The sequence below is a fragment of the Salvelinus alpinus genome, chromosome 24 (genome assembly GCF_045679555.1).
Source record: "Salvelinus alpinus chromosome 24, SLU_Salpinus.1, whole genome shotgun sequence".
NCBI classification, from domain to species: domain Eukaryota; kingdom Metazoa; phylum Chordata; class Actinopteri; order Salmoniformes; family Salmonidae; genus Salvelinus; species Salvelinus alpinus.
Window position 1 is genome coordinate 35,737,458 of NC_092109.1, and position 71,742 is coordinate 35,809,199.

Sequence of the window (71,742 nt, forward strand, 5' to 3'; positions counted from 1 at the left end):
CCAGAGTACCTCAAGAGAATCCAACTGGAGTAACAAATGATCACAGCATGGCTGGGAGCTAACATTCAAACACAGAGCAAAGAACTGAGGAAAACTAAGGGTTTAAATACATTCAAGGGAAACGAGGCACAGGTGCAAATAATAACTGGAAACAAGGGAAAAACAAAAGGGTCAAAAAAGCACAATGGGGGCATCTAGTGACCAAAACCGGAACAATCCTGGCCAAATCCTGACAATAAGTCCAAATTTGAGATTGTTGGTTCCAACCACTGTGTCTTTGTGAGATGCAGAGTAGGTGAACGGATGATCTCCGCATGCGTGGTTCCCACCGTGAAGCATGGAGGAGGAGGTGTGATGGTGTGGGGGTGCTTTGCTGTTGACACTGTCTGTGATTTATTTAGAATTCAAGGGACACTTAACCAACATGGCTACCACAGCGTTCTGCAGCGATACGCCATCCCATCTGGTTAGTGGGACTATTTGTTTTTCAACAGGACAATGACAACAGGACAACAGGACAATTGAGATGGTTTGGGATGAGTTGGACTGCGGAGTGAAGGAAAAGCAACCAACAAGTGCTCAGCGTATGTGGGACCTCCTTCAAGACTGTTGGAAAAGAATTCCAGGTGAAGCTGGTTGAAAGAAGAGTGTGCAAAGATGTCATCAAAGCAAAGGGTGGCTACTTTGAAGAAACTCAAATATAACATATATTTTGATTTGTTTAACACTTTTTTACTTACTACATGATTCCATATGTGTTATTTCTGTTTTTACTATTATTCTGCAGAAAATAGTAAAAATATGTAGAAAAAAGTTAAAATATAGAAAAACCCTTGAATGAGTAGGTGTGTACAAACTTTTGACTGGTACTGTATGTATAGTACCTTTTGTTGTGACACAGGATATATCAACATGTTGAGGCTATTTTAATAATCAACCTCCCACTGAGTTATATTCCAACTCCGACGTAGAACATGAAAGTTACCGGTGTGAAACTGATCACACGTCATCACTAACTGTATTTTTCTGTCCTTGTTTGTTTTCTGTTTCAGGATCTCCAGTAAGTACTGTTCCACCATGGTTAATGGGGTTTTAGTAGATGTTTCAGGATCTCCAGTAAGTACTGTTCCACCATGGTTAATGGGGGTTTAGTAGATGTTTCAGGATCTCCAGTAAGTACTGTTCCACCATGGTTAATGGGGTTTTAGTAGATGTTTCAGGATCTCCAGTAAGTACTGTTCCACCATGGTTAATGGGGTTTTAGTAGATGTTTCAGGATCTCCAGTAAGTACCGTTCCACCATGGTTAATGGGGTTTTAGTAGATGTTTCAGGATCTCCAGTAAGTACTGTTCCACCATGGTTAATGGGGTTTTAGTAGATGTTTCAGGATCTCCAGTAAGTACTGTTCCACCATGGTTAATGGGGTTTTAGTAGATGTTTCAGGATCTCCAGTAAGTACTGTTCCACCATGGTTAATGGGGTTTTAGTAGATGTTTCAGGATCTCCAGTAAGTACCGTTCCACCATGGTTAATGGGGTTTTAGTAGATGTTTCAGGATCTCCAGTAAGTACTGTTCCACCATGGTTAATGGGGGTTTAGTAGATGTTTCAGGATCTCCAGTAAGTCCCGTTCCACCATGGTTAATGGGGTTTTAGTAGATGTTTCAGGATCTCCAGTAAGTCCCGTTCCACCATGGTTAATGGGGTTTTAGTAGATGTTTCAGGATCTCCAGTAAGTACCGTTCCACCATGGTTAATGGGGTTTTAGTAGATGTTTCAGGATCTCCAGTAAGTACCGTTCCACCATGGTTAATGGGGTTTTAGTAGATGTTTCAGGATCTCCAGTAAGTACTGTTCCACCATGGTTAATGGGGTTTTAGTAGATTTATGAGTATATATGAACCTAGTGGGCTGTGCGTCAGATAAGGTAAGTGAATGGACACATGGGAGGCAACAGCAGGTAAATAATAATTTTCTGCTCAGCTCAAGTGTATTTGCTGTATTTGCTTCAAGGTGTAAAGGGCAATGCTATTTGAGAATTGCTGCATTAAAATGAAAAGTCTGCCATAATAGGATTGTTTAAAAGCATCCTGATTTTAATCCTAATCCTGGCCTTTAGTTGTCTTTTCTTCTCTGTGTAATCCTAACAGGGCACGCCTGGACGGGATGGTTACCCGGTAAATGTCACTCTTAATCTCTTTTCTGAGCAAGCGCTCTATTATTCTAATATTCTAAACCAGCACGATTTAACCTAGAATATGGTCTTCCATAACCTACAGTCCTAGACTATAGTGATCTTCCCTCATAACCTCCAGTCCTAGACTATAGTGATCTTCCCTCATAAACTCCAGTCCTAGACTATAGTGATCATCCCTCATAACTTCCAGTCCTAGACTATAGTGATCTTCCCTCATAACCTCCAGTCCTAGACTATAGTGATCTTCACTCATAACCTCCAGTCCTAGACTATAGTGATCTTCCCTCATAACCTCCAGTCCTAGACTATAGTGATTTTCCCTCATAACCTCCAGTTCTAGACTATAGTGATCATCCCTCATAACCTCCAGTCCTAGACTATAGTGATCATCCCTCATAACCTCCAGTCCTAGACTATAGTGATCATCCCTCATAACCTCCAGTCCTAGACTATAGTGATCATCCCTCATAACCTCCAGTCCTAGACTATAGTGATCATCCCTCATAACCTCCAGTCCTAGACTATAGTGATCATCCCTCATAACCTCCAGTCCTAGACTATAGTGATCTTCCCTCATAACCTCCAGTCCTAGACTATAGTGATCTTCCTTCATTGCTCCAGTTAAGTGGTTCAGCTATTGTGTGTAATGTCACCTGCACCTCTCCTCGGACCGCTTTCCCAAAACCATCTTAAGGCTAAATTCATTTTAGAACCATAAGAGGGCCTGTCATGCCAAATAATGTCCCCGGCCAAATTAATATAGCAACGTATGCTAATAGTTTATCGAATCCCATTGCGACGTAGAGGGGGACATTATTTGGCATGCCAGGACCTCAGGAGGATAAGACAGCCCCATCTACTGAATACATCAGGAACAGCTATCTTGTACTACATAAATAATTCAAACAAGTCTACTGACTGCATCTTTCACAAGTTTCTCCTCAATGAAATAATGTTTTTATGATGCTGCTGCAACTTATCCATCTCTCTGGAACTTAAAAGGTGTTATGTTGTGGTCTCAAGCAGTCACACATTTGGTGAACATCAAATGGTTCATTGTATTCAGACAAAGGTCTGAGCCAGTTGTTCTGGCAATAGGTCCAGATGCATTGGGTTGCGTGTGTTGGCATCCCACATGCTTAGTTGGGATCAACAGGGAAATGCACTGGCCTGTGAAGTCGCTCCAATAATAACAGTGATGTGAGCCCAAACTCTGTGTTCAGGACAGAACCACATGTGGGCCCAGTTGGACTCACAGGTCCCCCCACAGTATTCACAGAACAGTTGATGTATGTCTCTTTTGTTTTGAATACTTGCTTCATTCATCTGTCTTTTTCACTTCAATGGTGGTGGAATATTATGATAGTTCTTTGGACAGAGTTCAAGAGCTTTTCAGCACTTGTGCAGCACTGGACAGCGACCTACATAATGACTTTGCTATACAGTGAACATGTGAACTCTAGACTGACTGGAGTTTTTACCTATGTTTGTCTATGGCCTGCTAAATCATTTGGCCAGCAGTGCGCCCAATTGATATGATATTTTTGCTACCAAAACATTAATGTGCTGTACAGAACTGCGTTCATCTTAAACATAATATTTATCCTCTATCCATGATGTTGTATTCTAGGGCCCACTTGGGATGGATGGGAAGCCTGTAAGTAGCCTTCTTGATCATGCTAATGTTGTGATAACGATGTTGATATTCAGCTCACAGTCTACTTCATACAGTACAGCTCTAATTAACGATGTGTTTATTTAATTACCATAAACATTGTATGTGTTCTACTCTTGCCATGAACGACTTGTCATGTGCTCATTTTGTGAATGAAACGTTGTCTTCCATATACAGGGTGGTCCTGGTCCTGTGGGAAGCCAGGTATGTATGACGATCTTTTTAAATATCTCTTTAACTCCACGTTTTGGATGATCAAACACCAGATGTGGACATGTGATGTAGCAAAACACTCCAATGTTCTCCACCTGTCAGCTCATTAGTATGGCTCAGTTGGTAGAGCATGGTAAATGGAATACATAGTTATTATATATGCCAAAGCTGTGTTACTAGTCTGGAAAGGTGTATCCATTCTTCTGTGTGCTATATGAGTCTCTGAAGGCTTCCCTGAAGCCAGCCCTGAAGGCTTCCCTGAAGCCAGCCCTGAAGGCTGCCCTGAAGCCAGCCCTGAAGGCTTCCCTGAAGCCAGTCCTGACGGCTTCCCTGAAGCCAGCCCTGAAGGCTTCCCTGAAGCCAGCCCTGAAGCCAGCCCTGAAGGCTGCCCTGAAGCCAGCCCTGAAGGCTTCCTTGAAGCCAGTCCTGAAGGCTTCCCTGAAGCCAGCCCTGAAGGCTTCCCTGAAGCCAGCGCTGAAGCCAGCCCTGAAGCCAGCCCTGAAGCCAGCCCTGACGGATTCCCTGAAGCCAGCCCTGAAGGCTTCCCTGAAGGCTTCCCTGAAGCCAGCACTGACGGCTTTCCTGAAGCCAGCGCTGAAGCCAGCCCTGAAGGCTTCCCTGAAGCCAGCACTGACGGCTTCCCTGAAGCCAGCCCTGAAGGCTTCCCTGAAGCCAGCGCTGAAGCCAGCCCTGACGGCTTCCCTGAAGCCAGCCCTGACGGCTTCCCTGAAGCCAGCCCTGACGGCTTCCCTGAAGCCAGCCTTGAAGCCAGACCTGTGTTTATATCCAAAAGATAAACGGGGTGTGTCTTGACTGAAGTGAGACTCTTTAAAAAGCCATTTCTTATTGGTCAACTGTTTAGACAGTTTGTAAAGTGAAATAGAGGCTACTTATAATTTAGACAGAGTTTATTTTAAAGTACCCTTTTCTTAGAAGATGATCTGATTCATTAAATAGTTCCGAAGGCCTTGGCTTTTCAACACTATCCCTGCACCTCATTAAAAATGTGCAATTTCTTATGAAGGGCACAGAACACAGAAACACACCATCATAATATATGGCATCCATCCCCACATGTAATTACTCAATGATGTGTACTATATACAGAGGAAATGGTTGCAAGACCTGTGTAAAGATGTTGCCTTGCGTGTGGAGACAGTCTGGGCTTTGAGGCTCCTGTTATTCTACAGTGTAGGAACATGCAGCAGCCCAACGCTCCAACACCAGTATAATATATATACGGATAGAAACTGCAGATAGAAACTCAATCTGTGTGTTGATTATAAACCGCCTGTGTCCATTCATTCACAAAGCCCATTCAATCTAAACACACTCCAAGAAGACCTCATCACAGAATGAATTGTAGAGTGTAATGCACTGAGGCCTAAACTCATAATATGTCCTCCAGCCGTTGTAAGAGACAGAGAATTAATTAGTGAACAAAATCTGTGTTCCTCAAACCCACACAACCCTGATCCCTGTCAGAGGTACGAGGCATGGCTTTTTTTTGGGGGGGGGGGGGGTCATTGAATGGAAAGTGAAAAGTGAAAAGAATCGCTGTGAATATCTTGGAAGGAATGAGATGTGTCAGAGATCGTTATAGTCCATTATTTCCTTGTTCATGATCATGTTTTGTTTTTCTCCTCTATCGTCAGGGACTTTCTGGGCCAAAAGGAGAAAAGGTATGACGAAACACCCCTTTTCTATTGTTACAATTCATTCAGTTATGATACAATTTGAAACATGAAATGGAAATAAATTCTGGAAGCATAATAGTAACTTGCTTTGTACCTTTGATACCTGTGGTATACCTTGATCACCCGTAGTGATCCTATCTGATAGTTATCGGATCACTTCCTATTTGATGTAACATTTTCTAATTGTCCTGTTTTTTTCTAGGGAGACCAAGGAGATATGGGGCCCAGGGTGAGAGAGTTAAATATGTCATAATATCATTCAAATACCACCAGAACTCATTTTACCAGCTCCACTCTCTCAGGTCAAATACAATGCTAATACGCACACGATGCATACCCTCATCCCATTGTTTTAGCCTACAGTTTTTTCTGTCCACCACAGGGAGAGATATGGACCATGTCAAATCAGGAATCCTGAAGAAAATCATGTTTAATTTGCTATATACACTGCTCAAAAAAATAAAGGGAACACTTAAACAACACAATGTAACTCCAAGTCAATCACACTTCTGTGAAATCAAACTGTCCACTTAGGAAGCAACACTGATTGACAATAAATTTCACATGCTGTTGTGCAAATGGAATAGACAAAAGGTGGAAATTATAGGCAATTAGCAAGACACCCCCAATAAAGGAGTGGTTCTGCAGGTGGTGACCACAGACCACTTCTCAGTTCCTATGCTTCCTGGCTGATGTTTTGGTCACTTTTGAATGCTGGCGGTGCTTTCACTCTAGTGGTAGCATGAGACGGCGTCTACAACCCACACAAGTGGCTCAGGTAGTGCAGCTCATCCAGGATGGCACATCAATGCGAGCTGTGGCAAGAAGGTTTGCTGTGTCTGTCAGCGTAGTGTCCAGAGCATGGAGGCGCTACCAGGAGACAGGCCAGTACATCAGGAGACGTGGAGGAGGCCGTAGGAGGGCAACAACCCAGCAGCAGGACCGCTACCTCCGCCTTTGTGCAAGGAGGAGCAGGTGGAGCACTGCCAGAGGCCTGCAAAATGACCTCCAGCAGGCCACAAATGTGCATGTGTCTGCTCAAACGGTCAGAAACAGACTCCATGAGGGTGGTATGAGGGCCCGACGTCCACAGGTGGGGGTTGTGCTTACAGCCCAACACCGTGCAGGACGTTTGGCATTTGCCAGAGAACACCAAGATTGGCAAATTCGCCACTGGCGCCCTGTGCTCTTCACAGATGAAAGCAGGTTCACACTGAGCACATGAACACATGTGACAGAGTCTGGAGACGCCGTGGAGAACGTTCTGCTGCCTGCAACATCCTCCAGCATGACCGGTTTGGCGGTGGGTCAGTCATGGTGTGGGGTGGCATTTCTTTGGGGGGCCGCACAGCCCTCCATGTGCTCGCCTGAGGTAACCTGACTGCCATTAGGTACCGAGATGAGATCCTCAGACCCCTTGTGAGACCATATGCTGGTGCGGTTGACCCTGGTTTCCTCCTAATGCAAGACAATGCTAGACCTCATGTGGCTGGAGTGTGTCAGCAGTTCCTGCAAGAAGAAGGCATTGATGCTATGGACTGGCCCGCCCGTTCCCCAGACCTGAATCCAATTGAGCACATCTGGGACATCATGTCTCGCTCCATCCACCAACGCCACGTTGCACCACAGACTGTCCAGGAGTTGGCACCTCATCAGGAGCATACCCAGGCGTTGTAGGGAGGTCATACAGGCACGTGGAGGCCACACACACTACTGAGCCTCATTTTGACTTGTTTTAAGGACATTACATCAAAGTTGGATCAGCCTGTAGTGTGGTTTTCCACTTTCATTTTGAGTGTGACTCCAAATCCAGACCTCCATGGGTTGATAAATTTGATTTCCATTGATCATTTTTGTGTGATTTTGTTGTCAGCACATTCAACTATGTAAAGAAAAAAGTATTTAATAAGAATATTTCATTCATTCAGATCTAGGATGTGTTATTTTAGTGTTCCCTTTATTTTTTTGAGCAGTGTATATAGCCCCATCGGGTAACCCTACGGAAACAGGTGTCCTGGTCTGGACTATTAAAGTACTATTGCCCTGTTATTGTATTTAAGCCCCAACTAAAATACATGCTGCTGTTCACTGTGCACATAAGTCTAGATCTCTAAAGAAAGACCCGATTACCAGCTGTCCGTGATAAGACCAAAAAAAACATGTTTTTCTGGCACTGCAAGAATGCCCTTTGGATTCATATAGTCAACAAAACTATGTGTACTGTGAGAAACAAAAAGATAGCAGGTTCACATCTCTCTGCTCAGGCTATTGTCTTTGATGTATCTTGGTAACCTGGCAACCTGTTTTGATTGAACCAATGCCTGAGTATATTACATATAGATTCACTTGATTGTTACCCCCCCCCCCCTCCCCACACACACACACTTATTTTAGCATCAAGTCTTACTGTAGCATCTGTCTTAGACTGTCTGTCTATTTAATTCCTTGTTATCATTGCAATATCCCGCGAAACTGAACTCTCTGACTGTGAAGAAGTAAGGGTGTGAATGTGTAAATGTCCCAGTTAACAGCAGCTTGGCAGGAGTACATGTCACTGGAATTGTACTATACTGTAGCAGCTGTTTAGGCCTGTGTTGTGTTGCCTCTCCTGACCCTGGAAGTGAATAAAGCTCTTGGAGCAGTGTAAACATCTGGCAGAGCCCAGCGTAGAGCACATGTGGATGACTGACCCATCGGACACTGGGCTCCTTACTGTTGTCCTCTCTGCCGGGGTCAAGGCAAGTAGCATGTTAGTCATGTTCATATATCTCTATTAAGAAGCAATTAGTTTACCATCAGTTACTCTTAGCTATTAACATACTTTACACGTTAGTTCATTTTTATATTGTGTTGTTGAGGCAGATGCAATGATGTGTTCGAGACCCCCTAAAGAGACAACATCCCCCGGTCTCCCATAATAATACTGAGCGTGCATCTTTCAAACACTTTCCCCCATTCTTCCCTACTAGGGAATCAAGGAAATTCTGTGGAGCGCAATGAAGTTTGAGGAAATTTTTCAATGAAAGTATAGGACATTAATGTTACTAGTGAAGTAGGAAGCCCACGTTTCAATAGGAAATAAGTTATGAATGGGTCATGAGGGACTGTGGATATTTGGCCTGGCGAAGTAGTTTTATGAGCTGAATGAATGGGAGCTGATAATTATTATTATTTTTACTCGGCTGGTCTCGGGAAGACATTGTGAGTTCTCATTGTCTGAGACCTAGTCAAGTCCGAGTAAAAATGTATCTGACACCGAGACAAGACCGAGAAACTCACTATGTGGTCTTGAATACTACAACACTGAGGATATGCATTCCTGTCAATCTGGAGCCCTCTCAGTCTGTCTCAAAGTTGACTCTGGCCTGGTTTCCATTTGAGTTCATTGTTTCCTAGTCGGCACTCCAAAGGGATTCTTAAGGAATAAGTACTTTAGAGTTCATAATATTAGACATAGGAGGGCACTGTTATGCTCTTTTAGCACTTCAATGTGTATGTGAATTCACAGGAGGGTGTCCGTACAGTCTACTACCATGTTCATGGTGGGGGGGGGAGGGGGGGGGTCAATTCCATTTAAATTCCAGTCAATTCAGAAAGTAAACCAAATTCCAAATGTCCTTCTTTGAAAAGCAATTGGAATTTCAGTGTACTTCCTGAATTGACTGGAGTTGACTCCAACCCTGGACTAGAGGGAGAATAAGCCTCTAAACCCAAAGCAATTCATATTGACCACAGCTCTGACACAAACATCATGGACCAGACTGACAGAATCTCTCCATGGATGGTCGATAATTATATGAAGTCAATCATAAAGCTTTGGGCCGCGAGACAACTAGGCTTCTATTGTTTGAGGCTTGAAACCAGGCAGAAGGGCTATTATCTTTGTATACTCTAGTCTACAGTTATGGTTGAGCAGCTTTACACATGCTGGAACTGTGCCAACACAGATGGATCAATGACCTCAATAACATCCCTCTGTTGTCTTTCACTCTACTCACCCTCGTCTTTCATTATCCCCTTCTTACCCAACCCCTCCTCACTCCTCCCTCCATCCTAACTCTTCTTTCCAACGCTGTCTAAACCTCAACCCAGGGACTCCCTGCACTCACGGGCTCTGCAGGTCTGCTCAGTAATCAGATTCTCACGGTCAAGGTTTGTCCCACCTTCCTCACCCGTCTCTCATTGACCGGGTCCTCTGTCTCCATCCAGCCAGTCCCTTCTCTTTGCTTCCTTCTCCATCTCTCTTCTTCTGTTCAGCCTATAGAGAAAACTAGTTGCTGACATCAGTTGTAAATGACTGTTTAACCTCTCTCTCTCTCTCTCTCTCTCTATAACTCATTTTATTTTACTCTGTGTCTCTGGTGGCTTCTCTCCCTCTCTTCCCTTTCTCCCTATCTCTCTGGAGTCAGATGGTCTTCACTCGCTTTGACCACGGCTTTCTCTCTGGCGACCAGCACACATTTCACAAACGCCTCCTGAAGGTACTGTACAATGGGCGCGTCTCAGCCCTCTTTTTCTTATCTCTTCTCTTCCTTCAAGCTGGCTCACCCTCTCTTCTTCTGTGGCTTTTCCTCACTCTTTTACATCTCACACATGTACAATGTTATTGGCCTCAAGCATTTCTCTGTTTGCCGCTCTGCCACTTTGATTCATATGTCTGCTTCAAATTAGAGACAAAATGAGTGGGAAAGTAAATTATGCCTCTTTGGAAAGTGAGTTTGAATAAATTACATTGTTTGTGGATGATAATTGGTGGAAAGAATGCCAGTCAGAACTATGCAAATTGGAGAAATAAGAATAGCTTGTTGTTTACTTGACAATATAAATGGCTGATAATATGACTGTTAAACATCTTGTTTTGAATACAACCACATCAGTCATTCAACAGTCTTATAGAGTGAATGTTATGCATAGCAGGAGTTTTAGAGTTTTAGACTTACTTTTGCACATTGGTGAAGATGGTTGGCGGCAAACACCAGACACTGTGAAAAGAGACAAAGTTTTGAATTAACTATACAGAACATTGCTCAAACTGAAGACATTGAAAGTGGTTCAATAACTTGTCTGGGGTGTCACAATACAATTGTTTTGCAACTTGTTTGATTGATAATACTGTGGGAATTGCGATTGTTACTTCATCTCATACTTCTCCCTCCCTGTCCATAAAGGGTGACCAGGGTCAGGCTGGCCCCCCTGGACCCCCGGGCCCCCTTGGATCACCAGGGCCCAGAGGACCCCCTGGGAACACAGGGAAGGATGGGCCCAGAGGACCCCCTGGAGAGCAGGTACAGTAAGACAGCTCTCCTCCTCTCATCCATGTCACTACAGTCGTCTCACTACATATGGTGGTAGGAGAGAAAGGAAAGGCCAAAAGACGAAATTAGTTGGTTTAACAAAAAATACGCTTTTTTATTTACTTCCATTGTCCTCCAAGAGTTACTGAATCTCCTCTCTACTTCAGTTTGCTCCTCAGTTCATGCACCTTGGTTGGAAAGCGAGGTAGCGGCAGGGATCCCTTCCGTTTTTACTGGTAGGAGAGATAATAATAATATATGTATTTTATATAGCGCTTTTCATTATACAGATAATCTCAATGACGCTTAAAAAACAAAAGTATATGTAGTTGTTGGTCTTCAACAGAGCCTGGCGCGTCCAGGTCACATCCCACACATAGGCCAAGCCTACAATAGTCTCCTGAAAGACAGTCAAGAACTATCACGCACCCACCCTCAGCACTCTCCTCCGCCACGCTGTTCTCAGCTCCTCTGATGCCCTGAAGCAGACTTGAGTAGGGGGTCACATCCAGTACGGGGGGGGGACAAGTCAGTAAGACAGGTCCCGATCTTCAGGCCAGCCCTTGCCTTTCCCAGCCTCTCTGCAGACTCCTTGGGTAGATACTCCTCAAACAACATGTAGTACCCACCTGGGTGAAGCCAGCGTCCGCTAGATTTCGCTTGGGTGCCAGAGGCTCACTGCACATCACTTATTGGGATTGTCCACTTTGGAGTGAGAGATCACCTCAAAACTTCAACAAGCCTCTGTGATGTCCAAGCCTTGGACATTACCGTTAATCAGTCAAATGCAGAATAGTATCCAAAGCTAACCGTTCATTTCCTTTCACTCTCTCCATCTGTCCTATTGAATAAAATATCATCTAATCAATCTGTTTTATTTCATAAAGCCCCTTTTTACATCAGCAGTTGTCACAAAGTGCTTTGCAGATACCCAGCCTAAAACCACTCAGAGTAAGCAATGCAGAGGCTGAAGCTCTGATCCAGCCAGGACAGCTCTGAAATGAGGTCGATCACACCTCTCTCCGTTTGCAGCAGATGTGTCAGGGTCAACAAGCACTGAGGCCATTTCCTGTTGTTGTCCTTCTAATAATGTGTATCTTAGCTTACTAAAATCACCTCGTTAGGAGCTAGAGGAGAGGAGCGCGACCGCTGGTGTGTCTGTCATGTCATCCTGTCCACACATCTGATGGGTCTGTCATGACATGTCATCCTGTCCACACATCTGATGGGTCTGTCATGACATGTCATCCTGTCCACACATCTGATGGGTCTGTCATGACATGTCATCCTGTCCACACATCTGATGGGTCTGTCATGACATGTCATCCTGTCCACACATCTGATGGGTCTGTCATGACATGTCATCCTGTCCACACATCTGATGGGTCTGTCATGTCATGTCATCCTGTCCACACATCTGATGGGTCTGTCATGTCATGTCATGTGATAGGGAGGGTAAGACAGACAGACAGACATACAGACAGACAGAGTTGTCCTGATAAGTAGTTTGGCATGGATGCCAATGTGATTCATTGTCAGACCACTAAAGATTTCAGAGCGCTATTTATTGTTGATGGAGATGTCACAAATCAATGTCATTATAAACACCAGATGTTTTAGCTTTAGGCCAGGGGTACTCAAATACTATTTGAGAAGGTTTGGTCATACAAATTTCCTAGGTGGCAAATGTCCAGATGGATATTGTCATTTATCGGCGTAGTAATTAATCCCCAACTCACAACCCATGCAACCCCAACTGTTCAAACCTCTCTCGTTGGCAGAGAGAAGTTCTAAAGCAAATTTCTACACATTTTTCATGTCTTATGTGTTTTCATGTGATACAAGGAGTTACGAGGACCAAAATCCAAAAGAATGCAATAATAATTATGGGTCCGGATTCTGGGTCCGGATTCTGGGTCAGGATTCGGCCTGCGGTTTGCCTTTTGAGTATGGTTACTGTAGGCCTTCTACTGAAAGGAGGGGGATTAAGAATTATCGTTTTGCTTTTGTTGTTTGTTTTTTATAAATGCAAATTGCTCTACCATCCCGGTATGTGCAGCAGAAACAGAAACACAGAAACATCAACTTATTTGGGGTGGAACGGTAGCCGAGTGGTTAGAGTGTTGGGCTAGTGGTTAGAGTGTTGGGCTAGTGGTTAGAGTGTTGGGCTAGTGGTTAGAGTGTTGGGCTAGTGGTTAGAGTGTTGGGCTAGTGGTTAGAGTGTTGGGCTAGTGGTTAGAGTGTTGGGCTAGTGGTTAGAGTGTTGGGCTAGTGGTTAGAGTGTTGGGCTAGTGGTTAGAGTGTTGGGCTAGTGGTTAGAGTGTTGGGCTAGTGGTTAGAGTGTTGGGCTAGTGGTTAGAGTGTTGGGCTAGTGGTTAGAGTGTTGGGCTAGTGGTTAGAGTGTTGGGCTAGTGGTTAGAGTGTTGGGCGAGTGGTTAGAGTGTTGGGCTAGTAACCGAAAGGTTGCAAATTCAAATCCCTGAGCTGACATGGTACAAATCTGTCGTTCTGCCCCTGAACAAGGCAATTAACCCACTGTTCCTAGACCGTCATTGGAAATTAGAATGTGTTCTTAACTGACTTGCCTAGTTAAATAAAGGTAAAAATGTACTGGAGGATACAACACTTTTGATTTATTTGTATGAAATACTGCCGTCTTGTGGAGGATCAATGGAATTGCTCTGCTCTTCAGTTTGATCTTACTTCACTTTTGGATGGATGATTGAACATGAGCTTTCTTCACAGGGTCCACCTGGTCAAGATGGAATCGATGGATTGGAGGTAAGCCTTTGTTTATTTCTGATATTGTAAGATGTACTGGTGGCAGGTAGCCTAGTGGTTAGAGTGTTGGAATCGTAACCATAAAGGTTGCAAGATCAAATCCCTGAGCTGACAAGGTAAAAAATCTGCCGTTCTGTCCCTGAACAAGGCAGTTAACCCACTGTTCCTAGGCCGTCATTGAAAATAAGAATTTGTTCTTAACTGACTAGTTAAATAAAGGTTTAAAAAAATGCTGATAACGTGTCCTCTTTACACAGGGACTGATGGGTCCTCCTGGACAGAAGGTAAAATATCTACATTTCTCATGCAGACACACTTCCACACCCGTATACATGTATTATATATATGTAACCTATATCATCTGTGATTAATTAATGCATTTCAATAATCTAATGTCTTTAGACTAATTATGGAATTCTGAATTTAAATTAATCTGAATATTGTACCTGTAAACTCCCCAATGAAAATAAAATAATATATATAATGTCTTGCAGGTTAATTAATATGTTCCATGAATGTAATGTCTTGCAGGGTGAGGATGGACAGCAGGGCATGCCTGGATCACAGGGGTCTCCGGGGTTAAAGGTGTGACATCGTATTATTTTCTCCTCTTCCTCCTCTCCCTTCTCTTGATTGTATTTGCAATTGTTCTTTGTTGATTTCACTTTGAATTCACATTAGTTGACAACTCATTTAAAACTACGTTTGAACTGAAGTCTGTGCCAGTGAGACACAGGAGACACAGGGGGAGAGGAGACACAGGGGGGAGAAGGGGGAGAGGAGACACAGGGGGAGAAGGGGGAGTGGAGACAGGGGGAGAGGAGACACAGGGGGAGAAGGGGGGGACAGGAGACACAGGGGGAGAAGGGGAGGGACAGGAGACACAGGGGGAGAAGGGGGGGCCAGGGGAGAAGGGGGAGAGGAGACACGGGGGGAGAAGGGGGAGACAGAAGACACAGGGGGAGAAGGGGGAGAGAGGAGTCACAGGGGAAGAATGGGGGGAGGAGGCAAAGGGGGAGAAGGGGGAGACAGGAGACCCCCTTCCAATACCTTTATTTATCTTTCTTCATTCATTTTTTCTGTGTGTTTGTCTCTGTCTCCCTCTGCAGGGCTTACCAGGAGAGAAGGCTGTTCCTGGCTCCTATGACAACATTGGCCTTGGCCAAGTCATTCAGGTGAGTTCTATGTTGGGTCCTTTTTATGTTGATCAAAAACAACATTCTGCTTTGCATTACAACCCCACAAATTCAGAATATACCATTTTATTTATTGTTAAAATTTTCCCTGACGCCATAATATTTCCCTAGATATGCATTCTGTGTAACAGTCCCCTGTGCAGTGTGTATTCTCACTTTCCTTTTCTACTTTTCTTTTCCTGCAGGGTCCCCCAGGGCCACCAGGGCCCCCAGGAGGTCAAGGGTCAAAGGTGAAAGTTAGTTGTGTTTGAAGAGGTGTCTGAGTGGTTAAGGCGCTGTACTGCTAATCCATTGTGCTCAGCAAACCAGGGTTCCAATCCCGTCGTCTGTGGAAGAGATTTTGTTCTGGAGATTTGTCATTGTACCCTATTTTATCATTCCATTATACACATTGTGTTGGTTATGACATCTGACTACAGTTCATTCGGAAAGTATTCCCCTTGACTTCCACATTGTGTTACGTTACAGCCTTTTTTCTAAAATTGATTAAATAGTTTTCAATCTACACACAATACCCCATCATGACAAAACAAAAACAGGTTTTAAGAAATTTTTGCAAATGTAGAAAGAAAAAAAAACGGAACATTACTCAGTACGTTGTTGAAGCACCTTTGGCAGTGATTGCAACCTCGAGTCTTCTTGGGTGTGACGCTACAAGCTTGGCACACGTGTATTTTGGGAGTTTCGCCTATTTTTTCTCTGCAGATCCTCACAAACTCTGTCAGGTTGGATGGGGAGCGTCGCTGCACAGCTATTTTCACGTCTCTCCAGAGATGTTAGATCGGGTTCAAGTCCGGGCTCTGGCTGGGCCACTCAAGGACATTCAGACACTTGTCCCGAATCCACTCCTGCGTTGTCTTGGCTGTGTGCTTAGAGTCCTCTTGGAGGGTGAACCTTCACCCCAGTCTGAGGTCCTGAGTGCCCTGGAGCAGGTTTTCATCAAGGATCTCTCTGTAGTTTGCACCGTTCATCTTTCCCTTGATCCTGACTAGTCTCCCAGTCCCTGCCGCTGAAAAACCTCCCACATTATGATGCTGCCACCACCATGCTTCACCATAGGGATGGTGCTAGGTTGCCTCCAGATGTGACGCTTGGCATTCAGGCTAAAGAGTTCAATCTTGGTTTCATCAGATCAGAGAATCTTGTTTATCATGGTCTGAGAGTCTTTAGGTGCCTTTTGGCAAACTCCAAGCGGGCTGTCATGTGCCTTTTACTGAGGAGTGACTTTCGTCTGGCCACTCTACCATAAAGGAATGATTGGTGGAGTGCTGCAGAGATGGTTGTCCTTCTGGAAGGTTCTCACATCTCCACAGAGGAACTCTGGAGCTCTGTCAGAGTGACCATTGGGTTCTTGGTCACCTCCCTGACCAAGGCCCTTCTTCCCTGATTGCTCAGTTTATGGGGTATGGTGTGTTGAGAAATGAGGGGAATTTTTTTATATACATTTTTGAATAAGGCTGTAATGTAACAAAAAAAAGTCAAGGGGTATGAATACTTTCCAAATGCACTGTGTATGTCGCTCTGGATAAGAGTGTCTGCTAAATGTTTCAAAGTGTCAATGGGTTTCAAATTATGTTGGCATATGCAGCAATGGAGCAGTGATCTACAGTATGGCTTTGGTTTATGGATTGACAAAGGCATACAGGTTTAACAGTCTCCTTCATGTTTACCTGTCTCCTCATGTTTACCTGTCTCCATGTTTACCTATCGCCTAATGTTTACATGTCTCCTCATTTTTACCTGTCTCCTTCATGTTATCTGTCTCCTCATGTTTATCTGTCTCCTCATGTTTCCCTGTCTTCTTCATGTTACCTGTCTCCTTCATGTTTACCTCACTCTTCCATGTTTACCTGGTTCCTCATATTTACCTGTCTCCTTCATGTTGACCTGTCTGCTTCATGTTTACCCGTCTCCTTCATATTACCTGGCTCCTCATGATTACACCTCTCCTTCATGTTATCTGTCTCCTAATGTTTACCTGTCTCCTAATGTTTACCTGTCTCCTCATGTTTACCTGTCTCCTTCATGTTACCCGTCTCTTTCTTGTTACTTGTCTCCTCATGTTTACCTGTCTCTTTCATGTTACTTGTCTCCTCCTGTTCACCTGTCTCCTCCTGTTCACCTGTCTCCTCCTGTTTACCTGTCTCCTCCTGTTTACCTGTCTCCTCATGTTTCCCTGTCTCCTCACGTATCCCCTTCTCCTCCTGTTTACCTGTCTCCTCCTGTTTACCTGTCTCCTCATGTTTCCCTGTCTCCTCATGTTTACCTGTCCCTTCATGTTTCCCCTTCTCCTTCATGTTTACCTGTCTCTTCATGTTACCTGTCTCCTCATGTTTACTTGTCTCCTCATGTTTCCCCTTCTCCTTCATGTTTCCCTGTCTCCTCATGTTTACCTGTCTCCTCATGTTTCCCCTTCTCCTTCATGTTTACCTGTCTCTTCATGTTACCTGTCTCCTCATGTTTACCTGTCTCTTCATGTTACCTGTCTCCTCATGTTTACCTGTCTCCTCATGTTTACCTGTCTCTTCATGTTACATGTCTCCTCATGTTTACCTGTCTCCTCATGTTTACCTGTCTTTTCATGTTTACCCGTCTCCTTCATATTACCTGGCTCCTCATGATTACACCTCTCCTTCATGTTATCTGTCTCCTAATGTTTACCTGTCTCCTAATGTTTACCTGTCTCCTCATGTTTACCTGTCTCCTTCATGTTACCCGTCTCTTTCTTGTTACTTGTCTCCTCATGTTTACCTGTCTCTTTCATGTTACTTGTCTCCTCCTGTTCACCTGTCTCCTCCTGTTCACCTGTCTCCTCCTGTTTACCTGTCTCCTCCTGTTTACCTGTCTCCTCATGTTTCCCTGTCTCCTTCATGTTTACCTGTCTCCTCCTGTTTACCTGTCTCCTCCTGTTTACCTGTCTCCTCATGTTTCCCTGTCTCCTCATGTTTACCTGTCCCTTCATGTTTCCCCTTCTCCTTCATGTTTACCTGTCTCTTCATGTTACCTGTCTCCTCATGTTTACTTGTCTCCTCATGTTTCCCCTTCTCCTTCATGTTTCCCTGTCTCCTCATGTTTACCTGTCTCCTCATGTTTCCCCTTCTCCTTCATGTTTACCTGTCTCTTCATGTTACCTGTCTCTTCATGTTACCTGTCTCCTCATGTTTACCTGTCTCTTCATGTTACCTGTCTCCTCATGTTTACCTGTCTCCTCATGTTTACCTGTCTCTTCATGTTACATGTCTCCTCATGTTTACCTGTCTCCTCATGTTTACCTGTCTTTTCATGTTACCTGTCTCCTCATGTTTACCTGTCTCCTCATCTTTACCTGTCTCTTCATGCTTACCTGTCTCTTCATGTTACCTGTCTCCTCATGTTTACCTGTCTACTTCATGTTTACCTGTCTCCTTCATGTTTACCTGTCTCCTTCATGTTTACCTGTCTCCTCCTGTTTCCCTGTCTCCTCATGTTTCCCCTTCTCCTCATGTTTCCCCTTCTCCTCATATTTCCCCTTCTCCTCCTGTTTCCCTGTCTCCTCATGTTTCCCCTTCTCCTTCATGTTTACCTGTCTCTTCATGTTACCTGTCTCCTCCTGTTTCCCCTTCTCCTCATGTTTCCCCTTCTCCTCCTGTTTCCCTGTCTCCTCATGTTTCCCCTTCTCCTCATGTTTCCCCTTCTCCTTCATGTTTACCTGTCTCTTCGTGTTGCCTGTCTTCTCGTGTTTACCTGTCTCCTTCATGCCAACAGGGAGAGTCAGGCTCACCTGGTGCACCTGGAGCTGATGGGGATAAGGTAAATGACATGACCTGTAATGACTAATTATTCTTGTACTATGAAATCAATATGAACAGTGTTCCTCAGTGCTATCGGCGTCATGTTGCGCCTCCTCTCTATAGGGAGCCAAAGGGGATCAAGGTGATGATGGGATGCCTGGAGTGGCAGGGGAGAAGGGCGAGCGAGGCCTGATGGGCCAAACTGGGCTTGCAGTAAGTGTGATATAAGCTGTGTCCTGATGGATACCCAATGGATTATGGGCATGGCACAGAAGTCTACTATCCCCCTGCCTTGTAGATTTTGTCCATATAGTGTATTTTTTCTCTCTTAGGGAGCTGACGGAAAAAAGGGAGAGGGAGGGGATTCAAGGTTTGAGGACAGTCTGGTCAGTAACGGTTTAGATACCAAACTTGTATCTGTTAAGTGTGATACCTCACCAAGGTCTAGTTGTGTTATATGATTGTGTAACGTCTGGTTATCTTAACACTAATGCTCTCTGCTCCAGGCCCAGAGGATCTCTATCCCAGGCCCTCCAGGGCCTCCCGGGCCCCAGGGTTTCATGGTGAGTAACTGGTCCCTCTGTCTAATTAATGATAGGGGTCCTCTGTGGCCTAGTTGGTAGAGCATGGCGCTTGCAACGCCAGGATAGTTGGTTAAATTCCTGGGACCAACCTTACGTAAAATGTATACACTCGTGATTGTAGGTCGCTTTGGATAAAAGCGTCTGCTAAATGGCTTATATTATATATTATAGTTGGGATATCAAAAGCTTAAACGTTCCCTATATACAGTGGGGAGAACAAGTATTTGATACACTGCCGATTTTGCAGGTTTTCCTACTTACAAAGCATGTAGAGGTCTGTCATTTTTTATTATAGGTACACTTCAACTGAGACGGAATCTAAAACAAAAATCCAGAAAATCACATTGTATGATTTTTAAGTAATTCATTTGCATTTTATTGCATGACATATGTAAGTATTTGATCACCTATCAACCAGTAAGAATTCCGGCTCTCACAGACCTGTTAGTTTTTCTTTAAGAAGCCCTCCTGTTCTCCACTCATTACCTGTATTAACTGCACCTGTTTGAACTCGTTACCTGTATAAAAGACACCTGTCCACACACTCAATCAAACAGACTCCAACCTCTCCACAATGGCCAAGACCAGGGAGCTGTGTAAGGACATCAGGGATAAAATTGTAGACCTGCACAAGGCTGGGATGGGCTACAGAACAATAGGCAAGCAGCTTGGTGAGAAGGCAACAACTGTTGGCGCAATTATTAGAAAATGGAAAAGTTCAAGATGACGGTCAATCACCCTCGGTCTGGGGCTCCATGCAAGATCTCACCTCCTGGGGCATCAATGATCATGAGGAAGGTGAGGGATCAGCCCAGAACTACACGGCAGGACCTGGTCAATGACCTGAAGAGAGCTGGGACCACAGTCTCAAAGAAAACCATTAGTAACACACTACGCCGTCATGGATTAAAATCCTGCAAAATCGGCAGTGTATCAAATACTTGTTCTCCCCACTGTATATATTCTCTCTGCAAATAACTTAGATCCATGACAAACACTCCATAACCTCAACTTGTTCTCAGAGGAACCTAGTACATCTCCAATGCTATTTATGTTTTTAAATGCTATATGTTCTGTTATAGGCTCTTGTGATGAATAGTGTTTACAAAGAGAATGACATAACACATGGTGTTTTTCAGGGACTTGATGGAAGGCCTGGCCCCAAGGTGAGATAGTCAGGGCTCTGATCTCCTCCTGCCCCTAAAACAAAACAACACAGGGTTCTTTAGGTTACTGAAGCTGTACTAGAATGCCCTGTCATTCAAACTTTAGCCCTACTAGATAATGAAATGCTGGGTGGAGAATAGTGAATGCAATGTGTATTTATAGAAAGTCAGAGACAAGATGGATTGTAATTCACAAGGATAAATGTAAGCACCAGCTTGAAATTGTGTTTTTGTCAATGTCTCACAGGGGGAACCAGGTGAGGGAGTGAAAGGAGATAAGGGGGATGCAGGTGACAAAGGTCCTCTTGGGTTAAGGGTAAATATTTCCTATTCCGTCTCACTCAGACTGCATATCAGGGTTAGGGTCAATTTGGAATTTCGGAATTTAATTCAATTCAATCCATAATTTGAAATACTAATTTGAATTGGACACACCCCACAGGAATCAGAATTAGAATTGAATTTGAGTTAAAGGAAGTAGAACTGAATGTAAATAAATTCTGAGACATGAAGCATAACATTATCATTCCTTTGACTAATCTTTTACCAAAAGCATCTTACACGTATTACTGCAAAGAATACAGACACCATTTGATTACAACTGAAACATGTCACACATTATTTATTAATATGTGTGAGATTAGGTTGATCCCTTCCATTCTGTAGTGTTTGATGCAATCTGGGAAAAGTATTTTATTTTGAATTATAATGTGTACCTTAATTATAAACATAAAACAGGATCTTAGAATATGTAATTATTTGTAATTAATTTAGAGAGAATTAATCTTAAAGTCAAATGTTTCATCGATATGTTTTACAAATTATTGGTCACATACAGTATGTCAAAATAAACATATGTATGGTTGAATGTAGAAAAATAGTCATTTGAATTTCATTGAATTTTATTGAATTGAAATCAATTTCCGAATTCCAAAGTCATATTCAAGAATTGAATAGGAATTAAAGAACAATTCGCAACTCAATTCAGAATTGTCCCCAACCCTGCTGCATATCATATTACAGATAACATAACTGATGACACTATTTCTGCACACAGGGTACCCAGGGTCTTCCAGGTTCTACAGGATTGGTTGGTCTTCCTGGCACCAAAGGGGGAAAGGTTAGCAGCATTTTTCATATGCCCTGTTTTTGTGGAAATGGAAAGAGAATGGGAAAGGGGGATACCTAGTCAGTTGTACAACTGAATGCATTCAACTGAAATATGTCTTCCGCATTTAACCCACCCCCTCTGAATCAGAGTGGACAGGGTATCAGAGACCCTTCAGAGACGGGTACATTTTCCAAAGTAAGCTGCTTCTGAATGAACTATTTCATTTCTTCAACAGGGAGAACAAGGATTGCCGGGATTAGATGTAAGTATGTATAAATCTGTCACATTTCTATGGAGGGATTTCCATGCCCACCTTAAATTGTATTTGAATTCCATAATTTAGAATTTGTATTAGGCTATTGAATTTAATATTTTAGAATTTGTATTGCACAAATTAAATAATTTAATTCATAAATGAACTTTGATTTGAAACTGAATTGAGTGAAATTTCATTCAGTTTTATCATTCGATTTACATTTAATTGAATATTCAGTTTCAATATGGTAAATATTGCATTCATTTTCTGTGTATCAAGTTTACAAACTACGGTATAATTAAAGTTTATCAAAATGTCATATATTCAACTTCTCAAATGCATTCAAATTCAGTTCTCTAAATTCAGATTCAAAACCAGAGACAACATCCTGGTACTTTGCCAGCCAGGAAAAGTAGAGGAGTACAGATAGAATGAAATGGTCTCTGTGGTAAACAGAAGCTTCTGGCGGTTTCTGAAGCCATCTTGGCATGTTTAATTTATTTTATCCCTATGAATTTGGCGGTTGAAAACGGTTCATATTTTGGCTGTAAGGGATGTGCCTTCTGTTCCCCTCTATGACACAGTCTTATGACATGCAGGATAGCTGGTTTGAACCCTGTCAGTCACAAGAGCAAGATTAAATACGGAGTGGAACAGCTATGACAAGGCTATTCAACTGTATTCTTATGGGGGCCAAATTGTGTTTTTTTTGTGACACTAACAACTAACACAGTCTTTTAAAGACCCTTCATTAACCACCACCTCTTTCCATGTCAGGGTTTCCCCGGGCTGATGGGACAAAAGGGGGAGAGAGGGGGCAGAGGAGACAAGGTGGGTATCAGGCACAAGTGGCTACTGTGGCTGTTTATTCATCTTCTATTACCTAACATTAGACATTTACATGTGAGTCATTTAACAGACGCTCTTATCCAGAGACCCTACAGTTAGTGCATTCATCTGAAGATATCTAGGTGGGACATCCACATATCACAAGCAAAGAGCATTTTTCCTCAATAACGTAGCCAACCGGTGCCCCCGCACATTGACTATATACAGGGGGTACCGGTACAGAGTCAGTCTCGCTATTGTTATTTTACTGCTGCTCTTTAATTATTTGTTACTTTTATTTCTTATTCATATTTAGTTTTTTAACTGCATTTTTGGATAGGGCTTTTAAGTAAGCATTTCACTGTAAGGTCTACCTACACCTGTTGTATTCAGTGCATGTGACAAATACAACTTGATTTGATCAGTAGAGTCAGAGCTAGAAGGGGGGATCAAGTGCAAGTGCCGGTTAAGTTTTTTCTTTGGGGGGGGGGGGGGGGGGTGTCGAGGTAAGGAGGAGGATTATTTAGTTATAGTGTAATCTGGAGAAGAAATGAATGCTCGATGAGAGACTTGTCTCCTCTGTGGGCCTCTGTAACTCAGTTGGTAGAGCATGGCTCATGCTACCCTTGGATAGTAGATTTGATTCCCTGGACCACCCATACGTAAAACATGTATGCAGCCCTGACTGTAAATCGCTTTGGATAAAAGCGTCTGCTAAATTGCATATATTATTATTATTATTAGGGCTGCCAAATGATGAAAAACAATTGATCGAGTTAATCACAGGATTTGGTTTGATTAAAACAAATAATCGCAAATTCAGAATTTGCTCAAATTACAAAAAGCATTACAAGAATAGTGACATCTTGATTTTTCCAAAGTAACGGTTAGCAAAATCAGGTAAATTGATGAAGCACAATTTCTTTAACATCAATGTCAACATGTTTTGACATCACATTGTTGTTTTTATTTGTATACATTATGTATTTTGGATGTTTTCATTGTATTTTGGATGTTTTCAGACAATGCAATATATATACAGTTTTTTATTATGCACTAAAATGACAAGGTTAACTGAATAACTCTAATAGCCCAAATTATTATATATTATTGTTTTGTCTCTCTTCTCTCTCAGGGCGACAGGGGGATGCTGGGAAAGAAGGGACTGAAGGGACAGAAGGGCGAGCAAGGCCCCCCTGGACTGGACCAGCCCTGTCCTGTGGTATGACACTTCTTCGTGTCTCCTCCTCTCCACTCACTCTTTACTATAACACTGCCTTTTCATTCAAGGGCAAACCTTTCTTTCTCTAAATAACACTATTAGGTTCCATTGGAGTGTAGATGTTTATAGTAATATGAGATGTTTACATAATGGAAATGTTTATATATGACTGAGATGTTTGTATGACTGAGGTCAGGACTTGAGTAAGTGGCTATAGACAGACAGTATACACAGTACTGTATCAATTGAATAAAGGAGTGACATTTTCGGAATGGCTCTTGCTGACAGGGCACCAATGGGGGTAAAGAACACCCTGGGGAGGCGGGGCAACACTCAGGCGCCCCTTGCCCCCTGGTATAGTATTTCTGCTTTCTTTCTGTCCCCCACCCCTCATTAACCCCATCCCCTGGCTGTCTTCCTGCTTTCTGTGATGCAGTGGTAGCCATACTTAGCCCCCCCCCCCCCCCCAAAAAAGAAACCCCTACACTGCTCTTGCTAGTTTCACCTTTTTTTTTATTCAAGCTTACGTGTTTGCCTCTTGGCCTTTGCCAGAGCTTTTAAAGGCACCTGCAACAAGATAACTCCGATATGCGAGTGCTTTTTAAAAATGTTGAGCCATACTTAGATAGTTAGACATACTTAGCCAGCAACAAACCAGCAAGACACTGGGTCTCCTAATTGGTCGTCTTATGTTAGCGGCATAACACAATAGTCAGATCCTCAAAACATGATAACCTGGGCCAGCACAGGGGCGAAAATCTGATATCAACCTTGGAGGGGACAATTACATGACATTTTCTCAGGAGCAATTCCTGAGGGGGACACCAAAAGTAGTGCTGTAACACATAGACTATGTTGTAATATGTTAAATGTATATTGAGGGACCATAATCACTACTACTGGATAATTGTTAGGTACAGTAGTTAACTGAAGGGTTGTCCCAACTTGTTTAAATCATTATAATACTACTAATAATAATAGTTATAGCAGTGTTCCTTATCAGTGCAGTGTTCCTCTCTCTTGAAACGTCAACACTCTGTTTGCAAGAGTTTGCGGTTCTATAAATTGTGGGTGTGGCTGATATGGTTCTGTGTCATCACTGAGGTAACTGGACGATGCTGTGCCACTGTCCCCTATACTGGTGCTGCTGGCAACAAGGGTGACACCTGGTCCTGCCGTGGCTGTGACACTGTCCTCTGAAGTCTCTCTCCTTGGCTCTTTCCCTTTCACCACCCTCACTGACTCAGTCTGTCTCCTAGAAAAGAAATAAGGTGTTTGCTGTACTCCTAACTACCGGTACCCAAAACTACACAATTAATCACAACAGCAATACCATTGCCTTAAACAAATCTTAGTTTAGTCACCAGTTTAAGTTGAGAGCTGGGGTATCCATGGCATTTTCCAATTATGTCCCTATTTTACAAGTAAAAAAAATGGAGAACCTTTCATAATGTTGCCAAACAAAGACTCAACAAACTTACCTGAGACTCCCTGTCTCTGCCAGTCTGTCTCTGCCAGTCTGTCCCTGCCAGTCTGTCCCTGCCTATCTGTCCACAGCTCTGCTGTCTGTGTGCCATCTGTTGCCTGCTCTGCCTAATGACATCATTGTGAAACATTCCATTAGCATTTCACTTCTTTCTTATGAACATTTTATCAACTGGTCTTTGAGATATTAGGCTACTAGAGTTCTTACTTTGCGTTTTGGTGTCCTGAAAAATACTCTGATGTCCGTCTTTTTTCTGACATTTTTCTACCTGGCTGGCTGGCTGACCGGTCTAGCTGCACACACACACATTTACACAACACATGCTGCAACGTTTTGAAATTTTAACCTAGTTTGTTTCATATTGGCAGGCTTCCAACAATAGCTGAATTTGCAAAGCTAGCGAGCACCAATTCCGTTTCTGTGGTGTTTGCTATAATCTTTGCTACCTGGTTAAAGGTGGAAAAAAAAAATATATTCACTAGCGACAATTTTGCTTTTGCAACGAGACCATTTAATATATTTAAGACAATGGTATAAGAGAGTGTAGTTCTGTTCAGTTTGGACTTCAGTTTATCGCTAACCTTATCACGGGGACTTTGAAGCACTACAGCTGCATGCTAATCTTGGAATAAACTCACGATAGCAAATATTCCATCTTTGACGACGCCACATAAATGGAATAGGTACTAGCTAGCTTGATAGTTAATGTTTGCTTTAGTTTGCGCGCTAGCTCTGCAAATTCAGCTAGTGTGTGAACCCTGCAACATTAAAAAAATATATACATTGCTATGGCGCGATTGACTGGATTACCTCACGTCAGTTACGTACATTGAGTGCCTTTCGGACAGTAGATACGAACCCTCTATTACCTTGCAAAATAAAGAACTGGCAGTGGATCAAATCATTGTGGGGCAAAGGGCGGGGGGGTCGCAATCTTGTGAAACTTAAAAACGCGCTATTAAGTGTCTATAATCAGCACAAGTGCTTTCATTGCGTATTATTAATATTATTGAAATTACATAGTTATGTTTACAGTGATATATTGGGGGGGACAAATCATATTTTTCCCAGGATGGGGGGGTCGTGTCCCCCCCGTCCCCCCTGGGATTTCCACCTATGGGCCAGCATGTCTACCACTGCAGCGGAGCTACCTGTTCTTTACTGTGCTGAATGTGCTCGTCCCTGCCTGTAGTCTAGCTGATCAGAAACTGTGTTTAAACTCTTATCACTGTGGGTGGGTGTAGTGTGTAATGTTGTGACATCGGTGTTGTGCTCCTCCTATGTGAAGTAATGTTGTCAGTGTTTTACGATGTTACGTCAGCTACTGAATCATGTCATAAGCTGGGATGTCACTGTTTTTAACCACTGTAACATGGTATTAGTTTAATGGATGGTTTGACAGCATGACTGCTGTGTGCTGCTAGATATCCCTCCTCCCTAGCCCTTTGTTGTTACAGACCATCTGTATTCATCTGTTGGCGATGCAATACTGCATGTGTTTCTTTTCTGTCACCAGGGGCGGGATGGATTACCCATACCTGGATGTTGGCATAAGGTTTGTACAGCAACACTACTTCTATGAAGCCCTTTTTGGGTGTTAGGCTATATTAAGGCATCTGCATACTAGGTTTGCTCCTAGCAGAACTCTGCATACTAGGTTGGGTTTGCTCCTAGCAGAACTCTACATACTAGGTTGGGTTTGCTCCTAGCAGAACACTACATACTAGGTTGGGTTTGCTCCTAGCAGAACACTACATACTAGGTTGGGTTTGCTCCTAGCAGAACACTACATACTAGGTTGGGTTTGCTCCTAGCAGAACACTACATACTAGGTTGGGTTTGGTCCTAGCAGAACACTGCATACTAGGCTGGGTTTGCTCCTAGCAGAACACTACATACTGGGTTGGGTTTGCTCCTAGCAGAACACTACATACTAGGTTGGGTTTGCTCCTAGCAGAACTCTACATACTAGGCTGGGTTTGCTCCTAGCAGAACTCTACATACTAGGTTGGGTTTGCTCTTAGCAGAACTCTACATACTAGGTTGGGTTTGCTCCTAGCAGAACACTACATACTAGGTTGGGTTTGCTCCTAGCAGAACTCTACATACTAGGTTGGGTTTGCTCCTAGCAGAACACTACATACTAGGTTGGGTTTGCTCCTAGCAGAACTCTACATACTAGGTTGGGTTTGCTCCTAGCAGAACACTACATACTAGGTTGGGTTTGTTCCTAGCAGAACTCTACATACTAGGTTGGGTTTGCTCCTAGCAGAACTCTACATACTAGGTTGGGTTTGCTCCTAGCAGAACTCTACATACTAGGTTGGGTTTGTTCCTAGCAGAACTCTACATACTAGGTTGGGTTTGCTCCTAGCAGAACTCTACATACTAGGTTGGGTTTGCTCCTAGCAGAACTCTACATACTAGGTTGGGTTTGTTCCTAGCAGAACTCTACATACTAGGTTGGGTTTGCTCCTAGCAGAACTCTACATACTAGGTTGGGTTTGCTCCTAGCAGAACTCTACATACTAGGCTGGGTTTGCTCCTAGCAGAACTCTACATACTAGGCTGGGTTTGCTCCTAGCAGAACTCTACATACTAGGTTGGGTTTGCTCCTAGCAGAACTCTACATACTAGGTTGGGTTTGCTCCTAGCAGAACTCTACATACTAGGTTGGGTTTGCTCCTAGCAGAACTCTACATACTAGGTTGGGTTTGCTCCTAGCAGAACACTACATACTAGGTTGGGTTTGCTCCTAGCAGAACTCTACATACTAGGTTGGGTTTGCTCCTAGCAGAACTCTACATACTAGGCTGGGTTTGCTCCTAGCAGAACTCTACATACTAGGTTGGGTTTGCTCCTAGCAGAACTCTACATACTAGGTTGGGTTTGCTCCTAGCAGAACTCTACATACTAGGTTGGGTTTGCTCCTAGCAGAACTCTACATACTAGGTTGGGTTTGCTCCTAGCAGAACTCTACATACTAGGCTGGGTTTGCTCCTAGCAGAACTCTACATACTAGGCTGGGTTTGCTCCTAGCAGAACTCTACATACTAGGTTGGGTTTGCTCCTAGCAGAACTCTACATACTAGGTTGGGTTTGCTCCTAGCAGAACTCTACTGGTGGGTTGCCTAGCAGAACCTACATACTAGGTTGGGTTTGCTCCTAGCAGAACTCTACATACTAGGTTGGGTTTGCTCCTAGCAGAACTCTACATACTAGGTTGGGTTTGCTCCTAGCAGAACTCTACATACTAGGTTGGGTTTGCTCCTAGCAGAACTCTACATACTAGGCTGGGTTTGCTCCTAGCAGAACTCTACATACTAGGTTGGGTTTGCTCCTAGCAGAACTCTACATACTAGGTTGGGTTTGCTCCTAGCAGAACTCTACATACTAGGTTGGGTTTGCTCCTAGCAGAACTCTACATACTAGGTTGGGTTTGCTTCTAGCAGAACACTACATACTAGGTTGGGTTTGCTCCTAGCAGAACTCTACATACTAGGTTGGGTTTGCTCCTAGCAGAACTCTGCATACTAGGTTGGGTTTGCTCCAAGCAGAACTCTACATACTAGGTTGGGTTTGCTCCTAGCAGAACACTACATACTAGGTTGGGTTTGTTCCTAGCAGAACTCTACATACTAGGTTGGGTTTGCTCCTAGCAGAACTCTACATACTAGGCTGGGTTTGCTCCTAGCAGAACTCTACATACTAGGCTGGGTTTGCTCCTAGCAGAACTCTACATACTAGGTTGGGTTTGCTCCTAGCAGAACACTACATACTAGGTTGGGTTTGCTCCTAGCAGAACTCTACATACTAGGTTGGGTTTGCTCCTAGCAGAACTCTACATACTAGGTTGGGTTTGCTCCTAGCAGAACTCTACATACTAGGTTGGGTTTGCTCCTAGCAGAACTCTACATACTAGGTTGGGTTTGCTCCTAGCAGAACTCTACATACTAGGTTGGGTTTGCTCCTAGCAGAACTCTACATACTAGGTTGGGTTTGCTCCTAGCAGAACTCTACATACTAGGTTGGGTTTGCTCCTAGCAGAACTCTACATACTAGGTTGGGTTTGCTCCTAGCAGAACTCTACATACTAGGTTGGGTTTGCTCCTAGCAGAACACTACATACTAGGTTGGGTTTGCTCCTAGCAGAACTCTACATACTAGGTTGGGTTTGCTCCTAGCAGAACTCTACATACTAGGTTGGGTTTGCTCCTAGCAGAACTCTACATACTAGGTTGGGTTTGCTCCTAGCAGAACTCTACATACTAGGTTGGGTTTGCTCCTAGCAGAACTCTACATACTAGGTTGGGTTTGCTCCTAGCAGAACACTACATACTAGGTTGGGTTTGCTCCTAGCAGAACTCTGCATACTAGGTTGGGTTTGCTCCTAGCAGAACACTACATACTAGGTTGGGTTTGCTCCTAGCAGAACTCTGCATACTAGGTTGGGTTTGCTCCTAGCAGAACTCTGCATACTAGGTTGGGTTTGCTCCTAGCAGAACTCTGCATACTAGGTTGGGTTTGCTCCTAGCAGAACTCTGCATACTAGGTTGGGTTTGCTCCTAGCAGAACTCTACATACTAGGTTGGGTTTGCTCCTAGCAGAACTCTACATACTAGGTTGGGTTTGCTCCTAGCAGAACTCTACATACTAGGTTGGGTTTGCTCCTAGCAGAACTCAGCATACTAGGTTGGGTTTGCTCCTAGCAGAACTCTACATACTAGGTTGGGTTTGCTCCTAGCAGAACTCTACATACTAGGTTGGGTTTGCTCCTAGCAGAACACTACATACTAGGTTGGGTTTGCTCCTAGCAGAACTCTACATACTAGGTTGGGTTTGCTCCTAGCAGAACTCTACATACTAGGTTGGGTTTGCTCCTAGCAGAACTCTACATACTAGGTTGGGTTTGCTCCTAGCAGAACTCTACATACTAGGTTGGGTTTGCTCCTAGCAGAACTCTACATACTAGGTTTGCTCCTAGCAGAACTCTGCATACTAGGTTGGGTTTGCTCCTAGCAGAACTCTGCATACTAGGTTGGGTTTGCTCCTAGCAGAACTCTACATACTAGGCTGGGTTTGCTCCTAGCAGAACTCTACATACTAGGTTGGGTTTGTTCCTAGCAGAACTCTACATACTAGGTTGGGTTTGCTCCTAGCAGAACTCTACATACTAGGTTGGGTTTGCTCCTAGCAGAACTCTACATACTAGGTTGGGTTTGCTCCTAGCAGAACTCAGCATACTAGGTTGGGTTTGCTCCTAGCAGAACTCTACATACTAGGTTGGGTTTTCTCCTAGCAGAACTCTACATACTAGGTTGGGTTTGCTCCTAGCAGAACTCTACATACTAGGTTGGGTTTGCTCCTAGCAGAACACTACATACTAGGTTGGGTTTGCTCCTAGCAGAACTCTACATACTAGGTTGGGTTTGCTCCTAGCAGAACTCTACATACTAGGTTGGGTTTGCTCCTAGCAGAACTCTACATACTAGGTTTGCTCCTAGCAGAACTCTACATACTAGGTTTGCTCCTAGCAGAACTCTGCATACTAGGTTGGGTTTGCTCCTAGCAGAACTCTGCATACTAGGTTGGGTTTGCTCCTAGCAGAACTCTACATACTAGGCTGGGTTTGCTCCTAGCAGAACTCTACATACTAGGTTGGGTTTGTTCCTAGCAGAACTCTACATACTAGGTTGGGTTTGCTCCTAGCAGAACTCTACATACTAGGTTGGGTTTGCTCCTAGCAGAACTCTACATACTAGGTTGGGTTTGCTCCTAGCATAACTCTGCATACTAGGTTGGGTTTGCTCCTAGCAGAACTCTACATACTAGGCTGGGTTTGCTCCTAGCAGAACTCTACATACTAGGTTGGGTTTGTTCCTAGCAGAACTCTACATACTAGGTTGGGTTTGCTCCTAGCAGAACTCTACATACTAGGTTGGGTTTGCTCCTAGCAGAACTCTACATACTAGGTTGGGTTTGCTCCTAGCATAACTCAGCATACTAGGTTGGGTTTGCTCCTAGCAGAACTCTACATACTAGGTTGGGTTTTCTCCTAGCAGAACTCTACATACTAGGTTGGGTTTGCTCCTAGCAGAACACTACATACTAGGTTGGGTTTGCTCCTAGCAGAACTCTACATACTAGGTTGGGTTTGCTCCTAGCAGAACTCTACATACTAGGTTGGGTTTGCTCCTAGCAGAACTCTACATACTAGGTTGGGTTTGCTCCTAGCAGAACTCTACATACTAGGTTGGGTTTGCTCCTAGCAGAACTCTACATACTAGGTTGGGTTTGCTCCTAGCAGAACTCTACATACTAGGTTTGCTCCTAGCAGAACTCTACATACTAGGTTTGCTCCTAGCAGAACTCTACATACTAGGCTGGGTTTGCTCCTAGCAGAACTCTACATACTAGGTTGGGTTTGTTCCTAGCAGAACTCTACATACTAGGTTGGGTTTGCTCCTAGCAGAACTCTACATACTAGGTTGGGTTTGCTCCTAGCAGAACTCTACATACTAGGTTGGGTTTGCTCCTAGCAGAACTCAGCATACTAGGTTGGGTTTGCTCCTAGCAGAACTCTACATACTAGGTTGGGTTTTCTCCTAGCAGAACTCTACATACTAGGTTGGGTTTGCTCCTAGCAGAACTCTACATACTAGGTTGGGTTTGCTCCTAGCAGAACTCTACATACTAGGTTGGGTTTGCTCCTAGCAGAACTCTACATACTAGGTTGGGTTTGCTCCTAGCAGAACTCTACATACTAGGTTGGGTTTGCTCCTAGCAGAACTCTACATACTAGGTTTGCTCCTAGCAGAACTCTACATACTAGGTTTGCTCCTAGCAGAACTCTACATACTAGGCTGGGTTTGCTCCTAGCAGAACTCTACATACTAGGTTGGGTTTGTTCCTAGCAGAACTCTACATACTAGGTTGGGTTTGCTCCTAGCAGAACTCTACATACTAGGTTGGGTTTGCTCCTAGCAGAACTCTACATACTAGGTTGGGTTTGCTCCTAGCAGAACTCAGCATACTAGGTTGGGTTTGCTCCTAGCAGAACTCTACATACTAGGTTGGGTTTTCTCCTAGCAGAACTCTACATACTAGGTTGGGTTTGCTCCTAGCAGAACTCTACATACTAGGTTGGGTTTGCTCCTAGCAGAACTCTACATACTAGGTTGGGTTTGCTCCTAGCAGAACTCGGCTAAGCGAAGTGAACATCTGTGCCTCGCTTAGTCCCTTAAAAGGCCTTCTCTTGAAAAACTAGAAAAAGCGGGAATAGTACTGTTTTTCCATCTTGAGAAGCCGTAGTCAGTATACACTTCCTCAAAATAGTCAGCATTCATCTGAGAACTCAAGAAATCTGTCATTAATTTTGACGTTTTTGCCGAAGAGATCTTAGTCGCCTAATTTTACATCTAAGATGTTTGGTGCAGTATTTTTCTATTAAAAAAATTGTATGAAAGCGAGTCGTCTCTCGTTGAATGACAACAAACACTTAATTGAAGAATCCCTACTGTTGACCAATGACCGACGAAGGGGCGTAGACTTCAGCTACCGACTTTGGCTTGCCTGGAGAAAACATGTGTGTGCAGGAACAGCCGAAAAAACCCTTGCTGAATACCATAAAGAACAAAAATGGCACAAAATGTTGTCATAATGTATGCACAAACTGTTTCAGATGGGAACCATTCAGACGCCTTTAGGGGTGATTAAGAACTTATATTTCATCTTACAGTGTCATTGTACAGTATTATTTGTCTGCTAGTGAATGTGTGTCTCTGCTCTTGCTCTTTTTCAGTGATGACTGACCTGGGACATGGGATCTGTACATATCGATATATATTTTTCAAATAAAACTCAAGTGTTGTTTTTTTGTTGCCAATTCTAATTTAATATATTGAGTTTTTCGTATTGGAATTTAGATTGTGGGTCTATCACAATCAATATTTTTTACTTTTTGCATATGAAAAGAACTAGTTTTTTTTAGTTTAGAGATTACTTAGAAGAAGATTATCATGCACACAAAGAGGGGAGACTGGTGACAAACGGAAAGCAGCAGCAAATGCACTCAACACCTACCGAATGGACAAACGTTGCTGCTTTTATCTATACGGGGAAAAATAAATAATTGATTCTGATTAACAGGCTCACTAGTGTTCCCGTATTGGAGTGTACAACTCAGCCTGCAACTTGCAAACAAATCTACCCCATCATTCCTGTGATCGCTGTTTGCTTTGAAAGGACCAGTCCTCACGGCAGGGACCCAATGCCAGGTGCCTATCCCAAACTTAGGAGAGAGGTATGGGGAGGCTCAGAGGATGGCCCTCACAGTGGAATAGGAGCCACACAGACTGACTGCGCTGGACAGACACAGATGGCTAGACCAGCGTGGAGGAAATATGGCTTTCACTCTTCAGCTGCAATCCTAACTGGTACTGGAGGGACTTGATTCAAACACCAGATCCCTCACAACAAATTACAGACACACACTAGCTTAGATTAATGGATTTATTTCAAGTAGTTCTAAATCACTTAGCAGTGTGTTATCCATTACATGAGGTTGTGTGTTTTTGTCATAATGTGTGTAAAAACGAATCAGATCTGAAATTAACAAATGTTTTAATACCATGATCTTTCGATGGCTTTTTAGATTTAACCTTTGTCTGTAGTCGTTTTCTTAAATGTGTTTAATGTTTAGATCAATATTGGTTTAAAATGTTTTAGAATGTTTATAATGGTTTCAAAGTTGTTGCATCAAATGCTTTCTCATTCCTCTGAGTGCTCTAACCAGTTAATTGACACAGAACACTGTAAAACTTTGTAGATAAATATTATGAGATATTCCTGTGTGTAGGTTTTGTGGAAATTCCTTGGATCTTTCTTATATTCAAGTTACATAGCCCCTGAAAAAGTTAGAGCTATTCAAACAGTCAGATTTTGATTTTCATGTAAAATGAATGATAGCAAGCCTAAAAAAGGTTAAGGACTTTTTACATCTGACATCAAGGTAGAAAAAAAATACATATTTTCAAACCTACCAGACGGGCTTATTGGGCTAATTATTGTTTGTTCTAGGAACATGCAGTATTTAAGTTGTCGGTCATATTAAATACTATTTCAAATGCACATTGTTGTCTTTTTAATTCTGAAGTTTGAGTTGTATTGTAATATCTTAATGTTGGTGGTAAGGTCATAGGCATTCATGGCCTACTTCAATTGATGTTATAAGAAGCTAACTAATTTGTTTTAGACATATAACTACGGAATACATATCAGGAACATCCTAAGTGACTTGCCTAGTTAAATAAAGGTTAACTAAAAAAGAGTCACACCTCAGACATCACCCCTTTCCTTGTCAAATATCAACCCTGCACTAGTCAAACAAGTGTCTGGTACACATCTGTAGCTAAGGGCTCGATTCAATCCGTAGCGCAGGAGATCAGTGTTGAAGTAGGTTGTAGCCACCGCAAACTATAGCCTGTAGCTCCTGTACTTCAGGACAGTGGGGTCCACAGTGCAGGAACAGGAGTCTTCTGGCCCTGGAGATCACAGAGAGAGATGGACCTGGACAACCACTGTGGGAGGGAGAGAGGGGGAGGACAATGGAAGAGAGAAAATAAAAAGAGATGATGGTGGGAGGCGATAAGGGGACGTGGGGGTCAGAGAGATGGTGAAGTGGAGCCAGAAACAGGAAAAGGGCGTAGTACGGAGGGTGGAAACGAGATATAAGATTGTTTCACCTACAGCAATAAAGCTATACAAATTATGAGAGAACAATTTGAGGAGTAACATAAATATGCCCTTTTTCTTTCTAATAAAAAAAACTATTTGGCACAAATTGTTGATAAACAGTTACAGTTGAAGTCGGAAGTTTACATACACCTTTGTCAAATACATTTAAACTCAGTTCTTCACAATTCCAGACATTTTATCCTAGTAATAATTCCCTGTCTTAGGTCAGTTAGGATCACCACTTTATTTTAAGAATGTGAAATGTCAGAATAATAGTAGAGAGAATTATTTATTTCAGCTTTTATTTCTTTCATCACATTCCCAGTGGGTCACAAGTTTACATACACTCAATTAGTATTTGGTAGAATTGCCTTTAAATTATTTAACTTGGGTCAAACGTTTCAGGTAGCCTTCCACAAGCTTTCCACAATAGGTTGGGTGAATTTTGGCCCATTCTTCCTGACAGAGCTGGTGTAACTGAGTCAGGTTTGTCGGCCTCCTTGCACACGCTTTTTCAGTTCTGCCCACAAATTTTCTATAGGATGGAGGTCAGGGCTTTGTGATGGCCGCTCCAATACCTTGACTTTGTTGTCCTTAAGCCATTTTGCCACAACTTTGGAAATATGCTTGGGGTCATTGTTCATTTGGAAGACCCATTTGCGACCAAGCTTTAACCTCCTGACTGATGTCTTGAGATGTTGCTTCAATATATCCGTATAATTTTCCTGCCTCATGATGCCATCTATTTTGTGAAGTGCATCAGTTCCTCCTGCAGCAAAGCACCCCCACAACATGATGCTGCCACCCCCGTGCTTCACAGTTGGGATGGTGTTCTTCAGCTTGCAAGCCTCCCCCATTTTCCTCCAAACATAACGAGGGTCATTATGGCCAAACAGTTCTATTTTTGTTTCTTCAGATCAGAGGAAATTTCTCCTCTGACAGAGCTACAGAGTTCCTCTGTGGAGATGGGAGAATCTTCCAGAAAGGCAACCATCTCTGCAGCTCTCCACCAATCAGGCCTTTATGGTAGAGTGGCCAGTTTGGAGTTAACCAAAAGGCACCTAAAGACTCTCAGACCATGAGAAACAAGATTATCTTGCCTGATGAAACTAAGATTGAACTCTTTGGCCAGAATGCCAAGCTTCACATCTGGAGGAAACCTGGCACCATCCCTACGGTGAGGTATGGTGGTGGCAGCATCATGCTGTGAGGATGTTTTTCAGCGGCAGGGACTTGGAGACTAGTCAGGATCAAGGGAAAGATAATCAGAGCAAAGTACAGAGAGATCCTTGATGAAAAACTGTGGTGAAGGTTCACCTTCTAACAGGACAACGACCCTAAGCACACAGCCAAGACAACGCAGGAATGGCTTCGGGACAAGTCTCTGAATGTCCTTGAGTGGCCCAGCCAGCTCCCAAACTTGAACCTGATCGAACATCTCTAGAGAGAAATATCTGTGCAGCGACACTCCCCTTTCAACCTGACAGAGCTTGAGAGGATCTACAGAGAAGAATGGGAGAAACTCCCTAAATACAGGTGTGCCAAGCTTGTAGAGACATACCCAAGAAGACTCAAGGCTGTAATCACAGTCAAAGGCGCTATAACAAAGTCCAGATTAAAAGGTCTGAATACTTATGTAATTTGATATTTCCAGTTTTTTTTAATAATACATTTGCAAAAAATTACAAAAACCTGTTTTTGCTTTGTCATTATGATTGATAAGGGGGGAAAACAATTTAATCCATTTTAGAATTAGGCTGTAACGTAACAAAATGTTGAAAAAGTCAAGGGATCTGAATACTTCCTGAATGCACTGTAATTCATGTCTTCTGGGAGTTCTATTAAGTCCAAACATTATGGGCAGAGTTAGAAAGCTGACTGTCAGAGGTTTTACAATGCGAGTTTACTTTTAATCCGTCTATCTACATATTTCAAGACATGGCATATGGGTGTGTGTTGAGATACACAATGGGTTGGACAATATTATTTTTGTCACTTAAATTGAAGCAGCTATTACTTAAATACTGGATGTCAAATGATACTCCAACGTTAAGAGAATGTAAGAATCAAATGCTTTATTATTTAAATATTGGAAAGAATCTGGCTACAGACAGAAATATTACAACACAATTTGAAGTCATATGGGGCAGAGTCTTACATGTATTAGAAACAACATTGGGTGTGGATTGGGTGGGAACATGTGGGCCTGAGCAAGTGTAATGTCATTAATGTTTGTGGAAATGTATGCATGTAAATGGACAGTTGTCTATTGTTTTTGTCTGTATATGTTTTTTGTTGTTGTACAAAATAAAAAGTAAAATAAAATACATCTCTGAGGGAACTAGGGTTGCAAAGGTCGGAAACTTTTCGGTAAATTTCCAGATTTTTCCCGGAATTTTTCCATGGGAAGTTAATTAAGCCCTGGTATTTGGGAAATTTTGCTTAAATTCATCAAAAAAAGTTAGCTTATAACAGTGAACCTTTTTTTGTGCGATACACATACGGCAATTCTAGGTCTTGTGGCATATTTTGGTTAAACTATCCCCAATTCAATGGAATTGCAACCCTCTGCATGAACAGTGCATTCTTCCATCACACATGCAATGACACTATTGGTGTGTGATCAAGGCCTAAGGAGTTAGAGCTGCTCCTAAATCAAACACATCTTGACAGAGTAGAAACAGTACATGTCTTCCAACCACTGGCCTTAACTGGGAATGCAGCCAGTTTCCAAATGATGGTATTTATTTCCACATGATCCTCTAATGATGATGGTCTGTCTATGTGAGGTTTAAATAAATAAATGATCCAAACCTGTCGGCATAAAGCTTGAAGTTTTAAAACACTACAAAAATCTGTTTGAGTATCAGTTCAGGCAATTGTCAATGAAACATTTAAACATGAATAAAGTGATGTTACATATTTGTTTGAAATTATTCTCCAGCTTGATTATTCATTTGTCATTATTTGACACAGATAAACGTGACAGTGGACACAAAAATGTATTTGATCACTTCAACCACTCTTCCACAAATGAACACACACACACACACACACACACACACACACACACACACACACACACACACACACACACACACACACACACACACACACACACACACACACACACACACACACACACACACACACACACACACACACACACAACTATATTAAGTAATTTTCTCTCAACTGTAATAAATTCAGCTAATGTACATTTTGGATAAATGGGTTGGATAAATTATAACTATCCAGGCATTGTAAGATCTGGCATGCGTCTGCAATGTAGTCGGGCAGGAAGTTGTTATATTATTCTGAAACGCATGACAAATTCGGAATAAAACGTAGCAAACGTTTATCTGAACGGAAACGGTGCTGATATGAATGACCACAACTGAGAAATTAATAAAAAAATCCAAATCCAAATCATGTTAATGGAATTCAGCTCTGGAGGTCAATATAGAAGGGGTTCCATGACTACAGAGATGTACTCTGGTAGCAGCTTCAGAGAGTGGTCAGTGTCTCCATGACTACAGAGATGTACTCTGGTAGCAGCTTCAGAGAGTGGTCAGTGTCTCCATGACTACAGAGATGCACTCTGGTAGCAGCTTCAGAGACTGGTCAGTGTCTCCATGACTACAGAGATGTACTCTGGTAGCAGCTTCAGAGACAGGTCAGTGTCTCCACGACTACAAAGATGTACTCTGGTAGCAGCTTCAGAGAGTGGTCAGTGTCTCCATGACTACAGAGATGTACTCTGGTAGCAGCTTCAGAGACTGGTCAGTGTCTCCATGACTACAGAGATGTACTCTGGTAGCAGCTTCAGAGACTGGTCAGTGTCTCCACGACTACAAAGATGTACTCTGGTAGCAGCTTCAGAGAGTGGTCAGTGTCTCCATGACTACAGAGATGTACTCTGGTAGCAGCTTCAGAGAGTGGTCAGTGTCTCCATGACTACAGAGATGTACTCTGGTAGCAGCTTCAGAGAGTGGTCAGTGTCTCCATGACTACAGAGATGTACTCTGGTAGCAGCTTCAGAGAGTGGTCAGTGTCTCCACAACTACAAAGATGTACTCTGGTAGCAGCTTCAGAGAGTGGTCAGTGTCTCCACAACTACAAAGATGTACTCTGGTAGCAGCTTCAGAGAGTGGTCAGTGTCTCCATGACTACAGAGATGTACTCTGGTAGCAGCTTCAGAGAGTGGTCAGTGTCTCCACGACTACAAAGATGTACTCTGGTAGCAGCTTCAGCGAGTGGTCAGTGTCTCCACGACTACAAAGATGTACTCTGGTAGCAGCTTCAGAGACTGGTCAGTGTCTCCATGACTACAAAGAAGTACTCTGGTAGCAGCTTCAGAGAGTGTTCGGTGTCTCCACGACTACAGAGAAGTACTCTGGTACCATCTTCAGAGAGTGTTCGGTGTCTCCACGACTACAGAGAAGTACTCTCGTACCATCTTCAGAGTGTTGGGTGTCTCCACGACTACAGAGAAGTACTCTGGTACCAACTTCAGAGAGTGTTGGGTGTCTTCACGACTACAGAGAAGTACTCTGGTACCATCTTCAGAGAGTGTTCGGTGTCTCCACGACTACAGAGAAGTACTCTGGTACCATCTTCAGAGAGTGTTGGGTGTCTCCACGACTACAGAGAAGTACTCTCGTACCATCTTCAGAGTGTTCGGTGTCTCCACGACTACAGAGAAGTACTCTGGTACCAACTTCAGAGAGTGTTGGGTGTCTCCACGACTACAGAGAAGTACTCTCGTACCATCTTCAGAGTGTTCGGTGTCTCCACGACTACAGAGAAGTACTCTGGTACCAACTTCAGAGAGTGTTGGGTGTCTCCACGACTACAGAGAAGTACTCTGGTACCATCTTCAGAGAGTGTTGGGTGTCTCCACGACTACAGAGAAGTACTCTGGTACCATCTTCAGAGAGTGTTGGGTGTCTCCACGACTACAGAGAAGTACTCTAGTACCATCTTCAGAGAGTGTTGGGTGTCTCCACGACTACAGAGAATTACTCTCGTACCATCTTCAGAGTGTTAGGTGTCTCCACAACTACAGAGAAGTACTCTGGTACCATCTTCAGAGAGTGTTGGGTGTCTCCACGACTACAGAGAAGTACTCTCGTACCATCTTCAGAGTGTTAGGTGTCTCCACAACTACAGAGAAGCACTCTCGTACCATCTTCAGAGTGTTGGGTGTCTCCACGAGACATACTCTGGTAGTAGCTTCAGAGGGCAATCGGTGTCTTCCTCGAAATTGTAGAAGTATGGGACGACTCCCTGGGTGGAGATGTGTGTGAACGAGTTGCGTCAGCCTGAGCAGTTGTCCCCCTATATGTCTGGACCCTGGCGAAACGGTCCCGGGCAATCCGAGATCCTTGGGACGTCCCTATCCTAACCCCAAACTCAACCTCTACCCTTAACCCTAACCATTACGTAACCCTAACCTTAACCCAGGGTTTCCCAAACTCGATCCTCAGGACCCCAAGGGGAGCATGTTTTTTTGCCCTAGCACTAACAATCAACACTAATAATCAAGGACCGAGTTTGGGAAACACTGCATTAACCCTTATCCTAACCATTTTTTAACCACTTATTTTTCACTGTATTATTGACTGTATTATTGACTGTATGTTTGTTTTACTCCATGTGTAACTATGTGTTGTTGTATGTGTCGAACTGCTTTGCTTTATCTTGGCCAGGTCGCAATTGTAAATGAGAACGTGTTCTCAATTTGCCTACCTGGTTAAATAAAGGTGAAAAAAAAAATGAAAAAAAAAAATATATATATACATTTAAATTTGTAGCTGGGGATTTTAACAAGGCTAATCTGAAAACAAGGCTTCCTAAATTTTATCAGCATATCGAATGCGCGACCCGGGCTGGCAAAACCCTGGATCATTGTTATTCTAACTTCCGCGACACATACAAAGCCCTCCCCCGCCCTCCTTTCGGAAAATTTGACCACGACTCCATTTTGTTGCTCCCAGCCTATAGACAGAAACTAAAACAGGAAGCGCCCGTGCTCAGGTCTGTTCAACGTTGGTCCGACCAATCGGATTCCACGCTTCAAGATTGCTTCGATCACGTGGACTGGGATATGTTCTGCATAGCGTCGGACAATAACATTGATGAATACGCTGATTCGGTGAGTGAGTTTATTAGCAAGTGCATCGGTGATGTTGTACCCACAACGTCTATTAAAACATTCCCCAACCAGACACCGTGGATTGATGGCAGCATTCGCGCAAAACTGAAAGCACGAACCACTGCTTTTAATCAGGTCAAGGTGACCGGAAACATGACCGAATACAAACAGTGTAGCTATTCCCTCCGCAAGGCAATCAAACAAGCTAAGCGTCAGTATAGAGACAAAGTAGTCACAATTCAACGGCTCAGACACGAGCGGTATGTGGCAGGGTCTACAGTTAATCACGGACTACAAAAGGAAAACCAGCCCCGTTGCGGACCACGATGTCTTGCTCCCAGACAAACTAAACAACTTCTTTGCTCGCTTTGAGGACAATACAGTGCCACCAACACAGCCCGCTACCAAAACCTACGGGTACGGGCTCTCCTTCTCTGCAGCTAACGTGAGTAAAACATTTAAACGTGTTAACCCTCGCAAGGCTGCCAGCCCAGACGGCATCCACAGCCGCGTCTTCAGAGCATGCGCAGACCAGCTGGCTGGTGTGTTTACGGACATATTCAATCAACCCTTATCCCATTCTGCTGTTCCTACATGCTTCAAGAGGGCCACGATTGTTCCTGTTCCCAAGAAAGCTAAGGTAACTGAGCTAAATGACTATCGCCCCGTAACACTCACTTCCGTCATCATGAAGTGCTTTGAGAGACTAGTCAAGGACCATATCACCTCCAACCTACCTGACACCCTAGACCCACTCCAATTTGCTTACCGCCCCAATAGGTCCACAGACGACGCAATCGCAATCACACTGCCCTAACCCACCTGGACAAGAGGAAAACCTATGTAAGAATGCTGTTCATCGACTTCAGCTCAGCATTTAACACAATATTACCCTCCAAACTCGTCATTAAGCTCAAGACCCTGGGTCTCGACCCCGACCTGTGCAACTGGGTCCTGGATTTCCTGACGGGCCACCCCCAGGTGGTGAGGGTAGGAAACAACATCTCCACCCCGCTGATCCTCAACACTGGGGCCCCACAAGGGTGCGTTCTCAGCCCTCTCCTGTACACCCTGTTCACCCATGACTGTGTGGCCATGCACGCCTCCAACTCAATCATCAAGTTTGCAGACGACACTACAGTGGTAGGCTTGATTACCAACAACGACGAGACGGCCTACAGGGAGGAGGTGAGGGCCCTCGGAGTGTGGTGTCAGGAAAATAACCTCACAATCAATGTCAACAAAACAAAGGAGATGATCGTGGACTTCAGGAAACAGCAGAGGGAGCAGCCCCCTATCCACATCGACGGGACAGTAATGGAAAAGGTAGAAAGTTAAGTCCCTCGGTGTACACATCACGGACAAACTGAAATGGTCCACCCACACAGACGGCGTGGTGAAGAAGGAGCAGCAGCGTCTCTTCAACCTCAGGAGGCTGAAGATATTCGGCTTGTCACCAAAAACACACAAACTTTTACAGATGCACAATCGAGAGCATCCTGTCGGGCTGTATCACCGCCTGGTACGGCAACTGCTCCACCCACAACCGTAAGGCTCTTCAGAGGGTAGTGAGATCTGCACAACGCATCACCGGGGGCAAACTACCTGCCCTCCAGGACACCTGCACCACCCGATGTCACAGGAAGGCCAAAAAGATCATCAAGGACAACCACCCGAGCCACTTCCTGTTCACCCTGCTATCATCCAGAAGGCGAGGTCAGTACAGGTGCATCAAAGCAGGGACCAAGAGACTGAAAAACAGCTTCTATCTCAAGGCCATCAGACTGTTAAACAGCCATCACTAACATTGAGTGGCTGCTGCCAACACAGACTCATCTGTAGCCCCTTTAATATTGAAAAATGTATGTAATAAATGTATCACTAGCCACTTTAAACAATGCCACTTTATATAATGTTTACATACCCTACATTACTCATATCATATGTATATACTGTACTCTATACCATCTACTGCATCTTGCCTATGCCGTTCGGCCATCGCTCATTCATATATTTTTATGTACATATTCTTATTCATTCCTTTACACTTGTGTGTATAAGGTAGTTGTTAAATTGTTAGATTAATTGTTAGATATTACTGCATGGTCGGAACTAGAAGCACAAGCATTTCGCTACACTCGCATTAACATCTGCTAACCATGTGTATGTGACAAATATAATTTGATAACCATTTTAAATTTAAATGGGGGGTAGGGACGTTCCAAGGATCCCGTATAGCATGGCCGTTTCGCCACGGGCCCAGACAGGGGGACATCTGCTCGGGCTGACGTACAACGTGTCCCAACTACGTATTTTTTTGTTTTGTTGTTGTTGCCTGTTTGGGATTCCTTCTTGGATGGCCTGTAACAAAGATTGTATCTGTACTGGATTGAGTCTATCAAATAAACAAGAACAACGTGGGGCTAAGTTTTGAAAACAGCGTATAAATACGCATGTATATGCTATTTACGGCTCATACTAGTGCACCCTCTTCGCAAACACCACTGCAGCAAGCAGGCGAAACTCAGGTAACGTAACTAGCTAACGTTAGCTACACATGGATAAAAGGTGCAGGATCGATAACTTGCTGAAAACAACCATCCTGAGACGTCCTTGTTGCAGAGATAGTTAGTCGGTGGGCCATTCCCATATCGTACTCGAGAAACAGACAGGGTTCATCGGTGTCTACTTGTTCTCAAGAGGCCATGACCATGGTGGGGTGCAACTGGAACCTAGCGTAGCTAGCTAACGTCAAAGGTTATAAGAGGTTTCTTCTGTTTGTTTACAATATAGGCTAACTAGGTCCTTGATAAAGAGTAAATGGTGAAGTTAAGTTGTAAGAAGTTACACGTGTACGTTTTAAGTTGCGGGTGGAAAAGTGACAGGTGTTGTTGTCAGTCCCTGTTCAGAGTTGAAGCTGGGCTTGCCAGCTAACAGATTGCCAACTAGCTAACGTTAGCTAGCTGCTATGATGATACTAAAGTTAGTGTCGTGTGAGCTGTTTACCAAAAACGTGATTAGCTGATCTAGCTAGTTCGAGATAGAAGTGGCTATCCAACATTCAGACCGTTTGTGCCCTGCCATTTCAATTTAACCCTATCTATTTAAGTGAATTTCATTTGCTATTCTTATTACAGCTAGCTACAGTCAGATGCACCATCGTCGATCCATTACACATTGATTGTCAACAAAATAGCAGTTATTGATTAGTCATTGCGCTCCAGATATATATATATATATAACGTTATATACAGATATCAAGTTTCAGCCTGTCCTGAGTAGCTAGCTAGCTCTCAAGCAAAACAGGTTTTAGTTAGCTATAGGTTTGACAGCTGATTTGCGTGTCGGCTAGGCGCCTACCTAGCTGGCCAATTCGATGTCGTTTGCGCTCTGTACACCCGTTGCATTGCAACACTTGATTCCGCTGTGCTGGTGTGCTTGCTGGTACCCACTGGCACGTTTCTCTGATCCATTGGTGCTTTCAAGACAACTGGGAACTCGGAAAATTACGAGGTCAAGTCATGAAGTCATTGATCTTCAGGTCGGAAAGACAGAGCTATAGAAAGAGGCCCTAGTTCCCGAGTTGGATGACCGTTCAAAAATGTTTTTCCGAGATTCCAGTTGTCTTGAACGCACTGAAGTCGGAGATTAACGAGTTCCCAGTTGTTTTTAAAGGAGCGTTATCTGTTCTTGCAGCACAAGTCTTGCCCAGTGGTATAGTTCTTTTATTTTTTAGGTGAGGGAGCGCGTTAAAAAAATATACGTCATACTTTCCCCAATCAAAGTTTGTACCGACAGATGTAAACAATTGAATAGCCTATCATTATATACAATGTATCCTCCAATTGCAACGTCTGCCTATGCCCACACACATCGTCTCAAAAACATTTGAGTTTTTTAATATCCTCAAACACCAAGTTAGGCATAGGCCTCCTAATTTCCAAATAAGCCATCATCACTGTCAATCTTGAATTATAATTATTCACGTTTTACCGTTGAGACGTTCAAACTTAATCTCCATGCCAATCATTTCATTGATCTCAATCAGTTTCACGGGAATATGCATTTAGATATTCTCGAATGACTGTTGTTTCGGGAGAGAATTAGAGCAGATGGTGTTAACAAACTATTAGCCTTTCTTGTATTTTGTTTCAATCAATGCATATATCCTGCCTAGTGGTGGGTTCTGTTTTGGCTCATGCAATTTTTTTGTTGACTATTCAGCTTCAGCTAACCATTCTAAAATATCGTTATAAATTACAGTAGGTGTTTTTGGTGTAACGGTAACTTTATAGGCCTACTGTGCTATGGTTTTATATTTGGTTCTGTTATGTCAAATGCAAATTAATAATTGTGATATTGCTAGACGTTGCTTCGGCTTTGATCTAACTTTACTAAATGAGCAGCATTGTGAGAAGTGAATTTTCTATTTGTAATAATAATAATAATAAGTGATGAGTATGATTATTAGCCATAGGCAACCGATCTTGATGAGGTGAGCGCCCTGCAATGGTGCTGAAAGGACAGCGCCTGGATCGTGCAATGATGTTAAAGAAGTTGAATCAACTCGTGATGCTGAAGGATAGCTCTGCCATCCTCCCAGTTCAGGAACAAACAATCATTTGCAGTAGGCCTATAGCCTAATGGTATAGCTATTTGTAGGCTATATCCTAATGTAAATACATATAGCTTGATATCATTGCACTGTTTGCAAGGAGAGCTTCATTGCAAGTAGGCATTTCATTGTATTGTGCATCTTTGTATCAAATACACGTTGATTTGATTAGCTTTAACACATGGTTACAGTATACCCTATTACGGAATAAAAGAAAACAGAGGTGAACTATCAATTCATTGAATTTATTTGCGTATGTTAAACATGTTATCAATTGACCAAGTTGTGAACATAACTTATTACTACCTAGAATTGTGGGAAATGTGTTTTAAAACAGCCATAAAAATCAAGCTTTTGGTGTGGTGTATTCATCTCAATAAACTATAACCTAAATGCAGTATTACTTCCAACTTGGCCCAAATCAAACTTCCAATTGCCCACCCTGACACTGAACAAAAATATTTGATTTTACAGAGTTACAGTTCATATAAGGAAATCAGTCCATTGAAATAAATAAATTAGGCTCTAATCTATTGATTTCACATGACTGGAAATATATAGATATGTATCTGTTGGTCACAGGTGTCTTAAAAAAACATAGGGGAGTGGATCAGAACCTGTCAGTATCTAGTGTAACCACCATTTGCCTCATGCAGTGTGACACATCTCCTTCGCGTAGAGTTGATCAGGCTGTTGATTGTGGCCTGTGGAATGTTGCCCTACTCTTCAATTGCTGTGAGAAGTTATTGGATATTGGCGGGAACTGGAACACGCTGTCGTACGCGTTGATCCAGAGCATCCTAAACATGCTCAATGGGTGATATGTCTGGTGAGTATGCAGGCCATGTAAGAAATGGGACATTTTCTGCTTCCAGAAATTGTGTACAGATCCTTGCTACATGGGGCCGTGCATTATCATGCTGAAACATGTGGTTATGGCGGCGGATGACTGGCATGACAGGATCCGTCACAGTATCTCTGTGCATTCAAATTGCCATCGATAAAATGCGTGTGTGTTCGTTGTCTGTAGCTTATGCCTGCCCATGCCATAACCCCACCGCCACCATGGGGCACTCTGTTCACAACGTTGACATCAGCTCACCCACATGACGCCATACACGCGGTCTGCCATCTGCCCAGTACAGTTGAAACCTGGATTAATCCGTGAAGAGCACACTTCTCCAGTGTGCCAGTGGCCATTTGCCCACTGAAGTTGGTTAAGACGCTGAACTGCAGTCAGGTCAAGATCCTTATGAGGATGACGAGCACGCAGATGAGCTTACCGGAATTGGTTTCTGACAGTTTGTGCAGAAGATCTTCAGTTGTGCAAACCCACAGTTTCATCACCTGTCCGGGTGGCTCGTCTCAGAGGATCCCGCAGGTGAAGAAGCCAGATGTGGAGGTCTTGGGCTGGCATGTTTACATATTTACAGGTGGTTTTGAGGCCGGTTGGACGTACTGCCAAATTCTCTAAAATGATGTTGGAGGCAGCATATGGTAAAGAAATTAACATTAAATTGTCTGGCAACAGCTCTGGTGGACATTCCTGCATTTAGCATGCCAATTGTATGCTCCCTCAACTTGAGACATCTGTGGCATTGTGCTGTGTGACAAAACTGCACATTTGTGTCCTTTTATTGTCCCCAGCACAAGGTGCACCTGTGTAATGATCATGCTGTTTAATCAGCTTCTTGATATGCCACACTTGTCAGGTGGATGGATTATCTTGGCAAAGGAGAAATGCTCAGTAACAGGGATGTAAACACATTTGTGCAAAATGAGATAAATGCGCTTTTTGTGTATATGTTACATTACTGGGATCTTTTATTTCAGCTCATGAAACATGGGACCAACACTTTACATGCTGGGTTTATATTCTTGTTCAGTGTAGAATGGGCCCTGCGTCTCAACCAATATCCAATGTAGGCTAAATTTCCCAACCAGGGCTGCAGCAACTTCCAGAGAGGGCTTTGCGGTGGTTACTGGGTTGGATGTCCTCGGCAGAACGGTGTCACCATAACCAAGTGGTCACAAATCGTTCTGGGTTCCACTGCGCAAGAGAGGGTCCGTGGAGTTTTATGAACATCAAGGCAGACCCACTGTGAATTAGGATTTATTTTTCTTAGTTTTGATTGGCCAAAGTGGTCAAGCATCCGACGGGCCTCCGCATCACGCACATGTAGCCTATAGTTCTTACTCGTTGTCGCCACCACAGTGAGAGCACAGGGAAGAAGCCAACATTATTGTTTTTCATGGAATTTTTGTGGTAGTATAATTTATCAGAATACATTTTCCGTAAATAGTTTTACCAGCTCCGTGTATTCTCCAATAGAAAACAGTGAGGGCACGCCACTCCTCACGCCCCGGCAGCACTACACCCCTCGTTTTGCCCCATTGTCAAATACAAGCTAAGTTTGAGTTTTTTGTCATTCAGCCAGACAGGTTAGGTGCCAATAATATTTTTGCTGGGAAAATCATCTTGGATGCAAAACACTGTCAATCTCTGCTCATCTCTTCGTAGTCTGTGTAGGTTATGTCTTGCAAACACATGTAGGCTAGCTGTCATTTAATATTCTCTCATGTTGTGTTTTATGTTTTGTCTAGGTGGTGGGGCAATGTTTACACTGACACCCTCCTGACCAGTCCAACAGTTACCCAGGCCCCCCTCCCTTTACCCCTCCCATTCCTCACCTCTACCCCCTTCCACAACCTTTCCACCCTTCACTATGAATGAGGCCAGCGTAGTCAGGGAAGGATGGCTCCACAAGAGAGGTGAGGACCCTCCGTTTCTTATTATTCACAGCAAATGTAATAAAATCACTTTCAAACACAATTTCAATAACATCGTCTGACAAAGCCATACATGTCTCGACACATTCTAATCCGAACTATGTAGCTGCCATAGAATGTGCATTGTGCCTAACCTCAGAGACTAGGTTATGAGAGTTTTCGGGTGCTGTGCACTCAAGCCCACTTGTTTCTCTGTGCAGGTGAGTACATCAAGACTTGGAGGCCGCGCTACTTCATCCTGAAGAGTGACGGCTCCTTCATCGGCTACAAAGAGAAGCCTGAGCTGTCCGACCAGAGCTTGCCCCCTCTCAACAATTTCTCAGTGGGAGGTGAGGGTCCCTCAAAGTGAAAACTATTGTTGATGATGTCACAGGTGACTCTGTGCAGTGTTGGTTCTGTAGCAGGGTTTACAGAGCAGGACCTGCTGTCCTCTCACCACCTCTGTACAGAACACTTAAATGGAGTGTTTTGGTGTTTGCAGGCCTGGATGTTGCTTTGGGGGTCTTCACAGTTCACACTTTGTAAATGAAACAACAGAGGTAAAAACAATGGATTGAGGCATTAAAACATTTGTAAACCTTGATCCCTCTTCTCTGTCTCCTCTTTCGTCCCAGAATGCCAGCTGATGAAAACGGAGCGGCCCAAGCCAAACACGTTCGTTATCCGCTGCCTGCAGTGGACCACTGTCATCGAGAGGACCTTCCACGTAGAAAGCAATGCAGAGAGGTGAGGAGGGGATTTGGGTAACTATGAGGTGTGAGAAGGGGCCAATGGAAAGGGTAGGTAGGCAGTGGGGAAGAGGGATAACAGTAGTCAACAGAGGTGGAGGGAGGGATATGTTTCTGTCTGTGTCATGGACAAACTCTTAGTGGTTCAAAGGAATCCTACAAGCTCACTATGGTGTAGTAATTGGACATTGTGTGTCAGAGAGGGGTGGATGCGTGCCATCCAGGCAGTGGCCAATGGGTTGAAGGTACGAGAGGAGGAGGAGCCCATGGACCTGTTTGGTTCTCCCAGCGACAGCAGCAGCATGGAGGAGATGGAGGTGGCCATGTCCAAGACCAACTCCAAAGTGGTGAGTGTGTTTGCAGTAACATATACTGTGCATATGACAGATACAAATGCTTACAAGGTAAAGGTAAGTGTCACACAAATACAAGCTAATTGAATGACATGATAAACCACATGCTCACTCACACATTGTTCTTCCACAATGGTTGAATCCTGGTTTGTTCCTGCGCAGGTGTGTGATTGATCTGTTTAGTAAAGTATCACACTTCATCATCACTACCACTGTCCATCCTGCCCATTGTGAATGTGTTTGGCTGGGCTGGGTCACCCAAGATAAGCTAGTTGATTGTCCAACCCTGTCTCTGTGTTGTCAGACGATGAGTGACTTTGACTACCTGAAGCTGCTGGGGAAGGGCACGTTTGGCAAGGTGATCCTGGTCAAGGAGAAAGCCACGGGGATGCACTACGCCATGAAGATCCTGCGCAAGGAGGTCATCATCGCTAAGGTAACGAAATAGGCCTAACCTATACCACTTTACAGTGGTGACTACTGGCCATCAGTTTGTTATTGGGGAATGACGATCCGTATGCATTAGGCCTGTTCTGTAGTCTTAATTGTTCTTTATTGTGCATAGTATGTGGTATATTTTGTTTTATAAACTGGGTGGTTCGAGCACTGAATGCTGATTGGCTGACAGCCGTGGTATATTTATGTTATAATATGTTATAAGCAAAGGATATTTTAATTGTTTCTATTATGTTGTGTTTCTTAACGTTGTCTTAACACTTGCGTCGCCGGGCTTCATCTCATACGAGAAGCCGCCAACGCGCAAATTTGGAATGTCTTGTGTTTCCAGTAATACCTTCTGAACATACCCTGACTTCAGTGATTTGTGAAGGAGGGAATCTGTTTCACAATGACTGAGCCATGATGGTATTCTTATGTATGTGTTGCTGTGAAAGGCTGACCCTCTGATCTGTGTGTCCAGGACGAGGTAGCACACACGGTTACAGAGAGCAGAGTGTTACAGAACACCCGGCATCCCTTCCTCACGGTGAGTGCTCCGTGTTCCTCTCACCTCATTACATGTGCTGGTCCAGAACAGAACACCCACACGTGCTGTATAGTCCTGTGTAGCAGTGGTTCCCAACTCCAGTCCTCCAGTACCCCTAACGGCACACTTTGTCGTTGTAGCCCCAGACAAACTCCCCTGATTCATCTCATTGATGATTAGTTGACAAGTTGAATCAGGCGTGCTTGCCCGGGTTTACTACAGAAATGTGTACTGTTGGTGGGACCGGAGGACTGGAGTTGGGCTGTTGGTGGGACCGGAGGACTGGAGATGGGCTGTTGGTGGGACCGGAGGACTGGAGTTGGGCTGTTGGTGGGACCGGAGGACTGGAGTTGGGCTGTTGGTGGGACCGGAGGACTGGAGTTGGGCTGTTGGTGGGACTGGAGTTGGGCTGTTGGTGGGACCGGAGGACTGGAGTTGGGCTGTTGGTGGGACCGGAGGACTGGAGTTGGGCTGTTGGTGGGACCGGAGGACTGGAGTTGGGCTGTTGGTGGGACTGGAGTTGGGCTGTTGGTGGGACTGGAGTTGGGCTGTTGGGGGGACTGGAGTTGGGCTGTTGGGGGGACTGGAGTTGGGCTGTTGGGTGGAACGGAGGACTGGAGTTGGGCTGTTGGGAGGACTGGATTTGGGATGTTGGGGGTACCGGAGGACTGGAGTTGGGCTGTTGGGGGGACTGGAGGACTGGAGTTGGGCTGTTGGTGGTAAAAGCTGTCATTTTTGTCTTGCCTTTTTTCATGAATTTGTATTTGTCATGCCTAGCCTATGACATGTCTCTATATTTTTGTTGTTAATCTTTTCTTATCACAGCATATTTTCTGGTACTTAACGCAAATATCTGTGAACATCAGACGATAAAGAAACATCTGATCTAATAGGAGGACATTGATCAATTGTCTTCTTCCACCCTTCCAGACACTGAAATACGCTTTCCAGACTCATGACCGATTATGTTTTGTGATGGAATATGCCAACGGAGGAGAGGTGGGTGTCCCAATGTACACACAGATATACATGAGCACACACACAATTTTTTCGATTGCTTGAACATTGGGATCCACATGGCCAAAACAATAATTAACAGATTGTAATTTCACATTGTTTTCACACTAAATGCAAATGATAAACACTTTTTTGCAAAACAGTAGACACAAATCTCTATTACAAGACACTTTTTGCAAAACAGTGCTACGGCAAAAAACAAAATGTTCACCCCTTTGTGTCCCCAGGACCAGGATTAAGACGAGGGTGAATCTGACTTTGCACTTGTCTTTTCTTACTATCACCGACTTTGCTGGTAGTTACTATGACTGTGATATGTGGTTGTCTCATCTAGCTATCTTAAAGGGCCAATGCAGCTGTTTTTATTTCAATATCAAATCATTTCTGGGTAACAATTAAGAATCTTACTGTGTTTTCAATTAAAATGGTCAAAAAGAAACAGAGCAATTTCTGAACCACAAATTTAGCTAGGACTGTCTGGGAGTGGTCAGAGTGGGGAGGGGAAAACTAGTTGTTATTGGCAGAGAAGTTTGGAACTCTCTTTCTAATTGGTCTATTAACTAATTTATTGCCTGGTGATGTCACCATGGAAGGCCAAAACTCCATCCCCCCAAATACAGGCTGAAATTTCAGGTGTTTTTTTCAAACCGCTCTCACACTTAAAGGGCATTATCATCATTTTGACAATGTTACATTATTATTTCAACCTCAGTGTGGAAATGTATATAAAACACAGTAAAATGTTTTTGGCTACACTTGGCCATTTAAGATGAATGCACTAAACTGTAAGTCGCTCTGGATAAGAGCGTCTGCTAAATGACTCAAATCAATATGGTGACATGAACCTTCTCATTCGATTAAATACTATACCGTTTGAATGGATTTGGCTAATTTTGTGAAAGGTATTTTTAAGTTGTGATGGTGTAAGTGCATTTTGCAAGAGATGTGATGTTTTGGCAAACACATGCATTTTTATTGGGCTGTATTAAAAGTGTTCAAGCAATGGAGAAACTGTTATATCAAAACATCTCAAATGAATCCTCCTTTTTTCACTCTCTTTTGCTCTCTTCTTCCCTCTAGCTCTTCTTCCACCTGTCTCGGGATCGTGTGTTCACGGAAGACCGGGCCCGTTTCTATGGTGCTGAGATCGTATCTGCGTTGGAGTACCTCCACTCTCGTGACGTGGTATACAGGGACCTGAAGGTAGGCACTGAAGATTCTGTCCTGCTTTCATAGTCATCCGTCCTTTTTTAATATTCATCTAAGGATTTGGGTTTTCCTGAACCAAGTGACAAACACATTCTGCCTTCATACTTCAGTCATGTGATTTTCCTAAATGGTGATAATAATGGTGATAATAATGGTGATAATAATGGTGCCACACGCCCAGCTTAGACACATTCCTCTCCCCACTGGAGGCTGGGGTTAAATTCCCCGCTCCAACTATTCAAACTGGCTGTCGTTCTTTCTATAATGTTATGACTGTCTCAATAATGTTTGAAACTCTGTTCTAATGTCTCATCCGTCTCGCTGTATCTTCTCAGCTGGAGAATCTAATGCTGGACAATGACGGACATGTTAAAATCACAGACTTTGGGCTGTGTAAGGAGGGCATCACGGACGGTGCCACCATGAAGACCTTCTGCGGCACCCCGGAGTACCTGGCGCCGGAGGTGAGGGCCCGCTGCTGGGCATGGCTAGTGGCACAAGCACATGCTACACAGTTGTCATACAACCTTAGTTGTTTTCATTAAGCACCAAGCGTAAGAAAACACAAACTAATAGGGAATAACTTTTTCCATTTCCGTTGCAAAATGTCTTCTCTTTTTGTAACAGTACAAATGCAGGAAGTGAGACAAGGAGAGAGGCCATTTTAGACTGTTCCTGGAAGAACCACTTGTTTTTATTGGGGCCATTTATTACCTTAAGATTAGTTGGTTTATCCACTGATAATCCATTGTTTTCATGTTTTATGTTAATGCAGTGAGTATTTAGGTAGAAAGATACCTCATACTGTATGGTAATTTTGGCAATAGATTGCCTCTGGAACATTTATTTTGAAGACCCCATAAAGTGGCAGTTTGAAGTGACTCAAATCCAATCTGGTCACTTGCAAATTGTTGTTTAGACAGTTTTTTTGTCTGTCTGATTTTGAGCATTAAGGCCTGCACTGTGAACAACCCTCCCTCCCTCCCTCCCTCCCTCCCTCCCTGCCCGTCCAGGTGCTGGAGGACAATGACTACGGCCGGGCGGTGGACTGGTGGGGTCTGGGCGTGGTCATGTACGAGATGATGTGCGGTCGGCTGCCCTTCTACAACCAAGACCACGAGCGACTTTTTGAGCTCATCCTCATGGAGGAGATCCGATTCCCCAAGAACCTGGCTCCAGAGGGCAGGGCCCTGCTCACCGGCCTGCTCAAAAAGGATCCCAAGCAAAGGTACGTGGTGCTTTGGGGTGGGAGGTGTGACTGACAGGCCTGCTCAGGGAGGACCCCGTTTGTGTTTGGCTGGGTATCTGCTTAAGTGTAAGTGTGTAAACTAAGTTCTCACAAGGGAAAAAGGCTATTTCTAGGGAGTTTAGAGTTAAGGTTAGGATTAGGGGTTAAAGGTTGAGGTTAGGGAAAATAAGATTTTGAATGGGAATCAATTGTGTCCCCCCACAAGGTTAGATCAAATCAAATCACATTTTATTTGTCACATACACATGGTTAGCAGATGTTAATGCGAGTGTAGCGAAATGCTTGTGCTTCTAGTTCCGACAATGCAGTAATATCCAACGAGTAATCTAACCTAAAAATTTCACAACAATTACCTTATACACACAAGTGTAAAGGAATGAATAAGAATATGTACATAAAAAAAAATAGATGAATGCGTGATGGTATAGAACGGCATAGGCAAGATGCAGTAGATGGTATAGAGTACAGTATATACATATGAGATGAGTAATGTAGGGTATGTAAACATATAGAAGTGGCATTGTTTAAAGTGGCTAGTGATACATTTATTAAATTTTTCCATTATTAAAGTGGCTGGAGCTGAGTCAGTATGTTGGCAGCAGCCACTCAATGTTAGTGATGGCTGTTTAACAGTCTGATGGCCTTGAGATAGAAGCTGTTTTTCAGTCTCTTGGTCCCTGCTTTGATGCACCTGTACTGACCTCGCCTTCTGGATGATAGCGGGGTGAACAGGCAGTGGCTCGGGTGGTTGTTGTCCTTGATGATCTTTTTGGCCTTCCTGTGACATCGGGTGGAGGGCAGGTAGTTTGCCCCCGGTGATGCGTTGTGCAGATCTCACTACCCTCTGAAGAGCCTTACGGTTGTGGGTGGAGCAGTTGCCGTACCAGGCGGTGATACAGCCCGACAGGATGCTCTTGATTGTGCATCTGTAAAAGTTTGTGTGCTTTTGGTGACAAGCCGAATTTCTTCAGCCTCCTGAGGTTGAAGAGGCGCTGCTACGCCTTCTTTACCACGCTGTCTGTGTGGGTGGACCAATTCAGTTTGTCCGTGATGTGTACGCCGAGGAACTTTAAACTTTCTACCCTCTCCACTACTGTCCTGTCGATGTGGATAGAGGGTGCTCCCTCTGCTGTTTCCTGAAGTCCACGATCATCTCCTTTGTTTTGTTGACGTTGAGTGTGAGGTAATTTTTATTTTTTTAGTTAAACAAGTGTGTGTGTGTGTGTGCGTGTGCGTGTGCGTGCGCGCGCACATGCTTTGTATGTCCAAAGTACACACTCAAACTGTTTGTTCGTTCAGAAAACATGGATATTTATTAAATAGCACTGAAGTAGTATCTTCAACTGAACCTGACACAACTGTGGGGAAACAAGGAGTCAATATGGGCCTGCATCCCTGTGGAATGCTTTCGACACCTTGTAAAGTCCATGCCCTGACGAATTGAGGCTGTTCTGAGGGCAAAAGGGGGGTTCAACTCAATATTAGGTGTTCCTAATGTTTTGTACAGTCAGTGTATATAGTCTACATTTGGCCTATATGAATTCAAGCTACTTTTGAAGCACATCTCCAGAAGAAGCTATCCATTTTCCTTTCTTTCTGTGCCACGAAATGGTTGCTTATACTGGTAAAGTTACCAGGATGTTAGCTAGCTAACTAATGAGGTAAAATGACTGAACAAGGTGTTATTAACAAATGGTTAGTGGCCCGCGACTAGTTTTAGTTGCCTGTTAGATGGTTTTTGAATGTAAAAATGAGGCCTGTCACTGCTAAAAAAAAAAACTAAAAAAAAATGTAGCCAAGATAATATGGGTCATAACTTTTGAACGGTTTGGGCTCGAAACAAGCGCTCGGTTTATGCTCGGTTTGTTCTCTTTTCCTCGGCACACTGGTGCTCCCAAATCAAAGTTCCAGGTCTTACAGCAAAACATTCAGTAGCATATGTGACCAAAATGATTTTTTTTTTGGTTGAGCTTTCTGACAAAAAAAACCGTGAGATGCTCTTCTTCAGAAAAGCAGTGCACCAAACGTGAGCGCACCATTTGAAGCAACCTCTGATTTTTGTTCTTGACAGGTTAGGGGGAGGACCGGATGATGCCAAAGAAGTGATGTCCCACAAGTTCTTCAGCTCCATCAACTGGCAGGACGTGGTAGATAGAAAGGTGAGTGACTGGAGGCTGATAGCTTGGCGCTACTGATAGTCAGTCAATAAATGGTGCCATTCCAGGTCTTTGATTAAAAAATAAAAATTATGTGACCTTTTATTTAACTAGGCATGTCAGTTAAGAACAAATTCTTATTTACAATGACGGCCTACCGGGGGTTAACTGCCTTGTCAGGGGCAGAACGACAGATTTTGACCTTGTCAGCTCGGGGATTCGATTCCAGCAACCTTTCGGTTACTGGCCCAACGCTCTAACCACTAGGCTACCTGCCGCCGTTTTTGCAGTCATGCTGTGCAGATCAGATATCACAATGGGCTAGTCCACGTCGACTGCCGTCTGACTGATCCCTGAATGACCTTGCATCATAAATAAGTAAAGTAAGTAGCCTGTTTCTGTAGGGCGAGGCAGCTTGATATACAAGTACGCCCCCTGGACAGGACACTAGTCTATCGCAGGGCCTTACACCCTAATCCTTCTTGATGCTGAGTGCCAAGCAGACCATTTGCCAATCAATCACTGCTCGCTCTCTTCCTCCTCAGCTGACTCCACCCTTCAAGCCTCAGGTGACGTCAGTGACTGATACACGTTACTTCGACGACGAGTTCACGGCACAGACCATCACCGTCACGCCTCCAGACAAGTGTGAGTTCATGTGTGTGCCTGTTTGTGTGTGACACAATATGTCACCAAGCGTGTCGTTAGAGGTGATGTTGACTGACTGAGTGTGTTCTTCGTGTTCTAGATACCAACCTGGACTGTGGCATCCCCAACCAGCCAGCACACTTCCCCCAGTTCTCTTACTCTGCCAGCATACGAGAGTGACCCTGTCTTTACCATACACACTGAAGATATGCATAGCGCATCAGCTCACACTCTCATCCACACACACACACACACACACTTTCTTGTAAAAAAAAGACTGCAAGCTTGAGACTCCACATAGGCCAATGGATCTCTGGTCACAGCGGGGATTTAAGTGCCTAGTCTTGCAGCCATCTTGTCTGCTCAAACCCCGCCTACACTACAGTCACGCACAACAGCAGCCTGTGAACTGCACAGGACCTCAGTCAATACCTCACGTCGTCAACATCAGCAGCAGTAGCATATCATCCACGCACGGATAACTATAATCTATAGGTGGTGTTAAAGGACACTACTGCTCCTCACTGGAAGGTCTAGTACAGGGCTGCCCAACCCTCTTCCTGAAGATCTACCGTCCTGTGGGTTTTCAGTCCAACCCTCTTCCTGAAGATCTACCGTCCTGTGGGTTTTCAATCCAACCCTCTTCCTGGAGATCTACTGTCCTGTGGGTTTTCAGTCCAACCCTAATTTAACACACCTGATTCTACTAATTAGCTGCTCAACAGGACCTTAACTAGCTGAATCAGAACTGGTAAATTAGGGTTGGACTCTGAACCTGCAGGACAGTAAATCTCCAGGAAGAGGGTTGGACTGAAAACCCACAGGACAGTAGATCTTCAGGAAGAGGGTTGGGCAGCCCTGGTCTAGTACCTATAAGGTGATCCTATAGGACACCACTGCTCCTCACAGGGAGGACTAGGACCTATAGGACACTACTGCTCCTCACAGGGAGGACTAGGACCTATAGGACACTACTGCTCCTCACAGAGAGGAATAGGACCTATAGGACACTACTGCTCCTCACAGGGAGGACTAGGACCTATAGGACACTACTGCTCCTCACAGAGAGGACTAGGACCTATAGGACACTACTGCTCCTCACAGAGGACTAGGACCTATAGGACACTACTGCTCCTCACAGAGAGGACTAGGACCTATAGGACACTACTGCTCCTCACAGAGAGGACTAGGACCTATAGGACACTACTGCTCCTCACAGGGAGGACTAGGACCTATAGGACACTACTGCTCCTCACAGAGAGGACTAGGACCTATAGGACACTACTGCTCCTCACAGAGAGGACTAGGACCTATAGGACACTACTGCTCCTCACAGAGAGGACTAGGACCTATAGGACACTACTGCTCCTCACAGAGAGGACTAGGACCTATAGGACACTACTGCTCCTCACAGAGAGGACTAGGACCTATAGGACACTACTGCTCCTCTGATTTGGATGGAATTGAGACACTGATCTCTTACACTCAATTTCTTTCTTTCTCGCTCTCTCATTTTTGTTCTTTGTTTGTCGCTCCCTCTTTTCCCCTCTCTGTCCCCCCTCGTCCTTCTCACACTAACCCACTCACTCACACTGCTGGGTAGAAGAAAAAAACACTGACGTGATTCTTGTTTTCACAAATGAGAAACAAAAGTTTTCTCTCACTCATTGTTACAGTTTATAAGGAGTCATATGTCTGTGATTTATTCAAGTGCTCTTTTCTGTAACTAGCTGTTACCAATAGTGTTGAAGTGGTCCTACTGGGGGGGGGGGGTAAACAATGAAGCTGTTTCTCTGTCAATGTGATTGTGTGCTTGGAGAAAAGGTGGGACAACCAAAACTGAATGTCTGCATTTTGTGTTTGTGTTTGTGTGTGTGTGTGTGTGTGTGTGTGTGTGTGTGTGTGTGTGTGTGTGTGTGTGTGTGTGTGTGTGTGTGTGTGTGTGTGTGTGTGTGTGTGTGTGTGTGTGTGTGTGTGTGTGTGTGTGTGTGTGTGTGTGTGTGTGTGTGTGTGTGTGTGTGTGTGTGAGCACTCAAATGTAAACGAGCATGACGTGCATCGGTATCAGTAGAATGATTGGCGATATCACACTACAGAGTTTTTCCGACTCAGAGCTCAAAAACCTACTCTGGATTTACAAAAAGCGATGCAGGAGGGAGTACTACTTTTTAACTGTAATTCAGTGAAATTAACTAGTATTGCTCTATTTCTTTTTCTTTTTTGACTGGGATCGTTGTGAACAGAACACAAAGTTGCTACAGAGAAAATGTATGAATGAATCACTGTAAAAGGTGTGTAGGTACGGATTTTTAAACCCTGTTTTTAATTCAGGACTTGTCTCAACACCTCTGGTCTTTGATCGAGACGCACCAGCCATGTGATTTACAGCGGTCGACTAGCACTTAGTTACTTAAGCAGACCTCTTTTTACTCAAATTATGAGATTTGTATGCTTTATTCTTGTTATTTTGTTGCTTCGTTTCCTCTTTCAAATGTCATAAACGTCTGCTGTACTATCAGAAATGGCCGCACAGGTGGTGTTGAGTGGATCAGTGACGGGGCTCCGTTCTGGTCACAACACCGGGTGTGTGTTGAATGTAGTGATCACGCCTGCTCCTCTTCGTCTGCTGTCTGACTGCTGACAGTCACTGGTCAACGAGATCCAGGTTTTCTCTAATGTCCTGGTAGTCATGTGAGCCTTGTGTCCATTGTGTGCCGTTTGGAAATTGTTTCTGAGACTTAACTATTATTGTTTTTTTTGTCTAGTTCTGTTGTTTTCCCACCTCACTGTTTCCCTGACCCCTTTTAAAGACATTGCTACTCATTTAACATTCATAAATGTTTAATTCAATGAAAGAAAAAAGTGTATGTTTCTGCTAAAGTTATTTCAATTAAAAGGATCCCATTGTATGTATTTGTATTTTGTGACTGACTGACTGTGTTTTGTGAGACAGTTGTGTGCTTGTATGTCTGTGCATGCTTGCATTTGTACTGTATTGCCTATATACACATGCATGCTATAAGGTAATCATGAAGTGCTTTAATAGGCTAGTCAAAGATTTTATCACCTCCATCTTAACTGACCCTAGACCCACTACAATTTGCATACCACCCCAACAGATCCACGGACGACAGAATCGCCATTGCAATGCACGTTGCCCTATCCCACCTGGACAAGAGAAATACCTACAGTACCAGTCAAAGGTTTGGACAAACCTACTCATTCAAGTGTTTTTCTTTATTTGACTACATTTAGAATAATAGTGAAGTCATCAAAACCTATGAAATAACACATGGAATCATGTAGTAATCAAAAAAAGTGTTAAACAAATCAAAATATATTTGAGATTCTTCAAAGGACCCACCCTTTGCCTTGATGACAGCTTTGCACACTTGACATTATCTCAACCAGCTTCACCTGGAATGCTTTTCCAACAGTCTTGAAGGAGTTCCCACATATGCTGAGCACTTGTTGGCGGTTTTTCCTACACTCTGCGGTCCAACTCATCCCAAACCATCTCAATTGGGTTGAGGTTGGGTGATTGTGGAAGTCAGGTCATCTGATGCAGCAATTCATCACTCTTCTTCTTGGTCAAATAGCCCTTACACAACCTGGAGGTGTGTTGGGTCATTGTCCTGTTGAAAACAAATGATAGTCCCACTAAGCGGAAACCAGATAGGATGGCGTATCGCTGCAGAATGCTGGTTAAGTGTGCCTTGAATTCTAAATAAATCACTGACAGTGTCACCAGCAAAGCACCCCCACAACATCACACCTCCTCCTCCATGCTTCACGGTGGGAATCACACATGCAGAGAGCATCTGTTCACCTACTCTGTGGCTCACAAAGACATGGCGGTTGGAACCAAAAATCTCTAATTTGGACTCATCAGACCAAAGGACAGATTTCCACTGGTCTAATGTCCATTGCTCATATTTCTTGGCACAAGCAAGTCTCTTCTTCTTATTGGTGGCCTTTAGTCATGTTTTCATTGTAGCAAATCGACCATGAAGGTCTGATTCACGCAGTCTCCTCTGAACAGTTGATGTTGAGATATTTCTGTTACTTGAACTCTGTGGAGCATTTATTTTTGCTGCAATTTCTGAGGCTGGTAACTAATGAACTTATCCTCTGCAGCAGAGGTAGCTCTGGGTCTTCCTTTCCTGTGGCGGTCCTCATGAGAGCCAGTTTAATCATAGCGCTTGATGGTTTTTGTGACTGCACTTGAAGAAACGTTCAAAGTTCTTGACATTTTCCGGGTTGACTGACCTTCATGTCTTAAAGTAATGATGGACTGTTGTTTCTCTTTGCTTATTTAAGCTGTTCTTGCCATAATATGAGCTTGGTCTTTTACCAAATAGGGCTATCTTCTGTATACCACCTACCTTGTCACAACACAACTGATTGGCTCAAATGTATTAAGGAAAGAAATTCCACAAATGAACTTTTAACAAGGCACACCTGTTAATTGAAATGCATTCCAGGTGACTACCTCATGAAGCTGGTTGAGAGAATGCAAAGTGTGTGCAAAGCTGTAGTCAAGGCAAAGGGTGGCTACTTTGAAGAATCTCATATGAAATATATTTTGATTTGTTTAGCACTTTTCTGGTTACTACATGATTCCATATGTGTTATTTCATAGTTTTGATGTCTTCACTACTATTCACAATGTAGAACTGGAATGAGTAAGTGCCCAAACTTTTGACTGGTACTGTATGTAAGAATGTTGTTCATCGACAAAAGCTCAACCACCATAGTGTCCTCCAAGCTCATCACTAAGCTCAGGGTCCTGGGTCTGAATCCCTCCCTGTGCAACTGGGACCAGGGGCCTCGTTTTAGCAGTCATGCGTAGGCACAAATCTGTGCGTAAATCATGAGTAGTTTCATTTCCACACAAGGTGTAAGATTTATCAATATGAATGTTTTCTTGAGAGCGTGGTGCAGTGGTGGAATAAGGCAACTGCTTGTCAAGCGAGGTCTAGTGAACGGGGAAAATACAGCGCATTCGGAAAGTATTCATACCCCTTGACTTTTTTCACATTTTGTTACATTACAGCCTTATTCTAAAATAGATTAAATATTTTTCCCCCTCATTAATCTACACATAATACCCCATAATCACAAAGCGAAAACAGGTTTTTTGAAATATTTGCTAATTTATTCAACATAAAAAACATTGAAATTGAACTCAAGTGCATCCTGTTTCCACTGATCATCCTTGAGATGTTTCTACTTGATTGGAGTCCACCTGTGGCAAATTCAATTGATTGGACATGATTTGGAAAGGCACACACCCGTCTATATAAGGTCTTACAGTTGACAGTGCATGTCAGAGCAAAAACCAAGTCATGATGTCGAAGGAATGTACGTAGAGTGCCAAGACAGGATTGTGTCGAGGTACAGATCTGGGGAAGGGTACCAAAACATTTCTGCAGCATTGAAGGTCCCCAAGATTACAGTGGCCTCCATCATTGTTAAATAAAAGAAGTTTGGAACAACCAAGACTCTTCCTAGAGCTGGCCGCCCAGCCAAACTGAGCGTCATTCTGACAGAGCTCCAGAGCTCCACAGAGCTCTCTGTGGAGATGGGAGAAACTTCTAGAAGACAACCATCTCTCCAGCACTCCACCAATCAGGCCTTTATGGCCAGACTGGCCAGACAGAAGCCACTCCTCAGTAAAAGGCACATGACCACCTGCTTAAAGTTTGCCAAAAGGCACCTAAAGGACTCTTAGGTCAAGATTCTCTGGTCTGATGAAACCAAGATTGAACTCTTTGGACTGAATGCCAAGCGTCATGTCTTGAGGAAACCTGGCACCATCCCTACGGTGAAGCGTGGTGGCAGCATCATGCTGTGGGCATGTTTTTCAGCGGCAGGGACTGGGAGACTAGTCAGGATCGGGGGAAGATGAACGTGGAAAAGTACAGAGAGATCCTTGATGAAAACCTGCTCCAAAGTTCTCAGGACCTCAGACTGGGGCGAAGGTTCACCTTCCAACACGACAATGACCCTAAGCACATAGCCAAGACAACACAGATGTAACTTTAGGACAAGGCTCTGAATGTCCTTGAGTGGCCAAGCCAGAGCCCGGACTTGAACCCAATCAAGTATCTCTGGAGAGACCTGAAAATAGCTCCATCCAACCTGACAGTTGCAGAGAAGAATGAGAGAAACTCCCCAAATAAAGGTGTGCCAATCTTGTAGCATCATACCCAAGAAGACTCGAGGCTGTAATCACTGCCAAAGGTGCTTCAACAAAGTACTGACTAAAGGGTCTGAATACTTATGTAAATGTGATATTTCAGTTTTTATATTTAAAAAAAATCTACAATCCTGTTTTTGCTTTGTCATTATAGGATATTGTGTGTAGATTAATGAGGGAAAAAAACTATTTAATCCATTTTAGAATAAGGATGTAACGTAACAAAATGTGAAATAAATAATTCAATACTTTTTCGATTTCATTGTATTTCCATTGTGAATTCATGCAGCATATCTTGACAGACTATATCATATAATTTGACCACATCGGTGCATTTGTTACAATAATAATCCACATATAGGACAGTAATTTGTTAAATTAGAGACCCGTAGGAAAGTGAAACCATTGTAGACATACTATAAAAAACTGAGATAATGGGAAATCGGATGAGAGATGGTTGATCTTGGTCTATTGGAAGATTTGGCATGCTTCATTTCGCAGAGAGCGCGGTTTTAGAGACAGGTGGATTTTTAAAGGTGGGACTTTTTTTGGCTCATCAGATATTGTTTCTCAAAACTATTCTCATAATATTTTTGCGATGACTTATAACCTACTTTAAAAAGGCAAACACATGCCATTCAGGTGCACATCCAAGTGCTATCCACCCTTGGGTTTTTGGTAACGGGCACTTTTGGTATTTGGTATATTATTAGGACCCCATTAGCTGTTGTGAAAGTGGCAGCTTCTCTTCCTGGAGAAAACATGACATAATACAGAACAGTAATAGACAAGAACAGCTCAAGGACAGAACTACATACATTTTAAAATGGCACACACAGCCTACATATTAACACATACTGTACACCCAAAATATCTAGGTCAAATAGGGGAGAGGCATTGTGCCATGAGCTGTTGCTTTATCTGTGAACAGCAAAACCAGGTTTGCTGGTTTGCTGTTCATTTGAGCAATATGAGATGGGAAAGGAGTTCCGTGCAATAATGGTTCTATATAATACTGTACTCTTTCTTGAATTTGTTCTGGATTTGGGGACATTGAAAAGATTCCTGGTGGCATGTCTGCTGGGGTAAGTGTGTGTGTCAGAGCTGTGTAAGTTGACTATGGAAACAATTTTGAATTTTCAACACAATGTTTCTTATAAAATGAAGAAGTGATGCAGTCAGTCTCTCCTCAACTCTTAGCCAAGAGAGACTGGCATGGATAGAATTTATATTAGGCTTCTGATTACAATGAAGAGCAAGACGTGCTGCTCTGTTCTGGAACAGCTGCAGCTTAACTAGGTCTTTGTTTGCAGCACTGGACCACATGACCACAGGACAATAATCAAGATAAGACCAAACTAGAGTCTGCAGCACTTGCTTTTTGAAGTGTTGTATATTCCCCATGGGTTTTAAAGGGATGAATTTGACCCTATATGGTTTCAAATTAAAATAGTTAAGGTCATGCATGAGCGCTAAGGCTGAGAACAATTAGTATATATCAATGGTGATACCCTACCAGTGTGCGTATAATGATAGTAGGATTGTTTGATAAATAACACTTTTTCTAAGCATACGAACATTCTAAATTCCGTTCGAAAGTTATATTTTAGAATAGTTTTTATGCAATATCGATAAATGACGCCCCCGGACTTCCTGACAGGCCGACCCCAGGTGCTGAAGATAGGCAACAGCATCGCTACCACGCTGATCCTCAACATGGGTGCCCAACAGGGGTACGTGCTTAGCCCCCTCCTGTACTCCCTGTTCACCCATGACTCTATGGTCATGGGAGATGACCTAGAGATGAACATACTTTGGTGCGAAAAGTGCAAATCAATCCCAGAACAACAGCAAAGGACCTTGTGAAGATGCTGGAGGAAACAGGTACAAAAGTATCTATATCCACAGTAAAACGAGTCCTATATCGACATAACCTGAAAGGCTGCTCAGCATGGAAGAAGCCACTGCTCCAAAACCACCATAAAAAAGCCAGACTACGGTTTGCAACTGAACATGGGGACAAAGATCATACTTTTTGGAGCAATGTCCTCTGGTCTGATGAAACAAAAATAGAACTGTTTGGCCATAATTGACCATCGTTATGTTTGGAGGAAAAAGGGGGAGGCTTGCAAGCCGAAGTTCACTATCCCAACTGTGAAGCACGGGGGTGGCAGCATCATGTTGCGGGGGTGCTTTGCTGCAGGAGGGACTGGTGCACTTCACAAAATAGATTGCATCATGAGGCAGGGAAATTATGTGGATATATTGAAGCAGCATCTCAAGACATCAGTCAGGAAGTTAAAGCTTAGTCGTAAGTGGGTCGTCCAAATGGACAATGACCCCAAGCATACTTCCAAAGTTGTGGCAAAATGGCTCAAGGACAACAAAGTCAAGGTATCGGAGTGGCCATCACATAGCCCTGACCTCAATCCCATAGAAAATTTGCGGGCAGAACTGAAAAAGCGTGTGCTAGCAAGGAGGCCTACCAACCTGACTTCAGTTACACCAGCTCTGTCAGGAAGAATGGGCCAAAATTCACCCAACTTATTGTGGGAAGCTTGTGGAAGGTTACCTGAAACGTTTGACCCAAGTTAAACAATTTAAAGGCAATGCTACCAAATACTAATTAAGTGTATGTAAACTTCTGACCCACTGGGAATGTGATGAAAGAAATGAAAGCTGAAAGAAATCTTTCTCTGCTATTATTCTGACATTTCACATTCTTAAAATAAAGTGGTGATCCTAACTAATTCCTAAAACAGGGAATTTCTACTAGGATTAAATGTCAGGTATTGTGAAAAACTGAGTTTAAATGTATTTGGCTAAGGTGTATGTACATTTCCGACTTCAGCTGTACATATGAGATGAGTAATAATGTAAACATTATTAAAGTCCCTTCACACCGACAGTGTGGTGAAGGAGGGGCAACAGCACCTCCTCTTCAACCTCAGGAGGCTGAAGAAATTTGGCTTGGCCACCGGAGCCATGGTCTGTTCACCCCACTACCATCTAGAAGGTGGAGACAGTACAGGTGCATCAAAGCTGGGACAGGCAGACTGATAAACAGCTTCTATCACCAGACCATCAGACTGTTCAACAGCCACCACTAGACTGCCTCTGCCTAGTGCCCTGCCATCTGCCCAGTACCCTACTCTGCCCCTGTCACTGTCACCAGACGGCTACCACCGGGTACTCTACCCTGCAACATAGGGTCTGCAGCTCTATGTACATAGTAATTGTCACTGGTCACTTTAATAATGTTTCCATACTATTTATATATCTACTGCTGTCCTAAATGTTTTCTTTTTTCATTTATTTTTTATTAGTGTGTGCTTATTGACACTTACTGCATTGATTGATATGAACTTGGAACATAAGCATTTTGCTGCTCTGTTTTTTTCTGCGAGAGGACACTTCACAGAGAAATGTCCCCTGATCTCCCCGTGTCCTCATTGCCCCCCCCCCCCCCCACTCACACACAGAAATGTAGCATATTAATTGCAAAAGATGGATAATAATTTCACAAGAGGGATTTATTGAAAAATAGGCTAGGCTTTATTTTCCCCTGAGTGCAGGCGTGAAATGCAAACACCCTATGCATAGTGCAAATGGGGTTAACTCACTTGGTGGGAATTGTAACGGGACTCATATAGCGAGGATTGCTACACTGCCTCCTCCAAACAGGAAGTCCCCTCCCGTGCTTTGACTACTCAGTCCCCCCAAATGTCCGGACCCTGCACTCCGATTGCCCCACTTCCGCCATCCCACTTCTGACACAACGTAGCGAACGTCGGGGCAGGGAAGCGAACGGCACCAATGGATCTGTTTAAACGGTTAAGTGCCTTGCTATAGGGCACAACGGTAGTAGATGGCAACTAGGATACTGATACATTCCTGACCTGCCAAGATTGTGTGAACAAAATTAAACAGAATGATTTACTGTATCACTACTGTCAACATATTATTCAATCTTCTAACACACACACACACACACATTAATTCACACAGAGCAAGGATCAGAATTAATGACATCAATAATTAATTAATCAGAAGGAATGATATCAAGTTGGCTATAATTGCTCATAATATATGTGGTATTTATTGTGTAAACATAACTACCATGTCCTTGCATATGTTGTTCATTAACGAATAATGTAACAGAGTAATGAAATTGTACTCAGTCTCTGGAGTGGTTTTCAGCGAACGTGTATGACCACATCCCCGAGACACACGAGCCACCGTGGTGCTTTTACGCACTCATCGCGTGGAACATGTGCGCTCGAGGAGCGTGGCCACGCCTCTGAAATGCTTTCACATGTTGCCGCACACGTTCATACCGTTCGTCCCCTAGCGAAACTCAAATCTGTGGTCTCTCGTCCACGTGGGTCTCGCTGTAGCTGCTTCACAGCACACCTGAGAAAATACCCGACAGGATTATGACGATGTCTCATTCATAAACTCTTAGTCCAGTTTAATCTCAAATGCAACATGGTGCCATCCTTACATTAATGCTATTGAGCCTAGTGTGAGCTATATGGACACGTAAAAAATATATGCCTTGCTCATTGTCATTTGGTAATGTATCTATGAATAGCCTACTGCCCACGTGTGTTATAGCGTTGTGTGTGTGTGTATGTGTGCGCGTCTGTGGCAGACACATGCGCTCCCCTACACTTCGCTCTGATTTTAGCCTAAATCCCGCCTACAATCAGTATACCTCCTCACGTGGATTAAACCATGTTGCCGCCCGCACACGTGTTTACGCACGGGATTGGCCACAGCACTGCTGTCTATGATGGATACGTCACTGCTGACCGGGGCATCACCACTAGGCTATTACTATTCAGATTAGGAGGAGGGTCTATGCGTAATGAACATCATCATGGACGCTTTTTGTACAGCTCGGACGGAATATTGAACAGACAGGGCGTATAGGTACATTGCTAGTTACAATGTATCGACTCGAGAACTCGGCGACAACATTAACGGGTGTTTGAAATACTTTTACATTGTTATTCTGGATGAGGATGCCCTACCGAGCAGGAGGTAAAACATTTTTCTACAGGATGGTACCCTAGCTAGGACTTGAAACTTGAGGAAAATAGTTATCTACATGATTCAAAGATGCTTTGGTTGGTATCTGCCTATAGACGGAACGCTTGTCAGGTCCTAGGGCGGGGAGGTTGACAAGGCAGAAGGTTTAAGGACAAGGACAGAATAAATGGTAAGACAAATGATAATATTGGCTTCATGATAATTATACCTCATACTTTTGCATGCATATCTCCAAATATCAACAGTTTAATAATTTAAGGATTTTGTTCCAATATCCCCAACTCTATAGACTACTGTTTAAATAGGTCACGCTACCAATTTGGTGCCTTTTGTGAAGTGTAACTTGGTTCCAAATAATAACTTTGTTCAACTTCATAAAAAAACACGTTTTCCCATCTTATGAGTTTTTTCTTCTTCTACAGTAAGTACCTATTAATTAAGTACCAACTAAAGTAACAGGGTTGACCTCGGTCTTGATTTCATCTCAAATCAAACGTAAATCCCCTTGTGACGGGGGATTGGAAGCTTGTTGTGTGCAACAGGGAGTGGCAATTGAATGCAAGCTTCACAAAGAACATTTTATTGTTACAACATTCTAGCATGTCTACCTATGGGTAACTGGGTTGACGTGTTATAACCGACCCCAGGGCCATGCACAGACCTTTTGGGGGGCAGGTGCTGAAACTGTAAAAAGGGCACCAAAAATATATATATATTCGACTTGTTGAGCAATTATGACTTTTATTATTTAGTTACATAAAAACAATAGATGGTTGATCTTAATGGTTAATTAATTAAATAACACATATTTAATGTAGATTTAATGAGGACTTGGCAGGCAGTGGATTCAGAAGAACAATGACAAAAACTGTACGTTTTATTTTACCCAGAACAAAAGGGCACTTTAGAGACTGGAAGGGAAAAGGGGCATGTGCTCTGTACAGGTAGAGCCCTGTCTGTGCACGTGCCTGCTCGACCCGCTCAGTTTTCCACCACAAAACACCAGAAAATGTCCAAAAAAAGAGTAGAACCAGCTCACCTGCTTTTACACTATGGCTTGACTATTAGTTAAATGTCTCTTTAAAAAGGAATAGTTTCACCATATTAATGTGAGAGTTCAGTTCACGTAACAGGTAAACAAATCACGAATTACATGAAATAAATAATAATCTTCAGAAATTACTTTTTCAAAGCAGGAGCATAACTAGGGTTTTACAATGATGGTACAAACTTGGAGAAATGTTGGGGTTAAGTGGGTCACAGAGGGTGCACAGAGGGACATGTCAAAATGCAGAATTTTGGCACTTTAGCAAGTCTGATTTATTTAATTATCCATGTGGTCTATATTAATAGGGCACTTCATTTAATATAACAGGCTTTTAAAATTCAATATTGGTGCACAACTTCTACAAAAAATATCAAAGGGATGCAAAAGGCACTCTTTTGGTGGAACGACCCAAATACTACTTTATGAAAACCTAGTGAGGGCTTTTAGTCATTTGCTTATGCCTAGCTGACTAAACTCAACTCCACGATTTATGATGGAGTTGAACAGCGGCTATTATGGGCGAACTTGACCTCTGATGTCACATAAAAATGAAGTTTCTATCAAAAACGACTGATTTCAGCACCCTGATTTCAGCACCCTGATTTCTGTGTATTCTTTGAATGCTGAAATCAGTCGTTTTTTGATAAAAACGTCAGAGGTCAAGTTCGCCCATAATAGCCGCTGCTCAACTCCATCATAAATCGCGGAGTTGAGTTTTTAACCTTTATTTAACTAGGCAAGTCAGTTAAAACCTCTTAAGGATCGGAGGATCAAATTTCGCCTAAAATGACATACCCTAATCTAACTGCCTGTAGCTCAGGACCTGAAGCAAGGATATGCATTCTTCATACCATTTGAAAGGAAACACTGAAGTTTGTGGAAATGTGAAATGAATGTAGGAGAATATAACAGATTAGATCTGGTAAAAGATATTACAAAGAAAAAATATATGTATTGTAATGAAACAGGCAGGGAGCAGGTCTCGAACCCTCAACCTTCTAGCCCGAGGTCCGGTGCGCTATCGACTGTGCCGCAAAAGCATGCTCGATCGGCAGAGTCGATTTCCGCGCTTATAAACCCAGGGTCGTTACACTACTCCCTCCTTTCAAAGAGCGCATCCTCACGCTAGCTTGCGACTTTACGTCTTACAGGAACGCGCTCACCGGCCAAGCACACGCACTGTCGTGGATGCAAGGTCCGATCCCACTTCTGATACCAATGTAATGAAACAGGCAGGGAGCAGGTCTCGAACCCTCGACCTTCTAGCACGAAGTCCAGCGCGCTATCGACTGTGCAGCAAAAGCATGCTCGATTGGCAGAGTCGATTTCCGCGCTTATAAACCCAGGGTCATTACAATATATATATATATATATATATATATTTTTCATCATCTTTGAAATGCAAGAGAAAGGCCAATATCTGACTTAGGACTCTAGGCACAATTAAAATGTTGGCCACTAGATGGCAGCAGTGTATGTGCAAAGTTTCGGACTGATCCAATGAACCATTGCATTTCTGTTTAAAATGTTGTATCAAGTCTGTCCAAATGTGCCTAATTGGTCAATATTTACATTTTCGAGTACATAACTGTGCACTCTCAAACAATAGCATGGTATGTTTTCACTGTAATAGCTACTGTAAATTGGACAGTGCAGTTAGATTAACAATCATTTAAGCCAGGGGTGTCAAAGTCAAATGGACGGAGGGCCAAATAAAAAATTTAGCTACAAGCCGAGGGCCGGACTGTTCGAATGTTCATTGAAAATTTTTTAAATGACGCATATAGTCTAGTGAACCTAATTGAACCTACTGAAAACCTAACAAATATATTCCAATATGATCAGATAAATAAAGCAATATTTTCTTATGGCTCTGTCAGTAATCTTTAATTTTCAACAGACACAAAAGACAAATTTCCTTTATATAAAAATCCCCATAACATGAACATTAAATGAAAGAAACCGGTATTCAAGGCACCATCAGTAGCCTATATTTTCTATTTTAGCAAAAGTGGGCTAAATTTACTTCAAAGAAAAAAACAATAATAGCAATTTTCTATCATCCACTCAACTGAAATATTTTTAAAATATAATTGGATTGAAATACAATAAAATAAAGTGCAAAAATCTATTAATCAAAAACAACACTTTGTTTAAGGAGAAGTAACATGCAGTGAAAACAAATATTAAACTTTAACTTTTAAACTTGAACTGAGTAAAAACTCTAAATATGTGATTGCACAGTAATGTTCACTTGTTTGAGGTTGAGGGTGATACTTGGTGGTGTCCCATCTTTTCCACAAGTTCATCAATGTTCGG

The 71,742-nt window shown here is 43.3% G+C and overlaps 3 protein-coding genes and 1 long non-coding RNA gene across 8 annotated transcripts in view; 3 read left to right on the forward strand and 1 right to left on the reverse strand.

The window, feature by feature from the left end:
* Positions 1-2,131: 2,131 nt before the first annotated feature.
* LOC139552747 (collagen alpha-1(XXIII) chain-like) lies at positions 2,132-34,605 on the forward strand. 3 transcript variants are annotated; one of them, XM_071364777.1, is made up of 24 exons: positions 2,132-2,177; positions 3,828-3,854; positions 4,050-4,076; positions 5,741-5,767; positions 5,985-6,011; positions 9,875-9,934; positions 10,951-11,067; positions 13,822-13,857; positions 14,115-14,141; positions 14,389-14,442; positions 14,967-15,032; positions 15,239-15,283; positions 18,798-18,842; positions 18,947-19,036; positions 19,156-19,209; positions 19,330-19,386; positions 20,547-20,573; positions 20,821-20,889; positions 21,631-21,693; positions 21,920-21,946; positions 22,718-22,771; positions 23,904-23,990; positions 26,993-27,031; positions 33,278-34,605. In XM_071364777.1, exons 2-24 carry the CDS (start codon positions 3,840-3,842, stop codon positions 33,278-33,280), a joined length of 1,116 nt encoding a protein of 371 aa, XP_071220878.1. In that variant the 5' UTR covers positions 2,132-2,177; positions 3,828-3,839; the 3' UTR covers positions 33,281-34,605. The 3 variants fall into 3 exon arrangements, with proteins under 3 accessions (XP_071220878.1, XP_071220879.1, XP_071220880.1); XM_071364778.1 differs by lacking the exon at positions 9,875-9,934; XM_071364779.1 differs by lacking the exons at positions 2,132-2,177; positions 3,828-3,854; positions 4,050-4,076; ... (1 more) ...; positions 5,985-6,011; positions 9,875-9,934 and adding an exon at positions 9,952-10,263.
* On the reverse strand, positions 33,974-45,117 carry LOC139552748 (uncharacterized). The gene is made up of 2 exons (XR_011670468.1): positions 44,729-45,117; positions 33,974-35,054 (listed from the first exon to the last, which is right to left on the reverse strand). It is a non-coding gene; the product is annotated as an uncharacterized lncRNA (long non-coding RNA).
* Positions 43,600-60,027, forward strand: LOC139552746 (RAC-beta serine/threonine-protein kinase-like). The gene is made up of 14 exons (XM_071364776.1): positions 43,600-43,896; positions 48,588-48,755; positions 48,974-49,102; positions 49,388-49,499; positions 49,701-49,848; positions 50,159-50,290; positions 50,774-50,839; positions 51,770-51,838; positions 52,937-53,059; positions 53,401-53,529; positions 54,079-54,293; positions 56,386-56,473; positions 57,016-57,118; positions 57,219-60,027. Exons 2-14 carry the CDS (start codon positions 48,710-48,712, stop codon positions 57,296-57,298), a joined length of 1,440 nt encoding a protein of 479 aa, XP_071220877.1. The 5' UTR covers positions 43,600-43,896; positions 48,588-48,709; the 3' UTR covers positions 57,299-60,027.
* Positions 60,028-68,172: 8,145 nt separating this feature from the next.
* The window catches only part of LOC139552750 (CLOCK-interacting pacemaker-like), an 11,587-nt gene continuing 8,017 nt past the window's right edge, over positions 68,173-71,742 (forward strand). The window contains exons 1-2 of one of the 3 annotated variants that reach the window (XM_071364781.1): positions 68,173-68,366; positions 68,471-68,544. The gene's annotated coding sequence lies outside the window, so the exon portion shown is untranslated. Of the gene's footprint in view, positions 68,545-71,742 lie in introns of all 3 variants that reach the window. The other 2 variants (XM_071364780.1, XM_071364782.1) reach the window with 2 other exon arrangements.

What these genes read in the sequence shown, in the direction of transcription:
- LOC139552746 (XM_071364776.1), top strand. Translation starts at nt 48,710, where the DNA reads ATGAATGAGGCCAGCGTAGTCAGGGAAGGATGGCTCCACAAGAGAG. An exon ending in AAAAAGGATCCCAAGCAAAG is followed by an intron (nt 54,294 to 56,385) that starts GTACGTGGTGCT and finishes TGTTCTTGACAG; the next exon opens with GTTAGGGGGAGGACCGGATG. An exon ending in AGGACGTGGTAGATAGAAAG is followed by an intron (nt 56,474 to 57,015) that starts GTGAGTGACTGG and finishes CTTCCTCCTCAG; the next exon opens with CTGACTCCACCCTTCAAGCC.
- LOC139552747 (XM_071364777.1), top strand. An exon ending in AAGGTCCTCTTGGGTTAAGG is followed by an intron (nt 20,890 to 21,630) that starts GTAAATATTTCC and finishes TTCTGCACACAG; the next exon opens with GGTACCCAGGGTCTTCCAGG. An exon ending in GAGGGGGCAGAGGAGACAAG is followed by an intron (nt 22,772 to 23,903) that starts GTGGGTATCAGG and finishes CTTCTCTCTCAG; the next exon opens with GGCGACAGGGGGATGCTGGG.